The following is a 72,089-nucleotide window of genomic DNA, read 5'->3' on the forward strand; positions in this document are numbered from 1 at the left end:
AACAAGATGGAGTGCAATCAAGAATTGCACCAAACAGAGAATCACATGAATCATGCCATTAAAGTTCACAAAAAGCTCACAAAAAGCAACCAAGGGTAGGAGGCCTAAACCTCTTGCCAAACACATGCATCAAAAGGGTATCAAAATTCAAAGTCAGGGGGCAAGGATCCACACATCAAGGCATGACATACATACTAAAACATGTGCCCACATGCAAAACCTAACGATAATACCTCATACATTCAAAGCATTCAAATTGAAAGCATAGAGTAATGGAGATAGGGCAGACCTGATTGGAGAGATCGAATGAAATTGAATTGCCTGGTTGAGTTTGCAAAGCAATCTGAGGGTTTATATGAGATGGGATTGACTCTTTGCAAATGAGTTCCTTTCAGTCTCTGGAGGCTGCTCTGAACTCTATTAGCTATTCTCTCACTATCTTTTTCCAGGGTTTTTGGGAGATGGAAGTCTAGAATTTATAACCTGATTTTTGTGGGCTCAAATGAGAGAGGTCCATGTCCAAGATTTTTCTATTATATTTTATTTATTTCTTTATTTATTTATTTATTTATTTATTTATTTATTCATTTTTTTTTCTTTCGTTATTTATTTATTTATTTATTTATTTATTTATTTTAAAACGCGTGCGCTTCGCCTAGCGAAGGATTTGCTCGCCTAGCGAGCATGACAGTTCCTTTCGCTAAGCGAACCACGTTGCTCGCCTAGCGAGCATGATAGCTCGGGGACAGATTTTGCTTCTTCAAGATTAGCGCTTTGAGTGATGAATAGACCCCATTTAAACCTATTGGAAGTACCTCAAGTCTTTCCCTTGTGTTGACTGATCACCCGGATAGAACCCACAAAGAGTCTTGAATGATGATCAAGCTTCTTGGATCTGATTCTGATTGACATGATGAAATCCAATATGAAATGTTAAATGACCAAAAAATGAATGCATGAATGAGGAGGGCAAATTTTGGGGTGTTACAGCTGCCCCTATTCAATCATCAGCTAACCCGAGCCAGATGAAAGCGAACAGTTTATCAGACAAACAGGGTGAGCTGTGATTGAATACCAAAGACAGCCCAAAAATTTGCGCTCTGAGAACACCACAAAAATGCTGAAATATACCGCGCTGTTTATTTTTCTTCCGATCCTCTGCCTGGATCTGAATCGGTCTTCTGACTTAACCTGGAGTTTCGATCCTCTGGCTGAATCTATACTCAATTTAGTCCTCTTATTGGATATTAATTTTGATCCTCGGGCTGGATATGATTTTGATCCTCGGCTAGATCTACTTCGATCTTCTGGCTAGATCTTCTTGTTTCGATTCTCTGGCTGAATCGATTCTCTTGGATTCTCTGGCTGAATCTGACTTCGATCTTCTGGCTAGATCTTCTTCGATCTTCTGGCTAGATCTACTTCGATCTTCTGGCTAGATCTTCTTTCTTTGATTCTCTAGCTGAATCTATTCTCTTTGGTTCTCTGGATGAATCTATTCTCTTTGATTCTCTGGCTGAATCTATTCTCGGTCTTCGGGCTAGACCTGACTTCGATCTTTTGGCTAGATCTACTTGTTTCGATTCTCTGGCTGAATCGATTCTCTTTGATTCTCTGGCTGAATCTGATTTCGATCTTCTAGCTAGATCTGGATTGTTTCGTTGATAAATTCCCATCATTAGGATCTCGCACCAGAGGCATGCGCTGGTTGACCCTCTTTCGAAATCTACACCCAATCTTCATGTTGGATATGCAGCTTTGAGAATATTCCACTTTTTGGGCTTCGTACATATTCTTCAGGCAAGAACATGTTGTAACGACTCTTCAATTAGACTTTTGTTTTCTAAATTACGATCCGTGGGTTGGATCCTCTTGTAGGCTGATTTTCTATTGAGCTGTCAATCTACTCCTCCAGCTGGCTTACTGGGGAAATAACGCTTGCAGGAGACTCTCTGGTTGAGTCTTCAAATTGAACCTTAGGTTGGCTCTTTGAAAAACGATTCTCAGGCTGAATCTTTGAACTGACCCTCATGCTGGATCACACACACTCGATCCTCTGGCTGAATCTCATGACTTTGGTTGTAAAGTAACTCTTCAGTCTGCTTTGAAGAACCTGTTTATCAGCTTATGTGTATGCTTGATATGATATGCATGCAAATGCCAATCTTATGCATGGTGCAAAAAGAAATCTGCTTGGGGAAGCAAATTCTGGTAGGGAACGGATCGCTGCATCAATCCTTGAATGCTCTGTGAGGAATGATCCGTCTGCCAGGACCGGGGAACCACCGAAAATAAATCGGCTCTCCCTTTTTTGAAAAGTTGACCTTGTTGGGGGAGTATCAACTATTGGGAACTTTGTTTGGCGAGGCTCTGTGAGGGGAGTCTGTGGGGAAAGCACTTCCTGGGGAAATCTCGTAGGAATCGACCTTTGCTGGGGATATGAACTTGCTGATCGTCCTCAGGCTGAGGATCAAAACAAATCTGTTAAAAATAATCTGTTGGGGAATGGGATGAGCACTGGGAACACCACCCTCTTGTCTGTTGGGGATGCAACTACTCCGCTGTTGCTGAGGATACAAGGTGCAACTCTACTGGGGGAGATGCTCTGTTGAGGAGAGACTCTGTCAACCGCTTGGGGATGAGGATTCATGACTTGGCATCCGGTTCCTGTGACCTGCAATCACACACGTATGTCCCGGGGGAATTACTCGGTTTGAATTCACCGTCCGGGATTAAGCACATTCAAAGCAATTTTAAATGTTTTCCTGTGCAAATCATCTGCAAAACCCACCATTATATTCAGATGCAATATGTTTCATCAAAGATTCAGACATCTTTTGCAAACACACTGATAAATGAAAAATAAAGAGACTTTTTAACTGAATTATTCGAATTTCATTGGTTGAAAAATTTGTGCTAGGAATAGGCGAGTACATCAGGAAGCTGATCCCTGAAATGAGGCGATCGCTATAAATTGAACAAAAGAAACTATCCTAATGGCAACGTGGATACGGGTCCCACTGAGTTTCGACTCTGCTATGGCTCGTATGACCTCAAGACGCTCAACTCATCTTGCTTTCTGAAGTGGATGATTAGTCGATCTTTAACCTTTGGAGATTGCCGACTTGAATGAAACGGGGATATAACACGGATGAATTAGTCATTCGCTTATTCCCTCTTTTGCATGGACCACCCTTTTTTGCCTGAGTCGCCCTCTCGGGTTTTCGACTCACCGGGTGTACATTTTTTATTTTTTATATCCCTAATTTTTGCCCGAACCTCTTTTTTTTTGGTTCGTCGGGATGCCCTTTTTTGCCTGGACTCTTTTTCTTTTGTCCAGCGGGTCAATTATGCGAAGTATTTTTTAACTGCGTCTGAGTTGACAGGGGATGGGAAGTCTTCGCCATCCATGGTTGTTAGCATCAAAGCTCCGCCAGAGAAAACCCTTTTAACCACGTATGGACCCTCATAGTTCGATGTCCATTTGCCCCTGTGATCTGTGTTGGGAGGAAGAATTCTTTTGAGTACCAATTCGCCGACTTGATACTCCCGAGGGTGTACTTTCTGATCAAACGCTCTCTTCATTCGTCTCTGATATAGTTGGCCATGGCATATAGCTACTAGTATCTTTTCCTCAACTAGGCTCAGCTGATTGTATCGGCTTCATTGTTGGTGCAGGGAAAAGTTATTCTGGCACAAAATGGCATATGAACCCCCTCTGGCGTGATCAACACTGTACCAACTCCGCGACCATTGACGTTGACCGCCCCATCAAACATCATAATCCATTTGGATTCAGGGTCAAGCCCCTCCTCCGGGAGTGGTTCCTCGCAATCTTTCGATTTAAGAAACATGATGTCCTCATCAGGAAAGTCGAACCTCATAGGTTGGTAATCATCAATTGGTTGCTCTGCAAGATAGTCTGACAAGACACTTCCTTTGATGGCTTTTTGTGAAGTGTATTGGATGTCATACTCTGTCAGTATCATTTGCCACCTAGCAAGTCTTCCGGTAAGCGCTGGATTTTCAAAAATATACTTGACGGGATCCATCTTTGATATTAATAGAGTCGTGTGAGTCAACATATACTGTCTTAGTCGACGAGCAGCCCATGCCAAAGCGCAGCAAGTTTTCTCGAGCAGTGAGTATCTTTGTTCACAGTCGGTAAAATTTTTGCTAAGGTAGTATATTGCATGCTCTTTTCGACCTGACTCGTCATGCTGACCGAGCACACAACCCATTGACCCTTCTAACACCGTCAAGTAAATGATCAACGGTCTTCGATTTTCATTGCCATGTCGGGATGAGTTCGGCGTAACTTCTGCTTCACCGGTGGCATATCTTCATTCAACGGTAACCTGTGCACAACGATGTCTATATCCAAACCTGGCATATCTTGATAAGACCAAGCCAAGATGTCGACGTACTCACGATGCAAACTGATCAACTGTTCTTTCACCTCGGCTTGTAGACTGGCCCCGATCTTGATCTCTTTCTTGTCGTCTTCGGTACCAATGTTGACGGTCTCAATCACCTCCTGATAAGGTGTAACAGTTCGGTCCTCCTGTTTCAACAACCTGGCTAACTCTTCAGGCAATTCACAATCTTCCTCAACCCCTTCTCCGGCTTGATAGATAGGATTGTCGAAGTCATACTTGGCCATAGCAGTGTCGTTAGCAGTGAGATCCGGGTGATTATCTCTGAATGATGGAGGATCATGCGACAGATTTTTGGAAGGAAGAACGAAAGAGAAACATTGCCATTTTTTGTAAAAGTAAAATAATTGAAAGAAAGAGAACACAAAATTGTTTGCAAAAGTTGTCCTTTATTGATGATGAAAATAATTGCGAAATGTAACTAAATGGATGGCCCTACAGATGAGTCATTACACCTTAGGCAAAGTGTAAGACTTTATTATGCATGTAATAAAAGGAAAACAATAAAAATTACTCCTTCAGTAGAGTAACCCGGACGACTTTTTCGGACGACCAATTGTTGAGCTTTTCTCCCGGGACACACGGGCGGATCCAGCTATCTTAGTCACAGTCGCTGTCAGCCTTGTCTTCGTCTGCGGCATTGACGATGTGGGGAGAAACCAAACCCCCGTTGGAGAAAGTACCAGCTTCGTTCTTCTGAGACCCCAGAGTAAACCCCAATCCAAACTTGTCTTCTTTGAAGATTGGCTCCACAAATTTTCCCCAGCCTTGGGCATTACCAGCTTTAACCACTTCAACAGCTTGCTTGTATGAAGAGATAGAAGTCCCGACCTTCTCGGACTTAGGTGAAAAGACAGCTTTGGGCGCGACCTCACTGATGGTTATGGCTTCGAAGCCCTGACACAATATCTCATGCATCTCGCCATCCATCTCCACATACTTAAATGTAGACAGGTGGCTAACAAAAATATCCTCTTCACCACAGATAGTGACGACCTGACCTTCTAATTCATATTTGAGCTTCTGGTGGAGAGTAGAAGTAACAGCACCGGCGGCATGAATCCAAGGCCGGCCTAGCAGACAGCTACAGGCAGGCTGGATATCCATCACACAAAAGGTGCTCTTGAACACCTGCGGTCCAATCTTAACTGGCAACTCAATCTCTCCAAAGACAGATCTCTTAGAGCCATCAAAAGCCCTCACAACTAAATTGCTTGGCTTCAGGATGATGCCATCGCAATCCAACTTCATTAAGGTTTTCTTTGGAAGAACATTCAGAGAAGAGCATGTATCAACCAAAACATGGGAAAGCACCGCCCCTTTGCATTCCATTGTGATATACAAAGCTTTGTAGTGACTCCTGCCCTCCGATGTCAGGTCGTAGTCGGTGAAACCTAGCCCATGGCTAGCATTTACATTTGAAACTACCGACTCCAGCTGGTTAACAGTTATCTCTGGTGGAACATAGGTCATATTCAGTACTTTCAACTAGGTTGCTCTGTGCGCCTCAGAGCACATCAATAGTGAGAGAATGGAGATCTTTAAGGGTGTCTGATTTAGCTGGTCGACTACCTTGTAGTCACTTTTCTTGATAATCCTCATAAACTCATCCACTTCCTTCTCGAATGCGGTCTTAGGAGGAGCTTCCTCAGTAGTAACCTCTTCGGTGGCTACCTGTTTTCCTTTAGCCTTGGCAGCTACCTCAGCTTCAGTATTCGTGCGCAATGTTGATGGTGCAAATAGGCGTCCACTGCGAGTGAAGCCACCAACCCCTCCAACATTGTCTACAGCGGAGCTACTGTAGCGGTGTATTCGTCGCTATATGATTTATTGATTAAACCATAAGCAAAGTATACAATGAATCGAGTCGCCACCGCACTTTTATTTATCCTAAGGACTGGTTAAAAAGCGAACAAAAACCTAAGAAGTTTTACACGTAGAAAACCAATAAAAGATCAGAGAGTCTGGGTAAGGGGTAAGTTACGCAATGGGAAGGTGTTAGGCACCCATCACGTCCTAGGTACTCCTAGGGAGCCCTTTTCACACTTGTTGTATAAAAAAAATGTTTATTTGTTTTTTGACATATTGTGCAAACATGAATGGGATGATGAGAAAAGAATATACAAGTTAGTTATTTTTGTGTTCGAACGGATGAACTCGTTGCCTACGTACCTTCCATCAAAGGTAAGGATCAAAACGCCGTAGTTCGGCTAAAAGATTTCCAAAAATTAGTGAGTTCATTTTAAAACACAAGCACTAAGGCTTTTCATTACCAATGGGAGAAAACTCAACCCGAATCAACAATCCACCATGCGAGGACAGCTTCAACATACTAGTGAGGGGTTAACCCTATAATAAGTATGGAAGACTTACAATCAACTCACTAAGGATAAGGTAAGATTTACATCAACCACTATGGTAATTAAAACCTACGGCTAATGTATGAAAACATATTAACAATGGACAAAGCCAAAACAATTAAATGGGTGAAGTTAATTGATTATGATTATTCACAAAATATGGTCAAGGTATGATTAAGATTGATTCAAAGAGGTGTTATGAAAAATGAAGTTTGAAAAGTCAAGGACTTAAGGTCCAGGTTTCTAATTTGAAAAGACATGAAGATGTTTGCACAATAAGTCAAAGTTTTTCAAAGCAAAGTGTGAAAATGTTTAGGACAATGAGGGTATGGATGGTGGAATGTAAAACTTCTTTAGAAAGGTTCACCTCTTGAAATCATATAGAAGATGATTCAAGTGTGTCCTTAGGAATAAGGCAACAAAGCAAAGTAAAATAAAAGCAAGGTGATACCGGATGCCATCAATGGTCTTATACCAATCTCACAAACAAAAGCGGATATCGGATACCAATAAATGGGTTTACACCAATCTCCTAAAACAAAACAATGATACCGGATGCCATCAATGGTCTTACTCCAATCTCACAAAGCAAAAGCGGATATCGGATACCAATAAATGGGTTTATACCAATCTCCTAAGGTAAAACAAAACTTGGATGTCGGACGCCAATCTATCTGGACTTATACCAACCTCCAAAGGATGATCATGGGAATACAAGGGCCAACAACATGGTCTTACACTTGCATCCTCACATACAACAAAACAACCATGCATTAAGCAATGGACATGAGTGACCAAGTGAAATGGTCTTACACTCTATCCCTTCCAAATCATAGGAACAAAGGCCAAAGAACATGGTCTTACAATTGTCCTCAATGGGTAAACTCAAACATGGATCACAAATATATGCAATGACGATCATGCAATAATGAACAAATTAATGATGATAAATGCACAAAGGCAAGCATGCAAACATGTACAAATGCAACAAGCCATCAATCAAACAAAGTCATTTAGCACTCACTATAACCAAACAATTAGGCTCAATCAAAGGGTTAGACTTAAAAGTCAACTGGAATAGGGTAAATGGTGCTCTTAACCTTGACATTGAGAGCCAAGGTGTAGCAGATGAAAGGATATGAGGGGTGTGCCTCATCACTCTTATCCCTGGTCAGGGAGAGCATTGAATATCAGAAGGTGTGGGAGTTCAGAAAGAGGGAACTCTCTCCACAAGTTAGACTCGATTGATCTTGGGTTTTTACTCACTATGCATCAACACCTGTGGTGTGAGCAAGGTGAGAGACTCACAGAATAGTAGGAGATAGGCTACATATCTCTTTTGTCTACCAATTGCCTCACATAAGGTCTTTTCCTGCTTGGGGACAAAAATAAACAATCACAATCATTGCCTCTTAAGGAGGACTTCAGACAGGTGCCTGGCTAAATAACAAGCCAGGTCTTCCAGACTACATGGAGACAAGAGAGTCTACCTCAATGCTTAAGCAAAGCAAAGCAAATCAAGTTCTCAAAGGAACTAAAGCGACTATGGTACCTGAAATCAATCAAATATAATCAGTATCCCAATCACAAAGTCAAAACAGACAAGTTATGAACCAACAGACAACACAATCAATCACATGTGCAATGCACAAAGCTCAAAGCAAATGAGCTAAGCATCCTACAAAACAAACAAGTTAGTTCACAATAATCACATAAACCAACATCAATCAACTTGAATTGATCTCCCTAAAGCATTTGCTTCTTAACCTGAAAAGTCAAACTCAAACATGAGAAATAAGACCACTAGGACAAGCCTAGGGTCAAAAGTAGGGGAAAAATTCAAAACAGCAAGTGAAGATTGATCAAAATCAAGATTTATCCAACAATAATAGAGTCCAATTGGTCTCACATCCAAAATATGCACCAAATCCATTTCATATACAAAACATGTCAAACTATGCATTTTGGAATCACAATGGAGCAAACAGAATAATCACAATCAAACCAATACCAAAATAGCTCAATAAATTCCCATAAACTTCAAGCCTAAACACGACACATTCAATGAGCCACATATCAAATTTCATGCTATTTGGACCAGAGGAAGTAAGTCAATGAAAATCATAAAGTCAACACAAGTTCATACAAGCTCATACATGGCATCAAATTGAGCACCAACTTCAATCAAGTGTAAAACATAAATGACATAAGATAAATGAGTCACTCCAAAGCCAAAATGAATTTAAACATGCTAAGGATCAATCCACAAAATTTCAGCTTCATATGAAAAGGCATGAGAATTTCACAAGGCATGGAAGTTGATCACTCAAGAAAAATCCAAAAATGACCAAACAGAAAAATAAAATCACAATCAAATAGGAAATTGATCAACAAATCCTACAAAAAATCATGCTCAAACTAGACATACAGATGCAATCACATGCAAAATTCCAGACCAAATGGCATTCAACAAGCATGGAAACAAAATTCAAGAAGGGGACATAACCTAGTGTGACACACATTGTCACACTCATAAAGATCACATCATATCTCCTAATCCAGAAATGCAAAATTAGCAAACCATATACCAAAATCACCAGGAAAGAGTCTAGGTCATGCATATAAAATTTCAAGCATTTTGGAGCAGGCATCAAGATTTCATGAATGAAATGGCAAAACATATACACAAAGCATACATGATCAAAGTCTCTAGACAAAATTAAAAATCAACCAAGCACAACTTTTGCTATCATGCCTAAAAAAAACTAGAGAGAAAATGGAGATGAATGCAAAAATCCTCACTCAATTTGGATCAAGGATGAATATTCTATGATTTTTTGAAGTTTGATCTAAAAATGAAATAAACATTTAAGAATTAAAATGAAATTAAAGGCGCGGATGGCAATTTCGTAATTATGGAGAGTCGTGGACAAAACGCTCCGTTTCATTAACGGAGGTGTCAGCACGCTACTGGTCAGCGGAGGCGGGAAACACCAAATTTGAAACGAAGCCAGGTGATGAAGATCAAACATGCGTTTTGGAAGGGAAAATTGGAGTGTTCTTGGTGTTCTTGCACAGAAATCATCACCATGACCAAATCTTCATGGAAATGCACAAACTATATATGGTTGGATTCGTCTTTCAACAAAGATTACAAATATCATCACGATTTTATCCAGAATTCAGTATACAAAAAGATTCGATCAAGAAATGTTTTGCTATCCAAACTTTAGATCCAAATTTCTCCATGATTACTCAACGAATTCGCACGATTCAAGTTTCATTCTACTCTATATTGAAGGAACTACCTAAACCACATGTCAATTTCATGAATTAGAGGTTTTGAATTTTTACCTTCTTGATGATGCAGTGATGAAATCGTGTGTTTCAGGTCCAAATGATGCAAAACAGATCGCCTAGAGTGATGTAGGAGATGAATGAAGGTGATTTCTCAGCTCAGAAATGCTTGGACGATGGAGAATCTTCAAACTGCCATTGGTGCTCAAGGTTACACAGTTGTGGATTCAGCACGATTTCTTCAATGTTAGCTTCAAACAGTTCTTCCAATACACCTGTTAATGATGATCAGTACAAGAAATAGCACAAACAATGATGAATTCTTGATGAACAATTGCAAAAAAGTGTGAAGAAAAATTGAGAAAATTGAGAGAATTTGTGAATTTTTGTGATTTGATCTGAAATTGTGATTGTTCCTCCTGAATTTCTGTTATGATTAGGCTTTTATAGTTCCTGCTAATCACACTCCTTAATCATGCTTAGGCAAATTGGAAGGATTAGTGAATGGAGCTCATTATGTCATTTGGCCAAATTGCCCTTTTGCACTTGGAACCAATGGAATAGTGATTTTTCTTTTGCAGCACATCACAAATCATGTTTAGAAGTGAATAGCATTGGCTTGGAGTGAAAATCCCTTGTATTTTTGAAAATCACCTTTTTTCCCACCTAATTTCTAAATGGTTCACTTGAAAAATGACCTTTTCATGTGAAGGTTTTTGATGAAATGTAATGATGGATTTGGATAGTACACATCAAATGTGGTTTGCTCAAAAAAGAATCAACCAATTTGGCCTTTCCATTCAAAAGTTATGGCACTTTGAATTTCAACTTTTTCTGAAAATGATTTGATCATAACTTGCCAACCACACATGGGAAATGAGCGTTCTTGGACTTTTTGGAAAGGCAAGAGCAAGATCTTCAACTTTCATGTTGGACAAATTTTGATTTGAAGCTTGGTTCATGATGTAATTTTGAGGAGAATGACTTTCCATTTTTGGCAGCTGAAAATTACAGGTCATTACTATTTTGGGAAACTTTTTGTCTGACTTCAAATCCTTCACTGTGGATGTTTGAAATGTTATATGAGGCTTGTATGGACATGAATGAGACCTTTCCAACCATCTCACACCTTCAAATCCCTGATTAAATGCACAGTTGACCACAGTTGACTTTGCTAGGGTTTTGAATGACTGAGCCATGTTCTGATGAATTTCAAGCCTCTTCCACTTGAGATCTTGATTCCAAATGGTATCACAACTCATATGAACTCTTGATGAATGATCATGGTGCCCAAATTCTTCAAGAATGGCCACCATCCATTGCTCAATGAATGATTTGACTGGTTTGACCTAGTTTGCTTCATCTGCAAGAAACAAGGTTAGATGACAATATTTTTGTACTTTTGGTTAGTAAACAAATGAAAAGCAATGATATACAAGTGCTATACATGCTTGGTGATCAAGAACCACACTCAGAAGATAGCCCACCCACTAGGAGGGAAGCAAAGGTGCACAATGATCCTTGAGGCAATGACATGATATGATATGATGCCATGAGGGATCTTAGGGCAAAAATTGGGGTCTTACAGATACCAATGTCAATGTCTTCCATGTTAACTTTCCGCCCCTGGAAGTAGATATCAGCCCCATAGTGCCACGGGATAGCACTGTCTTTCTCATACGGAACATGTCCTGGTACCGTGATGGTGACCGGACTAACCAAAGCCAATTGAGGGCTGTCAGAGTAAATTGTAATTGGTGTTGGACTTTCGATGTTCATCGTTGCTGGTTCTGTACTTTCTGGGAAATATATTGTTGTCGGAGCGGGTCTCTCGGGAACATATATTTCTTCAGGAGTGAAATAAATCATCATTGTCGACACATCATTCTTCACTGGACGGGTCTGATCGAACTGAAGACAACCTTCATCTATCAGTTGCTGAATACCTCTTCTCAAACTATCACATCCGTTCTCGGCTGCTTGATAGTTTCTGCACTCTTCCCCACAGCCCGGGAAAATCTATCCTTTCAAAAGTCGGTCTTTGACCACCGATAGCGAAGTCTTCACTTCAGTCACATCAGAAACCAAATTCAAAGCTTCCCCACTATCAACAATATTAATCCTCTGCCCGCCGTGAGCTGGCATCGGGTTTTGGATAACATTAGGCACTGGAGAAAAATTGATAGCCTGGGCATCTTTCAAATCTTGTACCTTTAGCTGGAGAGCCTTGCAATTATCTGTAGTATGGCCATGTGCGTTGGAGTGAAAAGCACATCTGGCGTTGACATCATAACCTCTAGGAAAATTATTGGGATTGATTGGTGGGGCCAGAGTCCTTAACGTAACCAGATTCAGGTCAATCAGCCTGGGAAGTAATACAGAATAAGGCATGGGGATTGGCTCAATGACCCGGTCCGTCTGCCTTGGACGTTGTTGATAGTGTCTCTGCTGACCCGGATTACCTCCTTGTTGTTGATTGTTGTACCTGGGTTGCTGTTGCGGATGATACTGCGGTTGTTGTTGCTGTTGAGGAGCAGGTGTAGGAATAGTTACTGCGGCCACTTGATCTTGATAATAATTAGGGAGTCCTTTGTCCCTGCCTCTGCCGGCATACACAACGCTTGTCTCGCCTTCTCTTCTTCGCTGACCGTTACCAGCAAACGGTTTCTTGGAAGCACTATTGTCTTGAATTCGGCCCATCTTCAACAGACTCTCGATTCTTTCTCCAGCAATTACTATCTCTACAAAGCTGATTGACGGGCAAGCAGCCAACCTCTCAATATAATTGCCTTGAAGAGTGCTCATGAACATGTCCGCCATCTCCCTTTCAGACATAGGGGGTTGGACGGACGCAGCAATTTGTCTCCAACGTTGAGCATATTCTCTAAAGGTCTCCTTGGCAGTCTGAGACATTCCTTGCAATAAGGTCCGATTTGGAGCCAAGTCCAAGTTGTATTGATATTGCTTGACAAAAGCCTCTGCCAAGTCTTTCCAGCTCTTGATGGTAGTACGAGACAAATGAGAATACCATTCGCGAGAAGCTCTAGTTAGACTGTCTTTAAAGTAGTACATCCACAACTTTTCATCTTCCGTGTGGGCTCCCAACCTTCCCAAATAAGATTGGAGATGAGTGCGTGGGCAAGAAGCCCCGTTGTATTTCTCAAAAGTAGGGGGTTTGAACTTGTGAGGGATCCTTACTCCCTGAACCAGACCAAGATTTGTGACATCAAAACCTAAGGAATTTTGAGACTCCAAAGATTTGAGCTTCTCAGCAAGCTCATCCATACGGCGAGTGGTCTCATGGGCTTCGTCGTGCAAAGAGAATTGATCATACTGATAATATTCAGTAACGGGGCGCCCGTTAATCCGAATTCCTTGATTCATATTGTACCTTCCGCCAATGCCATTTCCAACATTCCCCGTGTTGCCAACATTACCCGGGTTTCCATCAGCATTTGCATTACCCGCGTTACCATTGTTCACAGGGTTATCAGTGTTCCCAGGGTTACCAGGGTTTCCCTCAGTATTTGGTATCTCTACCTCTGGATCGGGCCTCGGTTGCTCAACCAATTCCCTCAGCTTTTCCTGGCCTTCTGCCATACCAGTCATCAATGTCATGAACTGATCCATCCTTTCACGCATATCAGCCAGCTCTTTCTGTACCTGGTCTATCGCTAGTTGTGGACGATTTTCCTTGGTCGGGTACCTGTGGATTCGCTTGGGACCAATAATGCCTGAGACAGGGAACAAACATTAGACACTGCGGTGACACCTGCAAAACAAACAAGGGTTAGTATGCATGGTATGCGATGCACTGCTTATTCAATTTTAAGGCACCCCCCTTAAAAAGGGAATACCCCGCAAATGAATAAGCATGAGATGTTGGATGCAAATATGCAGATGATGTTATGCAATGCAAAGGCATGTCAATCAGGATTGCTGGATCCGCTTGAACATCTGTCAGGTTACACTGTCTGAAGAGGAACCCCACTGAAGAATATAATACAAGATCAAAGCTCTGCTCTAGAAAACCGGGTTGGTTGAAGGTTAAGGTTTCTTGAATTTAGCCCGCCCCTCACTGGTAGGTTCTAAGAACAGAAGTTCGTCAACTTTAGCCCTTCAGTCGAGAATAATACATTTACCACTGAAGGTTTGGCATTATTACGGGATAAAAAGACCTTCGTTGACTCCCCTCAACAGGACATCCTAATAGCAAGTTCCCAGTCTCGGGGTCCTTGGATTGATCAGCGAGAATGCGCCCACCAGAGCTAACATAATCACGTCTCGGAGGAGAGGCCTCGACTGAGTTCTCGGGAAATGGTCACCAGAGTCGACGATTTCTAGAGGAACATCATGCCGTTACGGAACACCCGTAGGACAGAATATATCCAAAAGAAATCTCGTCTAGGTATGGGTCTTCATGAACGACTTAACGTAGCAACACGCCACGCAAGCCTCATGACTATCCAATTTAAAACCTGTGTGTATGCTCAAGCCTGGGTAATGGGCTTATCTCTCATAGAACATCCCACCCCAACAAACAGAACCAGCAGATACGACAATCATATGTACACAATGCAATAAGATAAAGCAGGTAAAGGCTGAAAAAGAAATAACTGCTCAAAAGGATAAACACCCAACAAACAAGCAACCTACAAAAGCTATGAGGGACTCGCTTAGAGAAACCAGGGTCCCCAGCAGAGTCGCCAGCTATCACAACCTGCGAAAAAAAAACAACCGGCGAAAAAAGAAATGATAGAAGAGTCGCCACCGTGCGTTATTTATCCCAAAGGAGGGAAAGGAAACGCTCGAAGTAAACCTGGAAAAAGGGAAAGGAAAAGGCAAGGTCTCGCAACCAAATCTTGGGTTCGGGAGTCGATTATGCGAAGGGAAGGTATTAGCACCCCTACGCATCCGTAGTACTCTACGGGATCCACTCTTGTTGTTCTTGTCTAAAGGGTGTGGGTTTATCTAATGTACTATTTATTAAAAAGGGGTTTAAAGAAAATGACTCGCACGGATGTCGCATCCACTGCATACGTATCTCATCTGAATATGAGAATCAGAGTCTTCGTAGCTCGGCTGGCTATGGGTTAGGGGGATATGTGCTTGGTAAGACGTCGCGTCTTATGCCTACGTATCTCATCTGGAATGAGAATCAGAGCAAGCCGTAGTTCGGCTAACTACAGGGTTGGTTGTGTTTTTGGGTGAACGACGTTACTATGCAATCTACCGGATGCTCGACCTTTGGAGACTTACTCGCCTGTAGTAGAAGGAGTAAACGTGTTCTTAGGAGAAGAAAAATCAATGAGTTGGGGTGTTTTAGGGATGCTCATGCAAAAAGGCAGTCCTAGACGAAGGAACCGCGCTACCTTAATAAACATGCAAACGGGAGACTATCAAACCATACAAAACAAACATGCATAAAGTAAACACGCCAGCAAAGGGGCTCAAACACGCAGGGGTAGGGCTTTAGTCAAGAGGGGTCATATCAACCTCGACAAACAAGCCATGGAAGGGTAATCAAACGGGCTCTTAACCACTGACATTGAACGTCAGGGCGAGCAAATCAGAGGGTAATGAGGATAAGACCTCATAGCTCTTAACCCCGGACAGGGTAAGCTCATGACAAGGCGTGGGGGTTCAGAAAGATGGAACCCTCTCCACTGACCGACCGGACAAAAGATCTTGGGCTTTTGTTCTAAAGCATCGACATGTAGTGTGATCTTAAAGAACGACGCACTGAATAACGGGGGATTGACTACTAATCCCTTTAATCCGTCAATTGCCTCTTTGGTCAATGTACTTTGCTTATTTCATTTGAATTTCAATTCATGTACATTCTTATTCATCTTCTTCTTCTTCTTTTTCTTTTTGATCAATGAGTTAAAGATTGGTGGTTAGCCTTGACATATGGGAGGCTTAACCTTCCTTGATTCAAATATAATTCATCTTGATCAAAGATCAAGTGAATGGCTTTGCATTAAGGATAGGTTGCTTCTTGGTCAAGCAAAAAACCTAAATCAATACAAGATCATTCTCCTTTTATTTTGGCATGACAAGTTGTAGGAGCTTGGCTTACTAGTCAAGGTCTCTAACTTGTGTTTGTTGCCTATATTTTTATTGACCGGCCTCAGATAGATTTGACTACTACATTAGTCCACTTACGATTGCTTAACATAACGCTAAATTGCCTTATGGCACACTAACACTAACTATTGACCATTAACTTTTAATTCAAGTCATTTAATTCTTGCAATTTACTTTGATGCAAGTTAATATCTTGTTCATTAATTCATTTGCTTTTGCCCTTTGCTCACTTGAGCTCATGTTTATGTTAATGCAATTTGCCTTTTGCTCACTTGAGCACATAATTTTGTATATACTATTGTGCTTGTTTTGTTTTGATTGTGTGAACCAAATGCAAATGGACAAAAGGACTTAGATTTTAGGACCTTCCCTATGCTAATGGAGTCAAAGAGAAACTAGGCCTCATGCCTTTGGAATGCTATAAAAGTAGAAAAATGTCATGAGCAACTAGGCCTCATGCCTTTAGAATGCTTAATCTTGAAGAGGACTTTAAAAGGACCTAATCTCTAAACTCACTCTTGTCCATTCTTTGTTTGCATTGTAGAACTTTTTGATGTGTGTGTTCTTGTGCTAGGGATCCCAAACTTTCCAAGTAGAAGAGCCATTGTCATGAGCATCCAAAGTGAGAGATACAAAAGCCATTGGAAGATTCCTAGGAGCTTGCTTGCTTGCTTAAGTTATTTGCTTATTGCTTGCTATTCCAAGGGAAAGGGAACAAGTTGGATCATCACTTTGATCTCAAGGGAACTCCATTTGTGGTTTATTTTCTCCTCCTTCATCTTTGTATGTTTAGGACTTAGCCATTCTTCTTCTTCCCTCCACTCTAACCCAAGCCAAACATTTGTGCAAACATTAACATTTGTTTTTTTCAAAAATTAGAAACCTAAGCACTATGCTTTTGATTTTTCAAACTTCTTTTCATAACACTTATTTTGAATTGAATCCTAAGTCAACTTTGACCTTTTTGTGAATACTTTTCATTGGTAAATACAACTCACTCAATTGTTTTGGTGGTTTCAATGGCCACTTCTTGCCAAAGCTTTTCATAAAAGTTAGCTATTAGGTTTGAGTTATCCTTGAGGTTGATATAATGCTCACCTATATCCTTAGTGATGGACCATAAGAATTCCATGCTTATTATAGGGTTAACCCCTCACTAGCATGTTGAAGCTCTCCTCACATGGTGGATTTGTGGGTTTAGGTTGAGTTTTCTCCCTTGGATAACAAAAGACCTTAAGGGTTTTAGACCAATCAATTCACCAACTTCTTTTGAGATTTTTACTCCGAACTACGAGGTTTTGATCCTAATCTTTTTTAAGATGGTACGTAGGCAGTGGGTTTATCCATTCAAACACAAAAATTGTAAATAATTTGTACATTCTTCTCTCATCTCCCCAATCATGTTTGCACAAATAATTTTTCACAAATACCAACCTACCTTACAACAATTGTTAAAAGGGCTCCCTATGAGTACCTAGGATGTTTTGGGTGCTTAAAACATTCCCATTGCATAACCAACCCCCTTACCCAGATCTCTGACATTTTTATTAGTTTTTGGTTTGATAAAACTTCTCGGTTTTTGTTCGCTTTCTAACCTTTCCTTTGGATAAATAGAAATGCGATGGCAACTAGAATTGTATGATTTACTTTTGATTTATTCAATAAATCTAAAGGTGAGGAATACCCCGCTACAGCTGGAAACTGGGATTAGGGTTGCCAAGGCTAGGAAAGAGGCTTTAGAAGTTCTCATTAGTAGCTTGGAGCAGGAAGAGATGGATAAGGTTGGTGAAGCCAACGAGTCAGATGCCCATACCTCAAGTGGGGAGGTCTAATTCTCAAGATCAATCTAGTGGCAATTCTGAATCTGAAGGTGAAGAAGATGCTACTTCCTCATACTAAGTTGTGATGGTCCCCCTGTTATGAAGACTGTGCTGTTCTGGATGTTGTTTTGGCTGTTTTGGATGTTTGGATGTTTTGATGTTTTTCTGTTTGATATTTGTAATTTTTGTCAGTCCTTTCTGATGCCATGATGTAATATTTTGGGCCCTTTATGAGTTCCATGGATTTCTGATTATCTCATCTATTGCAGCTGTGTATAATTATGGTTTATGCCACCTGACATTTATGTTTTAACATTTTATATGTTATAACATCTCTTGTGACATTTTCTGCTGGACTGATTGACATTTATTTTGTCTAATTGGTCACCTTTGGTCTATTTTGACTAAAAAGGGGGAGAAGTTATTATATGGAGAGCTGCAGTTAATAAATGGAGATGTGAGTGCTGATGTAGCTAGCTAGGCTAAACAGATGAATAGTTGATGTTGAAGGAGATGTTTGATGTAGGACAGAATGATGTTCTGTTCTGTGATGTTGGAGGAGATGTTTGATGTTTTGTTCATATTCTGTGTTGCACAGGTGATGTTGAAGGAGATGTCAGAGGGTAACTCTGAATGTTATAGGTGCTGAACGAGATGTCTGTATTGAATAGACTTAAGGGGAGAAGAAGTACCCTTGCGTTATATGTGTGTTTTACTAGTTGCTATTATAGCTAGTAATTCTGTTTGCTTCTGCTGATGTGTTTTTCTTGTGAACAAAATGGACTGATATATGTTTTAGCCAAAATTTGCCAAAGGGGGAGTTTGTTGGTTCTATGTGTTGGCAGCAATTTTGGTAAAACAAATAGTGCTCACAAGATGTTACATGTGATTTCTTAACTTAAGATATCTTGTACCTGCTGGAGGTTTAAAATATAATTATGCAGGATTGTTTCAGGATGTCATACCTGATGTCATGACATCTGATATAATGTACCTGTTGGATATTTAAAATGGAATTATGCAGGATTATTCCAGGATGTCAAACCCGATGTCATGACATCTGTACATAGAATATTCAGTCTGAATGTTATGTGTTATGTGATTGCGCTTTTAATGGCAATCTATGTTTGATTGATGAGTTAATTACAAACACTATCAATCAATGATTACAACGTGATTTAACTTATTTTCCAAAGAGATCTAACCAACTGTCATAAGAAGATTTGAATGGAAAATAGTTTTAGGGTTTTATGATGTCCAAGCCCAGCCAAATGCTTCTATAAAAAGCACATGGAAAACCTGATTTGATACACAAGAAATATAGAGCGAAATATTGAGAGAGAATAAGGGTTTAAGTCTTGTGTGGTCGTGTGACTTGCAAGCCATTCAATTCATCCATAGATGATTGAATTGGTCTGATTTTTGAGTTGTAATTTGTCACTCAAAGCTTTTAAGCATGAGTGTGTGTCTACTTGATTGAAGCTGCTAAGTAAGATCAAGTGTGTGTCTTTGAAGAGTGTCTTCTTTTCATAAGTAATTCTTGTTTAATATCATTGGTGTGATTGAGGGGGAGTGAGTGGGATCTCATATCTAAGAGTTCTTAGGTAGAAGTCATACGGGTAGAGATTAGGTGAAAAAGACTGTAACATGTGTTATTTACTGAGAGTCTTTGAACTGATTCTATATAGTGGATTTCCTTCCTGGCTTGGTAGCCCCCAGACGTAGGTGAGTTGCACCGAACTGGGTTAACAATTGCTTGTGTCTCTTGCATTATTGTTCTTTATCTTTATCCTATTTGTATTATTCAGATATTAGTGTCGTGACATTACCTTCGACATCTCATATCTGATACCAGAATTTCACCCACTCTCGTGGCAAAATCGTATTAAATAGCTTCTCACTCTTGTGACAAAGTTAATTAAATTTAAATTAAAAACCACAGCCACAAAGATTGTTTGAGGAAAGAAGTTTTACACCGATTATTATTAAATCCTGTCTAATTAAATTGTTACATACCGATACCGGTAGTTTAGCCAGACACGTTAAACAACGCAGACACAGACGAACATAAATAGATCAACAATAAAACAGACATGATTACAATAATAATAAAGCAATAATAATTGAATAAAAACCTGAAAATTGGATTAATGGAATACGCCGAATCTTGAAGTACTTGAGCAGTCCTCCACAGGTCGGTAGGATTTTGCCTCTTCGAAATAATGGCTTAAACAAAATTAAATAAATTGTAGTAGTTCCCGAGTGTAGAAAACTACTACTTTGGCTAAATGAAAGGCAGAAAGGAAAAGGGGGAAACCAAAGCTCTGAACGGTAAAAGAAAATTAATGTTGCTGAAGAAAAGTAAAAGACAAAATAGAATTGCTGTAAAAAAATGCAGAGAGAAAAAGGTCTTTAAAGCTGGCATCCAAGAGATAAATTTAGCGTCCCACGTAGGTTTCCAACTTCCATCTTTTTATATCCCCCATTAGGTCTTGGCAGTTGAGAGAAACAAGGATGACTTGGTTGAGTGAGGAAATCACGGGAAAGTGGCCGAACAACGAGAATTTAGGCTTGTTGGATCACATCTGTTGACTGTTTCAAGGCGCTGATTTTGGTCGCGTGACGTTCGTGATGGGTCTGTGACGGTCGTAACAGGCTGGGCATGTCGGTCGTGACATGCTTTGTGACGGTCGTCACATCCACAAAGTTTGTATTCTCTGTTTTTCTATTTTTCTGCAGCTTTCTCTTCTGTTTCTTCTTCTTTTCCTTCCTTTTCTATACTTTGCTCATTTACGCATGGGGATTGAAATACCTGCAAAAATAACTCGAACACTTGCTGAATAATCGGAATATAAATGAAAGTGTAATGATCATTGAGTGTAAATCAAGGCAAATATACGATGTATTTTCGCGTTATCAATAAGAGATCACCACAAACAGATACAAAATTCAAGATTTTATTGTTAGAAGGAAAATTGACTTAATTTATGCTGGTAACACGAAACGAATTCTTAAAGGTTAACAAATTACATAACTCATTGAACAAAAAACATGAGGTGTCAGTGAAAAGTCTAGAAGGAAAAATGTCTAACATATCCTATAAAATCACATCATTAGCACACGAAGGAGGAAAATATGACGCAATAGAATTGAGAAATTGCACAATCCCTTCAGCTCCCAATGGAAACAAATAGAAAAAACAATGGAAAAGAGCAATGAGAAAGATGAGGAACCAAATTCCACACCAACAAAAGATGAGATTTCAAGCGAGAATCTTGATAAGGGAGAAACACTTGATAAATTCATTGATAAAGATTCACGTTTTAGGAGAACAGGAAACCAAATCCTCAATGAACCAACCCCTCATTTACTGGATTACATCAAACCACCTTATCCTTTGAATAAGAATAAGCCGAAGAGAGAAATGGAGGTGGGGTAGTTTAAAAATTTCATGGAGATTCTCACAGCTTTACAAGTAAATATTTCATTTTGTGATGTTTTAGAACATGTGCCTGTCTATACCAAATTCATGAAAGAGCTGAACGAGAAACACAATTTGAAGGATGATGAAAATGTATCTTTATTAGAGGAATGTAGCACCATCATTCAACGCAAATTACATCATAAATTAACAGATCCAGGTAGATTCATTATGCCTTGCTCTACAGGTTCATTAAAAATAGGCCAGACACTCTGTGATTTAGAGGCGAGCATCAATTTGATGTTGTTGTCTATGATGAAGAAATTAAATTGGGGGGATCCAAAACCTACAAAAATGACTTTGACTCTGGCCAATTGATTTGTCTAACCGTTGATTTTTTCAATTTGGATATGTCAGAAGATGCCAAAACACCACTATTGTTAGGAAGACCTTTCCTTGCAACGTGTAGAGCTTTGATTGATGTGGAAAGAGGAGAATTGATTCTCCTGTTTAATAAAAAACAAGTAATGTTTAATGTGTTTGAAGCCATGAAACATGCTCATGAGGATTTGCAATGCTACCAAATATATTTGATTGTCAAATTGATAGAAAATGTTTCGAAAGAAGAAAATCCATCATCTCCAATAGAAAAGGTTTTAATGCAATCCATCGAGGAAATAGGAGAAGACGACAATAATGTTGAGGTAAATGAGTTGGTACTACAATTGAAAGTAGTAGAGCTGGATCGTGCTTATAAAAAATTGAAGAATTAGGAGGAAGTAGTAAGGAGAAACCGACGGAGCCCGAATTAAAAGAAATCCATGAGCATTTGAAATATGATTTCCTAAGTCAAGGAAATAGGCACCCGCAATTATTATTAATACTTTGTCAAAAATCGAAGAAGAAAAGTTTTTATGGGTACGAAGAGGAAATAAAGAAGCATTGGGATGGAAAGTATCAGATTTGAAGGAGATTGGTCCAACATAGTTCATGTATAAAATCATGTTGGAGGAAGAATTCAAATTGGCTGTTCAACCTCAACGACGTCTAAATCCAGCAATGAAAGAAGTGGTAAGAAAAGAAGTCCTTAAATTACTTGAAGCATGCATGGTTTATTCTATTTCCGATATTCGTGGGTAAGCCCAATGCATGTAGTTCCAAAAAAGGGGTACCACTAGTATTCGTAATGAAAAACATAAACTACTCCCAATCCATACTATTATAGGATGGAGAATGTGTATTGATTATCCCAGGTTAAATCTAGCGACATGGAAGGATCATTTTCCATTTCCATTTATGGACCAAATGCTTGAAAGATTAGCTAGACAAGCCTACTACTATTTTCTGGATGGATACTCAGGATACAACCAAATTAGTGTAGATCCCGCAGATCAAGAGAAAACTGTATTCACATGCCCATTTGGAGTTTTGGCATATCTAAGGATGCCTTTTGGGCTATGTAATACGCCAGCAAAGTTCCAAAGGTGCATGCTTTCTATTTTTTCTGACATGATTGAAAACCCAATAGAGGTATTTATCGATAATTTTTCTATATTCGGTAAATCGTTTGACTATTACCTTTGTCAATTGGATAATGTCCTTAAGAGATGTACCGAGACAAACTTGGTGTTAAATTAGAAAAATGTCATTTTATGGTAACTGAACGCATTGTTAGAGATTGGTGGTTAGCCTTGACATATGGGAGGCTTAACCTTCCTTGATTCAAATATAATTCATCTTGATCAAAGATCAAGTGAATGGATTTTCATTAAGGATAGGTTGCTTCTTGGTCAAGCAAAAAACCTAAATCAATACAAGATCATTCTCCTTTTCTTTTGGCATGGCAAGTTGTAGGAGCTTGGCTTACTAGTCAAGGTCTCTAACTTGTGTTTGTTGCCTATATTTTTATTGACCGGCCTCAGATAGGTTTGACTACTACATTAGTCCACTTACGATTGCTTAACATAGCGCTCAATTGCCTTATGGCACACTAACACTAACTATTGACCATTAACTTTTAATTCAAGTCATTTAATTCTTGCAATTTACTTTGATGCAATTTAATATCTTGTTCATTAATTCATTTGCTTTTTCCCTTTGCTCACTTGAGCTCATGTTTATGTTAATGCAATTTGCCTTTTGATCACTTGAGCACATAATTTTGTATATACTATTGTGCTTGTTTTGTTTTGATTGAGTGAACCAAATGCAAATGGACAAAAGGACTTAGATTTTAGGACCTTCCCTATGCTAATGGAGTCAAAGAGAAACTAGACCTCATGCCTTTAGAATGCTATAAAAGTAGAAAAATGTCATGAGCAACTAGGCCTCATGCCTTTACAATGCTATAAAAGTAGAAAAATGTCATGAGCAACTAGGCCTCATGCCTTTAGAATGCTTAATCTTGAAGAGGACTTTAAAAGGACCTAATCTCTAAACTCACTCTTGTCCATTCTTTGTTTGCATTGTAGAACTTTTTGATGTGTGTGTTCTTGTGCTAGGGATCCCAAACTTTCCAAGTAGAAGAGCCATTGTCATGAGCATCCAAAGTGAGAAATACAAAAGCCATTGGAAGATTCCTAGGAGCTTGCTTGATTGCTTAAGTTATTCGCTTATTGCTTGCTATTCCAAGGGAAAGGTGTAACACCTCAAAATTTGCCCTCCTCTCTGGGAACTAGCTTAGCAAATTTCATTTCATTTTTAGGTCATTAGCATTGCATCTCATGTTACATCTCATCAGTCAAGATTGGTCAGGAGATTCAACTGTGCAAGAGAGCAAGAGCATTTTCCATGAGATGAAAGCCCTATGGTGGTTCCAATGAGCTTACATGACCCAAGGATCATTTTGAAGCAATTTGGCCAAGGTTTGAGGCTCAAAACTCATCAGTGCATGTTCAAGTCATCTGAGGCCCATAAAAGTCAACTGCAAGTCAACGGAGGGCTAGGAGATGGAGAAATGAGTTTCAACACTTCATTCATGTTCAAAGGAAGGTTATTCAACATGTCAAATATCTACCTTGCAGATTTTGAAGCCAGATCAAAAGTTTCCAAAAATGGAAAGTTTTGGACCAACTTCAACTTAACTTTCCAACATCAAAGAAGCTTCAAATGATATTTTGTCCAACATGAAAATTGAAGCTCTTTCTCTCCCATTTCCAAAAAGTCCAAGATCCTGAGAATCGGATGAACGGTTCATGAGATATGATCAAATCATCGTCAAGTGTGCATGGCCAAAATGTGCTATGTATCGATCCATACGAGTTATGTATCGATCCATGCAGGGCAAAATGTGTTATGTATCGATCCATACGAGTTATGTATCGATCCATGCAGGGAAAAATGTTCTATGTATTGATCCATACGAGTTATGTATCGATCCATGCAGGGCAAAATGTTCTATGTATTGATCCATACGAGTTATGTATCGATCCATGCAGGGCAAAATGTGCTATGTATCGATCCATACGAGTTATGTATCGATCCATGCAGGGCAAAATGTTCTATGTATTGATACATATGAGCTTTGTATCAGTACATAACTCTGTTTTGGTCATGCATTGGCTACTGTTCACGTCCATATTACTTCATGCACCACTAATTTTCAAGTTTTGTCAAAACACCTCATTTTTGCCAATTACCATTAACCAAGCTTAATTAACATTTTCAGTGTGATTAAGACTTCATATAAATACCATAATCTTAACAGAATTTGGGAGGCTAATCATTTTTCACATTTCAAGATCCAAATTCTCTCTCCCTCCAAAATTTTCTTCCATTCATAATTCAAATTTTCTCTTGATAACATTGCAATTTCTTTCCATATTCTTGTTCCTTGGCTTTGATTCTGTGCAGATCAAGCATTAGATTGTGAAATTCGAGCAAGAACCAAGTGTAGCAAGCTCATGAAGATGAAAATGGAAATTCTGTTTTGAGCTAGATCCAGCACCTTTCAAGTTTCAATCTCTTCATCAAACATCCTTTCAAGCATTGTAGAGTGGATTTGAATACTTCAAAGCTGTGGATCGTGCATTTCAAAGATTCTGCTCTTCAAGAGGTCAATTTTCGAACCTTTTAATTTTGCAATTTATGCACATATTCTTGTAGATCTAGGTTTGCTGATAATTCTGGTGAAAAAATCGTGTGAAATGATGCATTATAACATGAGATATGTGTGATTGAAGTTTGACATGTTGAAATGATTTTGCTCGATTCTCTCTATTCTTGATGATTTATGCTTAGATGTTAGTTGATCTATGTTCTCCATGGAAAGAGATTTAAAATGATGTATGATTTGTGATTTTCTGGAAAATTCTGGAAATTGGCTTGAAGTTCATGTTACTGTTCATCTTCTTCTTCGTGAAGAAGATGAAGATCTTCATGTTTGCATCGGCCTAGCGACGGTCTTACGTCCAAACTGGTTTTGTTAGGGTTTTGTGTGAAACGGCGTCGTTTCACATAGCTCGCGCCTCATTCAAATATGAACATGGTTTGATTCCCAGCGCTGCCACATTTTCAAATGTTTTCATCATTTTACAATTCCCTCCATTTGCCATGTTACATGCTTCATTTGATTTTCATTTTTTCTTCCAACTTAAAAATCATAACAATTGGAAAATTGATCCAAAAAATACCTGGTTTTTTGCATAGTGATCCTTAAGACGTCTATTTTTTAATGATGATGATTTCCAAAATTGTGCTTGGCTGGATTTTATTTGGTGCTAGGATGATTGATCACATGTCTAATTGTGACCTTGCCTTGCTTATCTCATTGTGAAATGCTTGTCTTTAGTCCAATGAACTTGAAATTTTACATGCTGATTCTAGACTCATTGCTGGACATTTTGGCTTTGGTTTTACATTTTTCTCATGTGCCACTTCTGTTTTGTGCTTGTGCTAACTTGGTGTGACAATTTGTGTCACACATTTGGTTGTCTGACTTGTACAATGTGATTTCCATGCCAAATGATCTCCAATGCTCCTGATTTTTTGTGTGATGAATGTTATGGATGTCTTGATTGCTCATGAATTTTTCCAAATTTATTTTAATCATTTCTGTGTTGATTGAGAATTTTCATTCCTGTTGACCATTTGGATGCTTTGAAATTGCCTTTGACTTCACTTGATCATGAAATGCATTTGGTTAATGATTTTGATGTGAGCCTTTTTAGGATATGTCAATATGTGTTTGAAGTTGCTTTGTGTTAAATTTCAGTCCCTGTTTTGAATTTTTTTCTCCATCTTTGACCCTAGGCTTTGACCTAGTGGTTTGTTGCTTACATGTGAGCTTTGATTTCAGGTTTAAGCATCCAAGTTCCATAGTTGATGATGCTTCATCACTTGAGTATTGATGTTTGCTTTTGATTACTAACACTTGTGTGTTTTGTAGGTTGATTCTAACTCATTTGAGTGTGCCTTATGGCTTACATATTTTGTACATTGTCTGTCTGTGTGATGTTAACTGTTGATTGTTTGTCTGTACAGTTGAACTGATTGGTTTAGTGTTTTCACAGGTACTTAAGTTGCTTTGAGTTTAGTTGAACTTTGCTTTGCTAGATTGTGGTTTGCTTACCACTGAGGTATAACTCCTTTGACTTCATGTAGTCTGGAAGACCTGTCATGTTACTTTGGCAGGCACCTGTCTGAAGCCCTCCTTAAGAGGCAATGTTTGTGGATGTTTAATTCTGTGTCAAGCAGGTAAAGACCTCTTAAGAGGCAATTGGCAGATAAAAGGGATGTGCAATCCATCCCCTTCTATTCAGTTGTGTCATTCACTGTGCTCACACCACGTGTTGATGCATTGTGAATAAGAACACAAGATCTTGTTGTGTCAGTCATGTGGAGAAGAGTTCCTACATTCTGAACTCCCACACTTACTATTCGATTCAAGCTCTCCCAGGCCAGGGATAAGAGCTATGAGGCATAACCCTCATCTTCATTTCATCTGCTTCACCCTAACTCTCAATGTTAGGGTTAAGAGCTAAAAACACCCCATTCCAGTTGGCTTGTTTCTACAGCCTAGCCTTGTATGAGCCGTTTGTTTGCATATAATGTGTGTGCTTGCTCTTTTGTGAATGCTTGTTTGCTGTTTATTTGCTGTTTCAACTTGCTGCCTGTGCGAGTTAGGATCTGTTAGATACCTCAACCTAGGACCATTGTGGATTGCATGATAACTATTAGGCTCGAGTCAGGCTCCCTTTTAGTTTGTCATTTCCCAGTCTCTGGTTAGGATAGAAATTTCTCCCCTGTTCAGGGGAACTACGTTGCCCTGATCCTCATACCAGATGAGGTACGTAGGCAGGAGATTGTGCGAGATCTCTCCGGGCACCCTTTTTCTTTTTGTGTGTGTTTGCTTGACAGCTAGCAGGCTCGAGTACCAGACTCCCTGTTGGTTTGTTTGTTCAACTTTTTTGTTGCTTTTGACGACTCAGCGTCCGGTTAACCTTTTTGTGTGTTTGGAGTCTGACGTAAGCCAGCGATTGGCAGTTCGTTTCCTGTGTGTGTTTGTTGGTTCGGAGTCTGATGTAAGTCCAGCGATTGGCATTCGGTTTCCATGTTTGCCTGTTTGTGTGGAGTCTGACATAAGTGTAAAACCCAAAAATTTGCCCTCCTCATTCATGCATTCATTTAGCATTTCATATTGCATTTCATCATGTCAATCAGAATTAGATCCGAAAAAAAAAATTAAAAAATAAAAACGGAAAAAAAATAAAAAAATAAAAAATAAAAAATATTTTTTTACAAAAATAAATAAATAAATAAATAAAATAATAAAAAAATAAATAAAATATAATAAAAAAAATTTGGACTTGGGTCTCTCTCATTTGAGCCCACAAAACCATGGAATTCAGTCTATAAATATCAAGGCTTCACTTGAGAAAAAGGGAGAGAAGCAAAAACACTCTGAGGTTTCCTTGGAACAAAACCCTGAGGAAAAAGATAGTGAGAGAAGACCTAACGGAGTTCAGAGCAGCCTCCAAACCCTGAAGGGAACTCAACTACACAGAATCACCTCTGCCTCACATCAATCAAGCTCTCCAATCAGGTTTGCCCTTATTCCCATTACCTTTATGCTCTTAATTTGGATCATCTGAATGTATGAGGTATGATGGATGAATTTCATTAGGTTTTTGCCCATGGGTTTAATATGTATATGAATGTATAAACAATGCCTTGAATGTTTAACCGTTTAATTTTTGAGTGTATGCCACAGGGTTTGAGGTTTTCTGAAACCATACTGTTATCCATGAAAAAAATGCTTATGGTGTTTCACTAACCCTTTTGTTGAGTTTTTGTGAGGGCTCACATGACTTTTGCAGGGATAACTTGTGTGGTTTCCCACTTTATTTGTGGGATAACCCCTGGAGGTTCATTCCGATTACCTGTACTGGCCCACTTTCTTTGATGATGTTAGCTTGGAAGGATCTCAGGGTTTCCCATTCCTCTGATTGCTGTTACTTCGGATCTTTATCCGTGTGGTACTTTTACATTTTTCCCGCATTTTACTGCTTTCCTAGCTGGAAGACCTCGATAGGAGGCAATGTTTTTGTGTTTACTTTATGCAGGTTCCTTTGTCCAGGGTTAAGAGCTATGAGGTCTTATCCTCATTACCCTTTTGCATGCGCGTGCCTACAATGCAAACAAACCCTACAAACTCATTGATTTTTCTTCTCCTAAACACACGTTTACTCCTTCTACTACAGGTGAGTAAGTCTCCAAAGGTCGAGCATCCGGTAGATTGCATAGTGACGTCGTTCGTCCAAAACCCAATCCACAACCCCGTAGTTAGCCGAACTACGACTTGCTTTGATTCTCATTCCAGATGAGATACGTAGGCATAAGACGCGATGTCTTAGCGAGCACACATCCCCCAACCCATAGGTCAGCCGAGCTACGAAGACTCTGATTCTCATATCCAGATGAGATACGTATGCAGTGGATGCGACATCCGCGCGAGTCATTTTCATTTAACCCTTTTTTTGGTAAACAGCACAAGATAAACTCACACCCTTTAGACGAAAACTACAAAAGTGGATCCCGTAGAGTACTACGGATGCGTAGGGGTGCTAATACCTTCCCTTCGCATAACCGACTCCCGAACCCAAGATTTGGTTGCGAGACCCCGTCTTGTCCTTTCCTTTTTCAGGTTTACTTCGAGCGTTTCCTTTCCCTCCTTTGGGATGAATAACGCACGGTGGCGACTCTTCTGTCTTTTTCTTTCGCCGGTTGTTTTTTTTGCGCACTGTATTTTTCAGGTTGCGACAATAAGTCCAGCGATTGGCAGTCAGTTTCCTGTTTGTGTTTTGTTTGGCGTGCGTTAGCCGAACTACGGTAGCTCTGATTCTCATTCCAGATGAGATACGTAGGCATAGGATGCGATATCCTAGCGATCCTGTTCCCCTCTTCTCCCATCTGTGTTTTATTCCAGTGTGCATGTTTTCTTTTTGAGCAGTTATTTAGCAACCTTCCTCTTTTCTTTTGAGCGTGGATCCCGTCGAGTACGACGGACGTGAGGGGTGCTAATACCTTCCCCTTGCGTAACCGACTCCCGATTCTTGCAATCTCCGGTCGTAAGACCATTTCCTTTCCAGGTTTACTTCGAGCGTTTCCTTTCCCTCTTTTGGGATAAATAACGCACGGTGGCGGCTCTGTCTGTTTCTTTTTCCCGCCGGTTGTTTTTCGCGGATGCGACAGCTGGCGACTCTGCTGGGGACTAGAAGTTGACCACTTGCTGGTCCATCTTCCCTGAGTGAGTCATTCCTAGCGCTCTCTAGGATAGTTTTGGTTGCTTTTATTGTTATATTTATTACATTTATGATTATTATGCTGTGATTATTTGCATATATAATTGCATGCATCATATTATCACTGTGCTGACTCTCTACAGGTTGGTTCCTCTGATTTGGGGTGGGTGTTCTGAGTGGGGCTAAAACCCAGGCCCGAGTATACACCTAGGATTAGTGTGGTCTCATGTTGCCTCTCATGTTAGGTCAATATGTTTTGGGCGACGTGACATACCACAAGCCGGACGAGGTTCTTTTGAGGGAGCTCTTCCTTTGTGGAGTATCCACTTTGGTTGAGTCACCTCATCTAAGCTGGTGACTTCGGTGACCGTTCTTTCCCAGATCTTTGGTTGAGATGATCTTATGAGAGCTACAACGGCACACCCGAAAGGGCAAACCCGTTGAGTATCTTTGCCCGATTGTCGAGACCATTATCCGCCTTAGGATGACCTTGTTAGAATTCACCTGTGAGGGGAGGGTTGATTCTTACAGATGCATGTTCTGATGGTGACTAATGGTTCAGCTATTGATCAGAGTCCTATTTACAAGTCGGATTTATGGATTTATTTCCGAGACGTCGGAGTTCTGTCCGCGGTATTTATCAGTGGGGATCCGTTTATTTCAGGATTCCCTGGGTTGATTAAGAGATTGTTGTGGCTATCAGTTCAGTGACTTTTCAGTGGTGATGATGACGATATATCCTCCGTTTCGTTTATTTCGGAACCTTGAGTTAGATTTACGGTTACTCAGTACCTCAGATGGTTGTGATCAGTTCCGAAACCGAAACTTAGTGCAGTTGATTTCCAGAGGACTTGGAAGATGGCACAACGCATTGCATTCATACATCAGCATCATTCCCATTTTGCATTCATCTGCATCTAACCCATGTCTATCCATACTCAGGGTACATTCTCGATTGAGATTCTGGTTGAGAGACATCCTGATGTCAGAATGTTATTGTCAAATTATTATCCGTCTCGATGAAGCCAGGATCGAAGGACAGAATGTTCCTAGTACGGATAAACATTGCATGTGTGAGTCATATTAACCTGTTTTCTGTTTTGTAGGTGTCAGTATCTAACCGGTGCACATAGCTCTTCCGCTCAGATATCCTGCCAGACTCAACAAATCCAAGCTGATGGATCCACCCAACCCCGACATTCTCGAATTGAAAGAGATGATGAGAGAGTTGTTCAAAGTCGTGCAAGGGCTCGCCTTGGGGCAGAAAGCAATCGCCGAGAAGGTGGAGAGGATTGAAAACTGGCTGAGAATGGGGGAAATCCAGGGATATGCTTTGTCGTCTGGAGTAAAGAAGCCCTCCGGCAATAGTCAGCACAAGAAGGAGGTTGAATCAAGTGATGTGCATGCCAAAAGGGGTAAGGATCGTTACCACCCGTATGCTGCTACAGTGACGATTCCTACTGGTAATCGATCTGCACAACAACAACAGCAGTCACCTCAACAGAGAACACAGAGAGCTGGGTGCCAAGTGAGAAGAAGGATGACTGATCGTCAGTTTGATAAGCCACCCGTGACTTATGCCTTTCTGTTTAAGAGGTTGAAGGACCTTGGGTTGGTTCAGCCAAGGACATTGGTTCCAGTGAGACCGGATCAGAGGCTTGAAAGTTACGATGAGAATGTCAGGTGCGAGTTCCATGCTGGTGCACCCGGACATCGCATTGAGGATTGTAAAGTCTTCAAACATGTTGTTCAGGATCTGGTAGATTCTAAAGCCATCAAATTTGCACCGACGCCGAATGTTAATGCTAACCCCGTGCCGATGCATGGTCCTATGGGGGTAACTATGATGACAGAGGATAATAGAAAAATAGAGGTGACGGATGTGGATCAGTTGAGGACTCCAATGTCTGTGGTCAAGAGACATCTGATGAAGAGTGGAGTTTTCCCTGGTTGTGATAATCGTTGTGCTGCCTGCACCGTCACTACGAATGGGTGTGTAATGCTGAGGGAGACGATTCAGAGAATGGTGGATGAAGGACGTCTCCGATTTGAGAAAGTTGATTGGGGGGAGGAGGACATCTTTGTCAGGCATTTGTCATCGTTCAAGCAGGTAGAAATGGACGGTGAAATATTTGAAACACCATGTCAGGCGGTTGAGACCGTCAAGGTAGAAAATGCCATTTGTGTTGAGAAAGAGAAAAAGCTGTCCATTTCTTCTTACAAGTAGGCCATGGAGGTGGTGAAGAACGGGGAAGCCCTAGGTTGGGGAAACATCATAGACATTGTGGTAAAAGCAGATATGTTCGGGGTTGGCTATCAGCCAGACCAAGACTTGTCTGGGCAAAATAGAAGACGCCGTCAACCGTTCCCGTTCATCAGTGCTAGAATGCTAGATCCGGGTCACGCCGGTGCGGTGGGTGAAGAGATTGACAGTGACTGCGAACTGGACTCGTGGATAAAAGCGTGCGTACCATGGAACTGGAAGGCCTAAAAGATCATCATTGTCACTCTGCGTGAAGAGTAATATTTCTGTTTTTCAATTCTGTTTGCATGAAAGCCATACGTTTTGCCCGAAACGTAATGGTCCATTGTAAGGGCCACCTCATGTGTTTCATTTTGCAACATTTTGCATCAGTAATAAATGGATGTTTTTCACATTAAAAGCGGTGTTCCCTGTTTTTCATTTATTTTTGCAGTTTTAAAAATAAAAAATGGAAATGTTTATTTTCATTTTTCCTCATTTTGATTGGTCTCGTTCCGACTTCAAAAGCAATGCATGAATCAATATTCATGTAGATGTGATTATTCTCCTGATCTCATTGATAACAATTCGGTTACACCTCTGTATGACTTCGACAATCCGATCTATCATGCCGAAGAAGAAGGCGAAGAAGATTGTGATCTGCTGGAAGATTAGACAGGTTGTTGAGACAAGAGGAGAAGGTGATTCAACCGCACGAGGAGCAATTGAGATTGTTAATCCAGGCACCGAGAAGGTCAGGAAGGAAGTAAAATTTGGGGCCGCCTTGGAGGCGAGTATCAAGAGCGGAGTTGATGTCATTCGGTCTCAAGAACACCGGTGCCACGTGTCAGAGAGTCATGGTGACTTTGTTTCATGATATGATTCATCATGAAATCGGATGCTATGTTGATGACATGATAGCAAAGTCCCAAACAGAAGAGGGGCATTTGGTAGATCTGGCCAAGCTGTTTGACCGATTGAGACAGTTCAGACCGAGGTTGAATCCGAGTAAGTGCATGTTCGTAGTGCGGTCCGGTAAGTTGTTGGGGCTTATTGTGAGCGAAAGAGGAATCGAGGTCGATCCTGCTAAAAAAAAAAGAAGAAAGAAAAAAGTAATACAAGAAATGCCTAAACCGAAAACAGAAAAAGAGGTTCGTGGTCTCTTAGGTAGATTGAACTACATTTCATGGTTCACATCTCATCTAACAGCCGCGAGTGAACCCATATTCAGCTGTTGAAAAAAGATCGAACGGTCAGGAGAAATAATGATTGCCAATGGGCATTGAAAAATAAAAGAATATTCGCAGGAACCTCTGATTCCGATGCCTCCCTGTGGAGGGATGACCATTAATTCTGTGCTTGACAGGCCTCGAGGGGTCTATGAGGTGTGTACTAGGGCAGCATGACAAGTCTGGTCGAAAAGAGCATGCAATTTACCTTAGCAAAAAGTTTACCGACTGTGAAACAATATATTCACTGCTCGAGAAAACTTGTTGTACTTTGGCATAGGCTGCTCGCCGACTGAGACAGTATATGCTGGTTCATACCACTTTGTGGATTTCCAAGACGGATCTGATCAAGTATACAATTAAGAAGCCAACATTGATCAGACGGGGTGCGAGAAGGTAAATGATTTTGTCTGAATACGATATTCAGTATACCTTTCAGAAGGAAATCAAGGGGAGTGTATTGTCTGATTACCTCACCCAGCAACCCGTAGAGGATTATCAACCGATGATGTTTGAGTTCCCTGATGAGGACATCGAGGTTCTCAAATCGAAAGATTGTGAGGAACCAATCCCGGAGGAGGGGCCTAACCCTGAATCCGAACGGATTCCGATGTCTGATGGGGGCCATTGACGTGAATGGTATGAGTGGAGCTGTTTTGGTTAAGCCGAAAGGATCCCACATTCCTTTTGTTGCATGGATAATATTTGAATGCACCAGCAAGGATGGCTGAGTATGAAGCTTATATCCTGGGTATCGAACCTCGGTGCATACGTCTACTAGGGCAACACCTTCCTCGCAGGTGTATGAGAAGGAATCGGTGCTACTGTTTGAGGTCCAGATTTCATCATGGAGAGTCTTGGTGGGCGTAAAATTGAAAGAGGCTGAATGGGTAAGGACTCGGTATGAAGAGTTGAGCCTGATTGAGGAAAATAGGTTGGCGGCCATCTGTCATGGGCAGTTGTACCAGCAGCGGATGAAGCGTGCTTTTGACCTAAAAGTGCGACCTCGTGCGTACCACGGAGGAGAGGTGGTGTTGAAAAGGATCCTTCCTCCTCAGAACGATCGTAGGGGCAAATGGACACCCAGTCATGAATGCCCATTCGTGGTCAAGAAGGTTTTCTCTGGCGGAGCCTTGTTGTTGACGACCATGGATGGCGAGGATTTTCCATCCCCTGTGAATGCAGACGCAGTTAGAAAATACTTCGTATAAGAGACACGCTGGACGAAAAGAATAAAATAGTCCAGGCAAAAATGGGCATCCTGGCGAACCGAGAAAAAAATGAAAAGGGTTCGGGCAAAAATTTAGGGATAAAAAGAAAAAAACTGTACACCCTGTGACGGTGTATTCGTCGCTATATGATCTATCGATTAAATCATAAGCTAAGAGATACATTGAAATTTCGAGTCGCCACCGCACTTTTATTTATCCAAATGACTGGCTAAAAAGCGAACAAAAGCCTAAGAAGTTTTACACGTAGAAAACTAATAAAAAGATCAGAGAGTCTGGGTAAGGGGTAAATTACGCAATGGGAAGGTGTTAGGCACCCACTACGTCCTAGGTACTCCTAGGGAGCCCTTTTCACACTTGTTATGCAAAAATTATTATTTGTTATGACATAAAGATTGTGCAAACGTGATTGGGATGGTGAGAAAAGAATGTACATTTTTTATTATTTATTGGGTTTTATTTATTTTTGTGTTATTGGGTTCGAACGGATGAACCCGTTGCCTACGTACCTTCCATCAAAGGTAAGGATCAGAACGCCGTAGTTCGGCTAAAAGATTTCCAAAAGTTGGTGGATTCAGTTTTAAACACAAGCACTGAGGCTTTTCATTATCAATGGGAGAACACTCGACCAAAAACAACATCCACCACGCGAGGATAGCTTCGACGTACTAGAGGGGTTAGCCCTGTTTGAAGTACGGAAGTCTTACTGTCGACTCACTAAGGATAGGCAAGATTTACATCAACCACAAAGATAATTGAAGCCTATGGCTAATGCATGAAAAAAGATTAACAATGGACAGAGCCAAAACAAGTGAATGAGTGAAGTTAATTGATTGTGATTATGAAAGTGAAGTCAAAGTATGATTAAGATTGATTCAGAAGAAGTATTATGAAAATGAAGTTTTGAAAAAAAGTCAAGGACTTGAGTCCAGGTTTTTAGTTTGAAAACATGAAGATGTTTGCACAACACTTATGTCAAGTTTAAAAGATAAAGTGTGAAAAGGTTCTAAGACGTAATGAATGATGAATGGATGAAGGTGGATAGTAAAACTTCTTAGAAGGTTCACTTCTTGAAATCATATTGAAGATGATTCAAGTGTGTCCTTTGGAATGACAATGAATAATAACAAGCAAAGCAAAAGAAAAGCGGATATCGGATGCCAATCAATGGTCTTATACCAATCTCCTAAAACAAAACGGGATATCAGATGCCACTCAATGGTCTTACACTAATCTCCACAGGCAAAGAAATAAAAGGCGGATACCGGATACCAATAGATGGATTTACACCAGTCTCCTAAAACAGAACAGGATATCAGAAGCCACTCAATGGACTTACACCAATCTCCTCAAAAGAAAAACAAAGATGAGAAATGGAAGTTAACTGCCAATCTGTCTGGACTTAGGTTAACTCCACAAATATGCTCATAGGAATACCAATGCCACGTTGCAGGGACTTACAGTGGATCCTCACATACAAGAACAAAAGCAACAATATGATCACAGGTATGCAAATGCCAACTTACAGGGACTTATAACTGCAACCTCACATACAAATCAAACAGATCAAATTATGATCACAGGATAACAGATGCCAGCTTACAGGGACTTATAACTGTATCCTCCCATACAAATAGATAAACAGAAGATATGAGTGACCAATGAGGTCTTACACTCTATCCTTCCATATCATAGGAGCAAATGCCAAAGCAATGGACTTACAATTGTCCTCAATGGGCAAACCACAATGATAGCATCACAAAGATAAATGAGATGATCATGCATTAATGGCAATTGATGATGATGATAAATGCATAGCATACAGGCAAGCAAGTGCACATGAAGCAATCAATCAATCAATGAATATCAAACAGCACACTCTATAGCCAAACAAGGGGGCTCACACAAGAGGGTTTGACTTTGAAAGTCCACTGTAATAGGTAAGTGTCGCTCTTAACCTGGCCATTGAGAGGCTAAGGTGAAGCAGATGAATAGGAGATGAGGGGTGTGCCTCATTGCTTCTATCTCATATCAGAGAGAGCATCAAAGAAAGTGTGGGAGTTCAGAAAGTAGGAACTCTCTCCACATTATTGACTTGATTAGATCTTGGGTATTTATCTCATTGCTTCAACCATGTAATGGGAGCAAAGAGAGGACACACTGAATAGTGGGGGATAGATTGCTTATCCCTACCTTCCACCAATTGCCTTACTTGAAGGACTTTTCCTGCTTGGGACAAATATAAACAAACACAGGCATTGCCTCTTAAGGAGGACTTCAGACAGTTTGCCCGGTCAAATAACAGACCGGGTCTCCAGACTACATGAAGAAGAAAGGTTTATACCTCAAAGCAAATGCTAAATAGCAAAGCAAGCAAGTTCAAAGAACTTAGGCAACTAAAGTACCTGAAAAAGTCAAACCAATTAGTAGACAGTTCAACAGTCAAAAATCAAAAGGAAATAACCAAAAGTCAACCACAGAGGGACCAATTGTGCAAGGCACAAGGACTCAAGCATATGAGTCACCTACAAAACAAAGGTTAGCACATCATATAATTCAACTCAAACAAATATTTGAATGATCCTCAAGGCATTGGTGCTTAACCTGAAACAGATGAACTCAACATAAGCTTAGAAGACCACTAGGACTAGCCTAGGGTCAAGGATGAAAGAAAAAGTCAAGGCAGCAAGAAAAAGTCAACCCAAACCAAGTCTAAACATTCAAGAAGCATTCTCAATTGGATTCATAATAAAATCATGCATCATGGTCATTTTGTAAACCAAAGAAGTCAAAACATGGCAAGAGGGAGCACAAATAGGTCAACAGCAAGACCTTATTCAAAAGTCAACTCAAACATTTTCAAAAATCATGAAATAAATCACACTCAATCCTAACATCTAGCATAGCAAGCATGTCAAATTTCATTGCATTTGGATGAGAGGAAGGCAGTCAAATAAAATCATGAAGTCAAACCAAAATCAAGTAAGCATGGTGAAAGTCAACAAACATGGGTCAACTTCAAAAAATCATATCAATTTGAAAACAGAAGAGAAATGAATGAGATTAACACCAATGCAAAGCTTGAGGTGTCTAGTTATCACATATGAAATTTCATGGTCATGTGATAAGATTTGAGAATTTCACAAAAGATATGGCAATGCATAGCACAAAAAGTCAACAAATGACCACATATGGAAGAGAATTCACAATCAAATGGAAAACAGCAAGATTAATTCCAAGGAAATTCATACACAAACTAAACATGTGATAGATCATTTATGCAAAATTTCAAGTGATTTGGATAAGAGGAAGCATGTGAACAAAAATTGGGAAAATGCATGATCATGGTATAGCACCAAATGTAACACATAACTTCAAAAAATCATAACTCTCAATCCACAAATGATAAATGCACAAACTCTATATGGAAATGAAGGTCAATGTGTCTAGTTTCACCACAAAAAATTTCAAGCTCAATGGATGCAACATGAGTATTTCACAATTGAAATGGCACAATGTATCATTTATGCACACATGTTGGAAAATCAATTATCATTTAAAATCCAGCCACTGAAAAATTAAATAAAATTCACCATAAAATTCTAAACACATTCATGAGTATGAGGAAAAAATTTCACAATTTTTGGGTGAAAATTGAATTAAAAAAGAATTGTTTAAGTTGAGTGAAATAATGAAGCAAGATGAACAAAAGCATGGCATATGGGGTCAACCAAGTCAACGGATGGCAATTTGTAATTCTGCAGTCATTAATTAAAACTGCAGCGTTTTGGGGGGCGACCAGGAAATGTTCCTATTGGTCCAAACCCAATGGAACAGTGGACACGGCCAATCATTCAAATTTCTGAGTTTTGGAAAAGCCCTAGGGTTTCTAACATGGCAAAGGCATTCTTCTCACTCATGTTCATGAACAACAATCACAAACAGCATCAAAGATCCATCATGGCACGAAACATCATCATCTAGTCAACAGCAAAACACACGTAAACATGGAATTCTAGGCAGGATGTGTCAACAGGGCATATGCATCAAGTTTATCATCATCATGCATTCATCATAAACAAAAGTATAAGCATACAGCATGGTATTGATACAGCAAAACCATTCAGCAACAACCAAGCACAAACATGAAAATCTGGAAATGATAGGGTTTAAACACAGCAGTATGGTTCATGGTGTCTATCAACATCCCAACACAATGCCTCGACCAAAAAACAACAGCAACGACATGGCACTGTGTGTTCAACATTGTAAACAAGCTTCAAGCAAAATCTCATAATAACATGGCATAATGAACATCAAACAACATTAACCAATGACCAAACCAACATTACTCATGGAAATTCTGGACAGGTTTTAAAGTTTCAAACACAACAGCATAGTATTTCATCATCCAACTTTATCATCATGTAATTATCATCATCAAGCAAACAGCAGGGAAAAACTCAGTATGCTTCATGTCATAAACACCAAAACAAACACAAGCAGGAACATTTCTAGGCAGGGTTCTCTAAGCTGCAGCAAGCATATTCATCATCCACAATGTTCATCAAAAACAACAGCATGGCATTGGTATCATGTTCTCATAGCAAACAATCAACAGCATATAGCACAAAACATACGGTTTCTTGGGTTCAAGCATAACAGCAGCAGGGCATGCTCCATGATATTTTCCAACATCAACACCAAGACTCGATCAGCAAACAACAGCATTCAACATGGTTCATGTAAATTTTCTAAGCATGCTCATAATGTTTTAAACTGCAGCAAGGTGTATTTAGCATGGCAGCTCATGTGTTCATCAGCATTATATCAAACAAAGCAACAGCACACGCCAGCATATAAACAGCATGGCCTTCTAACTCATGAGTCAAACATCAGCATTAACAAAAAACAACTTCGAATGAAGTGCATCAACATCATGGCAATGGCTTTGGTGATATCATGTAGCAAAAATAACCAACACACACACATGCAAAATTCTGGCAAATTCATCATAACAGCATCAATTTCAGCAGCATTCATCAATTCAACTCCATGGTTCAACAATCATCCAATAAGTTTTCAAGCAAAAACACACAAGGGCATGGTATAATGAACATCAAGCAAACATTAACCAACAACCAAAAACATTGATCATGGAAATTTTGGACAGGGTTGGTTCAAACAGCAGCATGCTTCATCATTCATCAATCATCATGAAATTTCAACAAAACCAGAAAGATTAAACAAGCACATCATTAACTTCAGCAAACATCAAGCAATACAAATATGGTAGCCATTTTCATTAAATCTTCCTACACCAACCAAATCGAGGGGAAATATGCTTGAACATAAAAATGTTATTTCAGATTTCTCACTCCTCTCTCAATCATTTTAAACAAGGCATAGCTTAAAAGAATCAGCATTCAAAGATCTTCATTAAACATGGCATGGCTTTTGAGAATAAAGAATTCGAAAAAATACCAAAGTGAAGAGCAGTGAAAGATCTTGATGTTTTCTGCTTGCAAACCTTCGATACAGGTGAACACAAAGGCTTTAAATGTTGTATGGATGAAGTTCCTTGGCTCAGCAATGCTTGCAAATGTCCAAAACAAAGATTGCCATTGTTGATGGTTGGTGAAAACAGAACTAGGAGGCGCAGTTACAGCAAGAATTGGATGATGAAACTGAGCTCAATATGTTGTCTAGGTGAAGGAGGGATCAAGGATTGCTTGTGTATTTTGATGGTTTGCTCAGAATTCACTTTTGGCCAAAAATGCAAATGAAAGGAAAAAGAGAATTTGGTCCTGTGGCTGCTTGTCTAGGGTTTCACAAATGTCAGAAAATGACTTATATATCACCTGTTTAGAGTTGGATTAGGGAGTGCTAACTTGGTTTAGTTTAATGAGAACCATTTGCATTTTGCTAAGTGGAAGAATGTGGAACATGGAGGTGCAAACTGGCTCGAGTTGGGCCTGGCAAACAGCTGCAAATCACCTAAGTAATTGCTGTTTTTGGTTGTTTCATGAATGTTGTCCTTGCTTTGCTTTTTATGAAACCATTTGCCAAATTGCTAATTATGTGCAAATGAAGTGGAGGGTGTATCTTGCACGTTTTTGGGCCTGCTACAGGCTGCATACAGACCATCATGCTTTGCTGTTTTTATTCTGTACTAGCATGCTGTACTGGTTTTTGCTCAATGAACCAAAATGCATAAAAATGCCAACTTTGTACCTTGGTCCAAAATGGTAGGAAAATGGTGATATGATGATGGTTTAAGGCTTGAGACAAGTCACAAATGTGGTTTTAAACCTTTCCCAATTGGCCAATTGATGAAAAAAGTCTTAATTCAAAAAGTCAAAGTTTGGTCAAACTTTGATTTTAAATGCAAATGGTCCAAAAATGCCATTTTGAATGGTAAGGTTTTAGGTCATGAAATTTATATTTTTGGAAAGAGGATGAAAAATGTGGTTTGTAGGAAAAAACCCCACCAAATTTGGCCTTATGGTTTGAGAGTTATGGCTTGTTGAAGTTCAAAAATTGATGAAAATGATTTGATCATATCTTGACAACCACACATGGGATTTGAGAGTTCTTGGACTTTTTGAAAATGGGAAGACAAGATCTTCAACTTTCATGTTGGGCAAAAATTCATTTGAAGCTTGTATCATGATGTAAGTTGAGGATCAAGAAGTTTCCATTTTTGGCAGTTGAAATTACAGGTCCACTTTCTATTTCTGGAAAATTTTCTGATTGGCTTGATTTTCTTCCATGATGAGGTTTGACATGATAGATGAGGCTTATACAAGCATGAATGAACTCCTTCAGATCAATTCTATCCATCAAATCACTGATTAAATCCTCAGTTGACCAAGTTTGACTTTTCTAGGGTTTTGGATGACTGATGCACTTCTGACGAATTCCAAACCCTAATTCCTTGAGAACTTGACTTCAAATGATGTCCCAAGTTGTATGAACCTTTGATTATTGATCATGGTGCCCAAATTCTGCAAGAATGGCCACCATCCATTGCTTTGACTGATCAATGACTGACTTTGACCTAATTGCTGATGACTGCTTCAACTGCAAGCAACAAGGTTAGACTGACAATATTTTTGTACTTTTTGAATGATAAACATATGAAAGCAAAGATATACAAATGCAAAGTATGCTTGGTGATCAAGAAACAACCCACAAGGCAACCAACCCACCAGGAGGAAAGCTAGGGCATGTAATGATCCTTGAGGTTATGATATGAATGATATGGGCCATGAGGGATCTTAGGGCCCAAAATTGGGGTCTTACAGATGCCCCTATTTAAGGTCATTCTAGCCGGAGAAGTGAAGTTTAGAAATCTTCGTCTCGACCTGGTAGAATGGGCTTAAATAACAGTAATGAGACAAATTTTGGTCCCTAAGAGACCTCATGATGCAAATGTATGTATGCAAAAGACACAAATTCTGTGGGGAATATGATTCACACAGAAGAAAAGACGATCCATCGGAGTAGTATACTCACCAAGAACAGAGACTCTAACAAGACTCTATGGGGATAATAAAAGAAAAAGGAATGTGTGGACAACACACGACTCCAAACTGGGGGAAAAACAAAACTGACATAACGTGATCAAAACACGACTCTGATTAGAAGAATGGAAAACAGACAGGAGAACTCACTGGGGAGTGAAGGACTCATACTGGGGAAAAGAATTCCAAATGGAAAATAAATCCATTGGAGAGACACAAGCTGACTCCTGGGGAGAAGCAACAAAAAGTTCCACTGAGGGAAGCAACAAACAAATGAGATGTTACCGGTATAAGGGTAACAAACTCAGGAAGGAACACCAAGGATACCGGGTTGTAGGTATGTAACAGGTGACCGACCAAAGACGTGAATTGGTGTGTGTTCCAAAACACTCATCATCCTGAAAGAAAGCTAGAACAGCAGACTTGTTTAAAGGATGGATAAGAAAACGTGAATTGGTGTGTGTTCCAAGACACTCATCATCCGAAAGAAAGCTAGAACAGCAGACTTGTTTAAAGGATGGGCAAAAAAACGTGAATTGGTGTGTGTTCCAAAACACTCATCATCCAAAACGCAAACTGGTTAAAGGATGGGCAAAAAAAAGCGTGAATTGGTGTGTGTTCCAAAACACTCATCATCCGAAAGAAAGCTAGAAAAGCAGACTTGTTTAAAGGATGGTCAAAAACGTGAATTGGTGTGTGTTCCAAAACACTCATCATCCGAAAGAAAGCTAGAACAGCAGTCTTGTTTAAAGGATGGACATTCGATTCTACAAAGAATGCGAATCTTGCTCAGTTGGGGAAAATCAACAAAGGATTCCAACTAACGAGCGCATGAGATATACTATTCAGTACCGGCAGACCGTGAATAATATACTCGCATAGAAGATTATCCTGAACCGGTTACTGGGTTGTTTAAGGATAAAAATCCGAAAAGAAAGGCATCGGGATACCAAACTAGGTATATAATGATGACCAATCAAAAGGAGCAACAGACATTACCGACAAAAGGGTAAATGAATGGCGAGCTGCTGAGGATAAATTGCAAGCATCCGGCAATTATCGACAAGGACTAGCTGGGGATACATTGATAAACAACCAATGATCCGGGGAACACAATCACGAGCATACGGTGAAAAGACCCACTGGGGATAAAATTGCTAGCATACGGCAATTATCCACAAAAGACTTGCTGAGGATATAAGTGCTGATCTGAGCAACTTATACAAGCAAAGGAAAATCATCATCAAATATTGAATGAAGATAACCACAAAATTAGGGTTTACATCTACCGAATACGGGGTAGAAGACCAAAAGCTCCGCGTGGGGATAGAACAGATCACAAATCCGCACGGGAAACCAAAATAGGGTTATAACAAACCACAAACTGCTGAAGGGCAGGGAAATAGGATTTACAACTACCAGGTATGAGGTAGAAAACCAAAAACTCTGGCTGGAGAATAAAAGGTGTATAACCACAAATTCTGTCAAGAAAGCCAGGAAAAGTAGGACTTACAACTGCTGGTTTGTAGGCAGAGGCCCAAAACTACTCCGCTGGGGAACAACCCGCTGGGAAACACAAGACATTTGACAAATAGCCAATTCGGGAATAATCCGAAAAGACGGACTGAACCAAGACATGTCCTAATGAGGATATAACTCAAATAGGAAAATCCATCCCAATATATGTGTTGGGAGGAAACGGAAGAAACCGTCATCCACGAGGATAATCTCAGTGGGGAACTGCAGAAGGAAAGACAGACACATTTTCTGCTTATGGGGTTGACTCTATATGGAGAGATTTTTAAACACCCGACATCTGCTTGGGGAGATCTGTAAAGAGATCTATATCACCATAGCAGGAGACACGATAAACAAAAGATACATGGCAAAAAATGCAACATGAATATCTGAATGTTTATGAATATGCATGAATATGCGTGATTTATGTTTGATGAATGCTGACAAAACAGACAATTCTAACACAAACAGGTTCAGGAACAAACGTCCGGTATTATACTTCCAGGGAAAAACCAACTGGAGAGCCAATCTGCGGAGATCTATATACTGTAAAGCAAAGATCTGCAGGTACTGCTGGAGAAGCAGAGAATCAGAGATATTAGGAAACAACCCAATCAGGGTACAGAAAGTCACAACGGGCAAAACAGCCACCAAGACGAATCTGTAGGGGAACAAGAGAAATCCCAAAGTATCTGCAGGGGATCCCAGTGTCAACTGAGAAACAACAAGTGCATTGCATAAGCACGAACTGCTGTAGAAGCAAATCCACACAACTCCACTGGGGGTCCAACCCACTGAGGGAGAATGATATCATCCAAATAGAATTTAACTGCATAAGCAACTCTACTGGGGAAAACTGTCGGCTACTCTCTTGGGAATGGACCACTGAGGGAGGACAGATCAAACAAGTAGATTCTGCAACGAACCACTCCACTTGGGGAGAATATACAGCAAACTGATCACAACAAGTAGATTCTGCAATATAAGCCACTCTACTGAGGATCACAAACAGTCAGGAAATCAAATCCGTTCACTGGAGGCAAAAGCCATCATCCGACCATATTAGGGATTGAAAGAGTATTCAACAGGCAAAACTGCCACAACAAACAATCTGCAGATTAAGCTGAGGAAAAAATGGTTGCAATACTAGGATATCAACCCAAATCAAAACTGCTCAGGAAAATAAATCCTGCTCTGCTGGAGAGAAATAACTCTGAGGGAGAGATAACAACAATTCCGCAGACGACTTCGCCGGGGAGAAGGTAAAGTACCGGGTATCAAACCACCGACCTACCAAGTCTTCAAAAAGAAAGAGATCATGCTGAGGAAACAGACAGTTCCGCCGGCAACACTGCATGGGGAAAAAGCGGTAACAACTCCACTTGCAACCCTGGTGGGGGTATTAATAACAGCTCTACTCGCGACTCCGAGGGGAGTATCAATCAATCAGTTATGCTCATGATTGTGCTGAGGAGACAAATAAAGTCTGGGGCATACGACCCACTGGAGAAAGTGACGGGGCACCAAGATGACAAACCATCAACCGCCGAAACTTCACAAGAAAACACCCATGCTGGGGGAAACTGCTGCTGGAGAACACGAAATCTTCAACAACACTCTTGCGATTGTACTGGGGAACAACCCCAACAACAACTTTGTTTGAGGAACAGTCTCAACAAAGATCTGAAGAAAGAAGATACCACCAAACCAGGAATATGAACAAATGTCTTACCTGTTGGGAATCATGCCACCCTCGGGAGAGCACTGAGATATTCTTGAGTATTCTTTCACATTGTGAATGTTCACTTTGTTTAAAACAAAAATTTTGAAAAATTTGAATTGTTTAAAACAATGATATTTTATCAATTTAAAACATGCAAAACATTTGTTGAATTGAAACAAATAAGAGTGCAAATAAATTGGATAAAAAGCTCAAATTGATGTGATGGAATGGTAGCCTGCAAATGGCGAGACTCCATAGATCTGTACAAATTTGAAATCAGTGATATATATTGGAAGAGGGCTACATTGAACATAATGATCCTTTCTCTACCAATTTGAATCTCGATGTATCCGAAGCTTCAGTTGACGACGAATCGAGAATCTTCTGACGAAATGACGACTGAGGAACCAGAAAGTCTTGTCAGGATGCAGTTACTTGCCAAATCCCTAATTTTTGCCTAGATTGCCCCAGAGTGAGGTACTCAATCTAGCGGGATGCAAATATTTTCTTTTTTCAAGTCTCTAACTTTTGCCTGGATTACCCTTGCGGGTTCTCCACCGAGACGCTCATTTTTGCCTAAGCCGCCCTTTCGGGTTTTCAACTTAGCGAGCTATTCTGTTTTTTCATTCTTTTTCATTTGCATATACTTTTTTTTTTAGGCAAAGTATCTCTTGACTGCATCTGAATTCACAGGACGAGTGAAATCCTCCCCATCCATTGTTGTAAGCATCAAAGCTCCGCCTGAAAAGGCTCTCTTAACAACATATGGACCCTCGTAGTTTGGAGTCCACTTGCCCCTGGAATCGGGCGCGAAAGACAAAACTTTCTTGAGCACAAGGTCACCCTCTCGGAATACACGAGGCTTGACCTTCTTATCGAATGCTTTCTTCATTCTCTGCTGATATAACTGACCATGGCACATGGCAGTTAAGCGCTTCTCTTCGATCAAATTCAACTGGTCATAACGACTCTGAATCCATTCAGCATCAGTCAACTTGGCTTCCATCAAGACTCGCATTGATGGGATCTCCACCTCTACTGGGAGAACGGCTTCCATGCCATAAACAAGAGAGAAAGGGGTTGCCCCTGTTGAAGTGCGTACAGACGTACGGTATCCATGCAAAGCAAATGGCAGCATCTCATGCCAGTCTTTGTACGTGACAGTCATCTTCTGGATAATTCTCTTGATATTCTTGTTAGCAGCTTCAACAGCCCCATTCATCTTAGGTCTGTAAGGAGAGGAATTATGGTGTGCAATCTTGAATTCAGCGCACAACTCATCCATCATCTTATTATTCAGATTGGATCCATTATCAGTAATGATCCTCTCTGGCACACCATAACGGCAAATCAGCTGATTCTTGATAAACTTCACAACCACCTGCCTGGTTACATTCGCGTACGAAGCGGCTTCAACCCATTTGGTGAAGTAATCAATTGCTACGAGAATAAACCGATGTCCATTGGACGCTTTCGGCTCAATCATACCGATCATGTCGATTCCCCACATAGAGAAAGGCCATGGTGATGAAATCACATTCAGGAGTGTCGGAGGAATATGAATCTTATCCGCATAAATTTGACACTTGTGACATTTCTTCACATACTTGCAACAGTCAGACTCCATTGTCAGCCAATAGTAGCCTGCTCTCAACATCTTCTTAGCCATGGCATGTCCATTGGAATGAGTACCAAATGAACCCTCATGGACCTCAGTCATCAACAGGTTTGCTTCGTGTCTATCCACGCATCTGAGCAAAACCATATCAAAATTTCTCTTATACAGCACTTCACCACTGAGGTAGAAACTGCCTGACAACCTTCTCAACGTTTTCCTATCTTTCACAGATGCCCCAGGCGGGTAGACCTGGTTCTGGAGGAAATTCTTGATATCAAAATACCAAGGCTTGTCATCTTTCACTTCTTCAATTGCAAATATGTGAGCTGGTCTGTCCAAGCGCATCACAGTAATGTTGGGAACATCATTCCACCATCTGACAACAATCATAGAAGCAAGTGTTGCAAGGGCATCTGCCATCCGATTATCCTCTCGAGGAATATGATAAAATTCAACTTCTGTAAAGAATGTTGAAATTCTCCTTGCGTAATCTCTGTATGGGATGAGACCTGGTTGATTCGTCTCCCATTCACCTTTGATCTGATTGACAACCAAAGCTGAATCACCATAGACATCAAGATACTTGATTCTCAAGTCAATGCATTCTTCAAGTCCCATAATACAGGCTTCATACTCCGCCATATTATTCGTGCATTTGAAGGTTAGCCTTGCTGTAAACGGAATGTGCGATCCCTGGGGATTAACAATTACTGCCCCAATTCCATTTCCATATTGATTAACAGCGCCATCAAACACCATCGTCCATCTGGAACCAGGTTCTGGACCTTCATCAAGTGTAGGCTCATCGCAATCTTTCATCTTCAAATACAGAATTTCCTCGTCCGGGAAGTCAAACTAAACAGACTGATGATCTTCAATCGGCTGGTGCGCTAGATGGTCAGCCAAGATACTACCTTTGATAGCTTTCTGAGCTCGATACTCAATATCATACTCAGACAACAGCATCTGCCAACGGGCAATCCTCCCAGTTAAAGCAGGCTTCTCGAAGATATACTTAATTGGATCCATTCTGGATGTCAACCGAGTCGTATGATTTATCATGTACTGGCGCAAACGCTTAGCTGCCCAAGCCAAAGCACAGCACGTCTTCTCAAGCATAGAGTACCGAGACTCACAATCAGTAAATTTCTTACTGAGGTAGTAGATAGCAAACTCTTTCTTCCCTGATTCGTCTTGTTGACCGAGTACACAACCCATCGAGTCTTCAAGAACTGTTAAGTACATGATCAGAGGTCTTCCTTCCACAGGCGGAGACAAAATCGGAGGTTCGGACAGATAATCTTTGATACTGTCAAAAGCTTTCTGGCAATCCTCGGTCCAATCATGAGACTGATCTTTCCGAAGGAGCTTGAATATCGGCGCACATGTGGCAGTCATGTGGGATATAAATCTGGAAATGTAGTTCAAGCGACCAAGAAAACCTCGGACTTGCTTCTCAGTTTTGGGTGCGGGCATCTCTTGTATTGCTTTGACCTTTGCAGGATCAACCTCAATACCTCTTTCACTTACCAAAAAACCCAACAACTTGCCGGAACGGACTCCAAAGGTACATTTGTTCGGATTTAGACGAAGTTTGAACTTCCTCAAACGCTGAAAAAGCTTCAACAAATGCTCAATATGCTCAACTTCCGTTCGGGACTTAGCAATCATATCATCAACATAGACTTCTATCTCCTTGTGCATCATATCATGAAACAAGGTAGTCATAGCTCGTTGATACGTGGCTCCGGCGTTCTTCAAACCGAAGGGCATCACTCGATAACAGAATGTTCCCCAAGGTGTGATGAATGTTGTCTTCTCCATATCCTCTGGTGCCATCTTGATTTGATTATATCCGGAAAATCCGTCCATAAAGGAAAAGACTTTGAATTTAGCTGTATTGTCTACCAACATGTCAATGTGTGGTAGAGGAAAATCATCTTTTGGACTAGCTTTGTTCAAATCTCTGTAGTCAACGCACATACGGACTTTTCCGTCCTTCTTAGGAACAGGCACAATGTTGGCCACCCATTGAGGATATGTCGAAGTCACCAGAAACCCCGCATCAATTTGCTTCTGAACTTCCTCTTTGATCTTCACTGCCATATCTGGATGAGTTCTTCTGAGCTTCTGCTTCACAGGCACGCACTCAGGCTTCAAAGGCAGGAAATGTTGCACAATATCTGTATCTAAACCCGGCATATCTTCATAGGACCAAGCAAAGATATCTGAATATTCTCGTAGCAAGCTGATCAAATCTTCCTTAACAGACCCTTCGAGAAGTGCCCCAATCTTCACCAGGCGCTCACAATCTTCAGATCCCAAGTTGACTGTTTCCAAGTCTTCGAGATGCGGCTGAATGATCTTCTCTTCGTGCTCAAGGAGACGGGTGATCTCATCAGGGATCTCTTCAACGTCATCTTCCTCTGCCTCAAATACAGGGAATTCAAAATTGGGAGATGGCGTTGGATCATTATGTTCAATGGGTTTTAGGATCAACCTGCATAATGATTTTGGTTAAGAAAAAACTTCAGCATTTAAACAAGCAAATCATTATGCAGATGAAAGAATGTTGCTTTTACAGCTTTTATTTTTGTTTTTATGGTTTTTTTGTGATCACTGATTTCATAAAGAAAAGCAAAAAGTGAAAACAAAGGAAAAACAAATGTTTAACAATGCAAAAATTGAATGAAAACATCATTGTATTAAATGCTGCCAACAATGTCATCACTTCTCCTTTTGGCATGGGAGAAGGGTTTCAAACAAAAGTGAACAATTTACTCTGATCTATGGATAACTGTAGGAACATCCACAGCGACCCAATTGTGGCAGACACCACCAGGTATAACAAAATTGTTCAAGTCTTCTGCATCTTCTTCTTCAATGATAGCAGCAGCTTCCTCTTCTGCAGGTTGATCAGCATGGATGAATCCTCCACTGGTGAACAGACCTTGCTCATTGCATGCCCCAGAACCATAGCCAATGCCAGCCCGGGAACGGTTATCTTCAAGTTCAAGCACTTTCCCTAATCCAGCGACTGCACCACATTCAATGGCCAGTTTTGCATCACGGTAGGAAGTGAATGAAGGAGACTTCTTCTCGATTGGTTTATCAATAGATAAAGCTTGGAACTGAGTTCCAACTTCATCCTCTGCATCAATGTACGAGAAAGAAGACAAATTACTGACCAGGAGAGCCTTTTCTCCCCCTACTACGACCAGTTTCTTGTTTTTCACAAACTTCAGCTTTTGGTGTAGGGTGGATGTCACGGCGCCAGCCTCGTGAATCCATGGTCTGCCCAAGAGACAGCTGTATGATGGGTGAATATCCATTACTTGAAAAGTGATCTGGAAATCACTTGGTCCTATCTTGATTGGGAGATCAACTTCCCCAATCACGGTCTTGCGCGACCCATCAAAAGCTTTAACAACAACCCCACTCTGCCTCATAGGAGGACCTTGATATGACAGTCGTGAGAGTGTGGATTTCGGCAATACATTAAGGGACGATCCAGTGTCCACCAGTACATTGGACATTGCATCAGATTTGCAATTCATAGATATGTGTAAAGCCATGTTGTGGTCTCTTCCCTCCTCGGGGAGATCAGCGTCACAAAAGCTCAGAGTGTTGCAAGCGGTAATGTTTGCAACAATGCTATCAAATTGTTCCAAGGTGACGTCGTGATCGACATATGCCAGGTCCAAGACTTTCTGCAGAGACTCCCTATGAGGCTCTGAGTTCAGCAATAGAGAAAGGATGGAAATCTTGGAGGGCGTGTGTAGAAGCTGGTCTACAATGTTGTACTCACTTTTTCTGATGAGCCTCAGCATCTCATCAGATTCTTCATCAACAATGCCGCTTGGGCCAACTACAGTAGCAGGAGTTTGTACGGAGGAGGAGGGCTGGGCAACAGCAGGTGCCGGATTCTGAACATTCACAGCATTCCCTACGGGGTGCTCAACAGCGTCAGAAGCAACAGCCTTAGCAGGCGCAGAAAATACACGACCGCTGCGGGTCAACCCACTAACATCAGCGATAGTGGTCACGGAAGTAGAAGGCAAAGGCACCTCGACCCCATCCTGGACAGCAACAGGATTGTACCGGAACGGTACGGCTTTATCAGATGAATACGGCACAGGGCCGGCTGGTTTGATGATCAAAGCAGGGGAAGCCTTCGGCTTGTTGCTATCGTAGCGAATAACAACAGGCTCAGGCAGCTTGAACACCGGTGATATGACATTCACCTCAGGTTCAACCACATCCACATTGCGATTCTGGAGAATCTCAATGGTACCTTCATTCAACAGCATTTGTAATTCCTTGCGAATCTGATCACAACCCAAGCGATTGATAGAACAGACGCGGCACTGGTCATGGTTATGCTTCAAATAGCTGTGCTGACACAACATTCTATGTAATCCAACCAATGACTGCCGGATATGACTGACATACTTCACCTTGTACTTCCCAAGGTCCTCCTGGATCATGTTCACAGACTTCCCATGCGAAGGCAATGGGTTCTTGGTGACATTCGGGTTTGAGTCTTCAAAACTCAGAATTCCGCTTCTCATAAGGTCTTGAACCTTAGTCTTCAGCTGGAGGCAATTCTCAATGTCATGGCCCGGAGCGCCAGAGTGATAGACACAGTGCTGGTCAGGCTTGTACCACCACTGAGGGTTGGCCGGTATAGCCGGAGGATCCCTTGGAGAAACCAACTTCCGCTCTATTAGAGAGGGATATAACTCCGTATACGTCATAGGAATCGGATCAAAGCTGATCTTCTTCCTTTCATAGCCCATGTTTGCTTGATTACTCGTATTCCCACGAGGCTGATAAGCCTGTTGCTGTGGACGAGATTGTTGTTGATACTGTGGTTGTGGATATTGTTGCTGATGCTGATACTGTTGAGGTTGATATTGCTGACGTTGAGGAGCATTGTCCTTGAAAACAGGTGCTACGTGAGCCACCTGGTGCTGATGACCGGAATGTCGTGCAGGCTTCCTCTGAGCAGAGGGTCTTCTATGTTTTGGCTGAGACTGCACAGCATGGGCTTCTCCTTCTTTCCTCTTAAACGCTCCATATCGCTTAGAGGAAGAACCATCATCTTTAGCTAATCGTCCTTCGCGGACGCCTTCTTCAAGACGCATCCCCATATTCACCATCTCGGTGAAATCAGAGGGAGCGCTGGCCACCATTCTCTCATAGTAGAATGACCCAAGAGTCTTCAGAAAGATCTTGGTCATCTCTTTCTCTTCTAATGGTGGAGTGATTTGAGCTGCCAGCTCACGCCATCTCTGGGCGTACTCCTTGAACGTCTCTTTGTCCTTTTGTGACATAGACCTGAGTTGATCTCTGTCAGGCGCCATGTCAACGTTGTATTTGTATTGCTTGACGAAAGCTTCGCCAAGATCGTTGAAAGATCGGATGTTGGCACTGTCCAGGCTCATGTACCAACGGAGAGCAGCACCAGACAAACTGTCTTGGAAGTAGTGGATCAAGAGTTGATCGTTGTCGGTCTGCGTGGACATCTTTCTGGCATACATGACCAAGTGTGCCAAAGGACAAGTGTTCCCTTTATACTTTTCAAAGTCTGGGACCTTGAACTTAACTGGTATCTTCACACCGGGAACCAGACAAAGTTCGGCTGCTGACTTGCCGAAGAGATCTTTGCCTCGGAGAGTTCTCAATTCCTTTCTCAGCTCAAGGAATTGATCGTTCATAGCATCCATTTTCTCATGTACATCTGAGCCCTCAGAAGCCTCAGAGTGATAGATGGTGTCGTCTACCCTAGGCATGGTATGCACGACAGGAGGAACAGGTATAGGGACCGGGCTAGATGCCGGCATTTGAGCAAATGTAGGAGCTGGCAGATCGGGCATGAAGCCAGGAGGCATCCCCCAAGGAAAACCGGGAGGCATGGCGTTTGGCTGCTGGGCACTAACAGACACCGTCGATGTAGCCACTTCAGAAATGACCGTCCGCTGAACGGGAGTTGCTGGCTGTTGAGCAGGCTGATTCTGGGCAGCAAGGAGCTGCTCCATCAATGCGCCAAGTCTGGCGACTTCATCTCTCAGACTCTGGTTCTCTTGTTCCAATTGCTCCATAATCCTTGCAGAGTTGACTCTCGTATAATACCGGTGAGTCAGCTTGTCTTCAAAATAAATGAAGAGCAGATGTTAGAACCGGAAGACCAGAAAAATGGGTACCTGTTTATGCAAGAATGATGCATGAAATGCTTGTGCAAATGCTTTGTTTTTTTTTCAAGGAACCCTTAGGGTATTGTTTGCAATATTTTGAATATTTAAACATTTTGATTGTTCATGGAAAATATTTCATTCAAAATATTAAGACAAAGAAGTACAGCATTTTTGATTCAATTATTACAAAGAGAAAAGGTAAATGACATCCTATGGATCCCTATTAGCTCGGGATGCTGGAAGACGAGAAGTGCACACCTTCTTGATCTCTCTCTCATAGGCAGCCTCCATATCAGCCTTCTCCTTGGCAAGTCGATCATACTTCCTCTTCCAGAATTTGGATGACTGAGGAAGCAGAGAAGTCCAAGCGTCGTTCGGATCGTCGATCACTCGGTGCTCGAGAAATTCAATCATAGCATCTTTCTCCTTGAGCTGCTGCAGCAATTCCTCTCTCTCGCGGATCCAGGCACGCGCAAGGTCTTCTTCTCTCAACTCCTCTACACGTTGGGTAGGGAGGGTTGAAGGCCCAGCCACATCCAACAGTGTAGGTCTCAGATGATCGTATGGCATTAGATAGGTAGCAGCCCTCTGTCTGACCCAAGAGGTGTATGGCTCCAAAGCAATGCAGTTCTTTGGACCCAATTCATTCCTACTCTTTATGCGAATATTGCGCCAAGCGCGGACGAATCTGGCTTTCAGGCCCTGGGGATCTTTACCCTCCTGAAAGAACACACCTTCTAACAGAATGTTATGGGGTTTATCCTTTAGGGGGAACCCAAGCTGACGACGTGCAAGCGTAGGGTTGTAGGTAATCCCACCACATGTACCAAGAAGAGGCACGTTGGGGAATTCACCACAAGAATTAATGATCTGGACGGTATCATACACGCGATCATACCAGGTGATATCATCATTGGTGAGAGACATGAGTCTCTGAGACCACCGTAGACATCCCTTGTTCTCCTTGAAAGCAACTGTCTGCGGCAAGTGCGAAATAAACCACTTGTACAGCAGGGGTAAACAGCAGACAATGACTCCTCCATTCTTCATATTCCTCAGATGCATGGAGACATACGCATCACCCAACAAGGTCGGAACCGGATTAAGAACTGAAAAGATCCTAATGGCGTTCATGTCGACGAACTTGTCGAAGTTGGGAAACAGCACCAATCCATAGATAAGCAATACGAATAGAGCCTCAAAGGCATCCTCACTCATGGCCTTCCCATAGAAAATGGCTTGAGCAATAAGGAACTCGGAGGGAAAACCCTGAATTCCGCCTTTGGTAGTCAGATTAGCTCTAATCAGATCTTCATCTATGTGCAACAGACTGGAAATCTCTCGAGCAGATAGAATACTCTCTAGGCCACTGAACGGCACTTGATCCAGAATAGGAATCCCAATAAGGTGAGAGTATTCTTCCAAAGTCGGCAACAACTGGAAGTCCGGAAATAGGAAGCAATGATAGAGCGGATCATAGAACTGAGCAAGAGTGCTCATCAATCCCTCATCCACCTGAGTAGTCAGCAACGGCAGAAGCTTCCCATAGCGAGCTTTGAAACCCAAGGGATCTAATACATACGATGTCAGATTCCTTAACTCTTTTACATCGGGCTGCTTGAAGCTGTACTTCTTTGTGTGCCTTTTTGGTCTTTCCATGTCTGAAAATTTTGCAAATAACCCTTTAAGTTCCTTGAAAATTTTCTCTTTTTTTTTTTCTGATGACATGAATGCGGATGAATGCGTGAATGCATGAATGCAACAAACACACTCAAGGATCAAACAAAGCACACCAAACAAAGGTCGTGGGAAAGCTCTATGTATCCCTAATATCAATCATCCATTTTGGTGGATTTAGGTTTTCACCTTATCGACACCCAAGTTCCATTGATATTAACGGTACATGAACCGGTTCAAACATTCCTAATATCAACCAGCCGCTTTGATGGATTTTAGGTTTTTACACCTGATCCGGGATCCATTGATATTAACAATGCTTGAACGACTCAACCACGAATCACGGGTTTGTTGAGAGTCACGAGCATGGAGTCTCGGTTAAGAACCACCCAAAGGGAGTGTACTAGGGTTTAAACCTGCCAGACATGTTCTATCAGAGGTTCCCATAATCATCGTTCCATCTTTCGAATATTTTCGGAGGAACGAATACTCGTATTCCAAGAATATTCTCAAGAGAAACTCTTATGAGTGTAGTATCGCGTGACAATCGTATCAGAACTGACATCTGAACGACCTCCGCACTACGGTCCTAAAAATAGGCCAAGATGGGTTTGGTAAACTAAGGTCCTTGGCTTCTGCGGAACATGATTGAAAGAATAATGCCTAACCACAAATAACTTGTGTGACATTATTAGTTCAACATGACCTCCACCAAGTGAATGGACTCGCAAGTCAACTGGCTAAGGACTACTCCACACCAGTCGACAAGACTATGCCATTCTCCTATCCTAGAGAGCACTCGAGTTCGGGTATAGAACTCATCTCACAGATCACCAAAGCAAACAGCAAATGTATATCAAGCAATTCACACATTACAATCAATACAGTCATCCCAAATTGTCAGATAAAGAATAACAATATAGCACAACAAGGGTGAAAAGTAGGCAATACCACCAGGGATTCTGGTGAGGTTTCCCCAGCAGAGTCGCCACTTTTCTGTGACGGTGTATTCGTCGCTATATGATCTATCGATTAAATCATAAGCTAAGAGATACATTGAAATTTCGAGTCGCCACCGCACTTTTATTTATCCAAATGACTGGCTAAAAAGCGAACAAAAGCCTAAGAAGTTTTACACGTAGAAAACTAATAAAAAGATCAGAGAGTCTGGGTAAGGGGTAAATTACGCAATGGGAAGGTGTTAGGCACCCACTACGTCCTAGGTACTCCTAGGGAGCCCTTTTCACACTTGTTATGCAAAAATTATTATTTGTTATGACATAAAGATTGTGCAAACGTGATTGGGATGGTGAGAAAAGAATGTACATTTTTTATTATTTATTGGGTTTTATTTATTTTTGTGTTATTGGGTTCGAACGGATGAACCCGTTGCCTACGTACCTTCCATCAAAGGTAAGGATCAGAACGCCGTAGTTCGGCTAAAAGATTTCCAAAAGTTGGTGGATTCAGTTTTAAACACAAGCACTGAGGCTTTTCATTATCAATGGGAGAACACTCGACCAAAAACAACATCCACCACGCGAGGATAGCTTCGACGTACTAGAGGGGTTAGCCCTGTTTGAAGTACGGAAGTCTTACTGTCGACTCACTAAGGATAGGCAAGATTTACATCAACCACAAAGATAATTGAAGCCTATGGCTAATGCATGAAAAAAGATTAACAATGGACAGAGCCAAAACAAGTGAATGAGTGAAGTTAATTGATTGTGATTATGAAAGTGAAGTCAAAGTATGATTAAGATTGATTCAGAAGAAGTATTATGAAAATGAAGTTTTGAAAAAAAGTCAAGGACTTGAGTCCAGGTTTTTAGTTTGAAAACATGAAGATGTTTGCACAACACTTATGTCAAGTTTAAAAGATAAAGTGTGAAAAGGTTCTAAGACGTAATGAATGATGAATGGATGAAGGTGGATAGTAAAACTTCTTAGAAGGTTCACTTCTTGAAATCATATTGAAGATGATTCAAGTGTGTCCTTTGGAATGACAATGAATAATAACAAGCAAAGCAAAAGAAAAGCGGATATCGGATGCCAATCAATGGTCTTATACCAATCTCCTAAAACAAAACGGGATATCAGATGCCACTCAATGGTCTTACACTAATCTCCACAGGCAAAGAAATAAAAGGCGGATACCGGATACCAATAGATGGATTTACACCAGTCTCCTAAAACAGAACAGGATATCAGAAGCCACTCAATGGACTTACACCAATCTCCTCAAAAGAAAAACAAAGATGAGAAATGGAAGTTAACTGCCAATCTGTCTGGACTTAGGTTAACTCCACAAATATGCTCATAGGAATACCAATGCCACGTTGCAGGGACTTACAGTGGATCCTCACATACAAGAACAAAAGCAACAATATGATCACAGGTATGCAAATGCCAACTTACAGGGACTTATAACTGCAACCTCACATACAAATCAAACAGATCAAATTATGATCACAGGATAACAGATGCCAGCTTACAGGGACTTATAACTGTATCCTCCCATACAAATAGATAAACAGAAGATATGAGTGACCAATGAGGTCTTACACTCTATCCTTCCATATCATAGGAGCAAATGCCAAAGCAATGGACTTACAATTGTCCTCAATGGGCAAACCACAATGATAGCATCACAAAGATAAATGAGATGATCATGCATTAATGGCAATTGATGATGATGATAAATGCATAGCATACAGGCAAGCAAGTGCACATGAAGCAATCAATCAATCAATGAATATCAAACAGCACACTCTATAGCCAAACAAGGGGGCTCACACAAGAGGGTTTGACTTTGAAAGTCCACTGTAATAGGTAAGTGTCGCTCTTAACCTGGCCATTGAGAGGCTAAGGTGAAGCAGATGAATAGGAGATGAGGGGTGTGCCTCATTGCTTCTATCTCATATCAGAGAGAGCATCAAAGAAAGTGTGGGAGTTCAGAAAGTAGGAACTCTCTCCACATTATTGACTTGATTAGATCTTGGGTATTTATCTCATTGCTTCAACCATGTAATGGGAGCAAAGAGAGGACACACTGAATAGTGGGGGATAGATTGCTTATCCCTACCTTCCACCAATTGCCTTACTTGAAGGACTTTTCCTGCTTGGGACAAATATAAACAAACACAGGCATTGCCTCTTAAGGAGGACTTCAGACAGTTTGCCCGGTCAAATAACAGACCGGGTCTCCAGACTACATGAAGAAGAAAGGTTTATACCTCAAAGCAAATGCTAAATAGCAAAGCAAGCAAGTTCAAAGAACTTAGGCAACTAAAGTACCTGAAAAAGTCAAACCAATTAGTAGACAGTTCAACAGTCAAAAATCAAAAGGAAATAACCAAAAGTCAACCACAGAGGGACCAATTGTGCAAGGCACAAGGACTCAAGCATATGAGTCACCTACAAAACAAAGGTTAGCACATCATATAATTCAACTCAAACAAATATTTGAATGATCCTCAAGGCATTGGTGCTTAACCTGAAACAGATGAACTCAACATAAGCTTAGAAGACCACTAGGACTAGCCTAGGGTCAAGGATGAAAGAAAAAGTCAAGGCAGCAAGAAAAAGTCAACCCAAACCAAGTCTAAACATTCAAGAAGCATTCTCAATTGGATTCATAATAAAATCATGCATCATGGTCATTTTGTAAACCAAAGAAGTCAAAACATGGCAAGAGGGAGCACAAATAGGTCAACAGCAAGACCTTATTCAAAAGTCAACTCAAACATTTTCAAAAATCATGAAATAAATCACACTCAATCCTAACATCTAGCATAGCAAGCATGTCAAATTTCATTGCATTTGGATGAGAGGAAGGCAGTCAAATAAAATCATGAAGTCAAACCAAAATCAAGTAAGCATGGTGAAAGTCAACAAACATGGGTCAACTTCAAAAAATCATATCAATTTGAAAACAGAAGAGAAATGAATGAGATTAACACCAATGCAAAGCTTGAGGTGTCTAGTTATCACATATGAAATTTCATGGTCATGTGATAAGATTTGAGAATTTCACAAAAGATATGGCAATGCATAGCACAAAAAGTCAACAAATGACCACATATGGAAGAGAATTCACAATCAAATGGAAAACAGCAAGATTAATTCCAAGGAAATTCATACACAAACTAAACATGTGATAGATCATTTATGCAAAATTTCAAGTGATTTGGATAAGAGGAAGCATGTGAACAAAAATTGGGAAAATGCATGATCATGGTATAGCACCAAATGTAACACATAACTTCAAAAAATCATAACTCTCAATCCACAAATGATAAATGCACAAACTCTATATGTAAATGAAGGTCAATGTGTCTAGTTTCACCACAAACAATTTCAAGCTCAATGGATGCAACATGAGTATTTCACAATTGAAATGGCACAATGTATCATTTATGCACACATGTTGGAAAATCAATTATCATTTAAAATCCAGCCACTGAAAAATTAAATAAAATTCACCATAAAATTCTAAACACATTCATGAGTATGAGGAAAAAATTTCACAATTTTTGGGTGAAAATTGAATTAAAAAAGAATTGTTTAAGTTGAGTGAAATAATGAAGCAAGATGAACAAAAGCATGGCATATGGGGTCAACCAAGTCAACGGATGGCAATTTGTAATTCTGCAGTCATTAATTAAAACTGCAGCGTTTTGGGGGGCGACCAGGAAATGTTCCTATTGGTCCAAACCCAATGGAACAGTGGACACGGCCAATCATTCAAATTTCTGAGTTTTGGAAAAGCCCTAGGGTTTCTAACATGGCAAAGGCATTCTTCTCACTCATGTTCATGAACAACAATCACAAACAGCATCAAAGATCCATCATGGCACGAAACATCATCATCTAGTCAACAGCAAAACACACGTAAACATGGAATTCTAGGCAGGATGTGTCAACAGGGCATATGCATCAAGTTTATCATCATCATGCATTCATCATAAACAAAAGTATAAGCATACAGCATGGTATTGATACAGCAAAACCATTCAGCAACAACCAAGCACAAACATGAAAATCTGGAAATGATAGGGTTTAAACACAGCAGTATGGTTCATGGTGTCTATCAACATCCCAACACAATGCCTCGACCAAAAAACAACAGCAACGACATGGCACTGTGTGTTCAACATTGTAAACAAGCTTCAAGCAAAATCTCATAATAACATGGCATAATGAACATCAAACAACATTAACCAATGACCAAACCAACATTACTCATGGAAATTCTGGACAGGTTTTAAAGTTTCAAACACAACAGCATAGTATTTCATCATCCAACTTTATCATCATGTAATTATCATCATCAAGCAAACAGCAGGGAAAAACTCAGTATGCTTCATGTCATAAACACCAAAACAAACACAAGCAGGAACATTTCTAGGCAGGGTTCTCTAAGCTGCAGCAAGCATATTCATCATCCACAATGTTCATCAAAAACAACAGCATGGCATTGGTATCATGTTCTCATAGCAAACAATCAACAACATATAGCACAAAACATACGGTTTCTTGGGTTCAAGCATAACAGCAGCAGGGCATGCTCCATGATATTTTCCAACATCAACACCAAGACTCGATCAGCAAACAACAGCATTCAACATGGTTCATGTAAATTTTCTAAGCATGCTCATAATGTTTTAAACTGCAGCAAGGTGTATTTAGCATGGCAGCTCATGTGTTCATCAGCATTATATCAAACAAAGCAACAGCACACGCCAGCATATAAACAGCATGGCCTTCTAACTCATGAGTCAAACATCAGCATTAACAAAAAACAACTTCGAATGAAGTGCATCAACATCATGGCAATGGCTTTGGTGATATCATGTAGCAAAAATAACCAACACACACACATGCAAAATTCTGGCAAATTCATCATAACAGCATCAATTTCAGCAGCATTCATCAATTCAACTCCATGGTTCAACAATCATCCAATAAGTTTTCAAGCAAAAACACACAAGGGCATGGTATAATGAACATCAAGCAAACATTAACCAACAACCAAAAACATTGATCATGGAAATTTTGGACAGGGTTGGTTCAAACAGCAGCATGCTTCATCATTCATCAATCATCATGAAATTTCAACAAAACCAGAAAGATTAAACAAGCACATCATTAACTTCAGCAAACATCAAGCAATACAAATATGGTAGCCATTTTCATTAAATCTTCCTACACCAACCAAATCGAGGGGAAATATGCTTGAACATAAAAATGTTATTTCAGATTTCTCACTCCTCTCTCAATCATTTTAAACAAGGCATAGCTTAAAAGAATCAGCATTCAAAGATCTTCATTAAACATGGCATGGCTTTTGAGAATAAAGAATTCGAAAAAATACCAAAGTGAAGAGCAGTGAAAGATCTTGATGTTTTCTGCTTGCAAACCTTCGATACAGGTGAACACAAAGGCTTTAAATGTTGTATGGATGAAGTTCCTTGGCTCAGCAATGCTTGCAAATGTCCAAAACAAAGATTGCCATTGTTGATGGTTGGTGAAAACAGAACTAGGAGGCGCAGTTACAGCAAGAATTGGATGATGAAACTGAGCTCAATATGTTGTCTAGGTGAAGGAGGGATCAAGGATTGCTTGTGTATTTTGATGGTTTGCTCAGAATTCACTTTTGGCCAAAAATGCAAATGAAAGGAAAAATAGAATTTGGTCCTGTGGCTGCTTGTCTAGGGTTTCACAAATGTCAGAAAATGACTTATATATCACCTGTTTAGAGTTGGATTAGGGAGTGCTAACTTGGTTTAGTTTAATGAGAACCATTTGCATTTTGCTAAGTGGAAGAATGTGGAACATGGAGGTGCAAACTGGCTCGAGTTGGGCCTGGCAAACAGCTGCAAATCACCTAAGTAATTGCTGTTTTTGGTTGTTTCATGAATGCTGTCCTTGCTTTGCTTTTTATGAAACCATTTGCCAAATTGCTAATTATGTGCAAATGAAGTGGAGGGTGTATCTTGCACGTTTTTGGGCCTGCTACAGGCTGCATACAGACCATCATGCTTTGCTGTTTTTATTCTGTACTAGCATGCTGTACTGGTTTTTGCTCAATGAACCAAAATGCATAAAAATGCCAACTTTGTACCTTGGTCCAAAATGGTAGGAAAATGGTGATATGATGATGGTTTAAGGCTTGAGACAAGTCACAAATGTGGTTTTAAACCTTTCCCAATTGGCCAATTGATGAAAAAAGTCTTAATTCAAAAAGTCAAAGTTTGGTCAAACTTTGATTTTAAATGCAAATGGTCCAAAAATGCCATTTTGAATGGTAAGGTTTTAGGTCATGAAATTTATATTTTTGGAAAGAGGATGAAAAATGTGGTTTGTAGGAAAAAAACCCCACCAAATTTGGCCTTATGGTTTGAGAGTTATGGCTTGTTGAAGTTCAAAAATTGATGAAAATGATTTGATCATATCTTGACAACCACACATGGGATTTGAGAGTTCTTGGACTTTTTGAAAATGGGAAGACAAGATCTTCAACTTTCATGTTGGGCAAAAATTCATTTGAAGCTTGTATCATGATGTAAGTTGAGGATCAAGAAGTTTCCATTTTTGGCAGTTGAAATTACAGGTCCACTTTCTATTTCTGGAAAATTTTCTGATTGGCTTGATTTTCTTCCATGATGAGGTTTGACATGATAGATGAGGCTTATACAAGCATGAATGAACTCCTTCAGATCAATTCTATCCATCAAATCACTGATTAAATCCTCAGTTGACCAAGTTTGACTTTTCTAGGGTTTTGGATGACTGATGCACTTCTGACGAATTCCAAACCCTAATTCCTTGAGAACTTGACTTCAAATGATGTCCCAAGTTGTATGAACCTTTGATTATTGATCATGGTGCCCAAATTCTGCAAGAATGGCCACCATCCATTGCTTTGACTGATCAATGACTGACTTTGACCTAATTGCTGATGACTGCTTCAACTGCAAGCAACAAGGTTAGACTGACAATATTTTTGTACTTTTTGAATGATAAACATATGAAAGCAAAGATATACAAATGCAAAGTATGCTTGGTGATCAAGAAACAACCCACAAGGCAACCAACCCACCAGGAGGAAAGCTAGGGCATGTAATGATCCTTGAGGTTATGATATGAATGATATGGGCCATGAGGGATCTTAGGGCCCAAAATTGGGGTCTTACACACCCGGCAAGTCGAAAACCCCACAAGGGCGGCTTGGGCAAAAAAGGGTATCCCGGTGGACTGAAAACCCGAAAGGGCGGTCCAGGCAAAAGAGGGATTGAAACGAACAATTGCGTCCAGCATGATCGTTTGCTTTGGTTGTGACATCATGGGTAATCCCCGGTAGGGATCAGTCGGAAGCGTCTTGGTCAGAAGGCAAAAAGCACGGAGAGTCTTGAGGACATATGGGGTGTAACCGAGTTGGAACTCGATGAGATCACGGTTTCTCATTGCCATTAGGATAGATTTTTCCTTTTATGCGCAATTACCTCTTTTCAGGGATTGCTTCCCTTGTATTTCTCATTCATGAGCCACACCTTTTTCAATCAATAAAATGCATATTCAGTCAAATAATTTTGTTTTTTGTTTTCATAACCGCTTTGATTGCAAAAACATCCGTTTATTTTGATAAAGAATATTTGCATTTTGAGACATGGAGGTCCCTTCCAATGCATGTTTATAAGATTGAAAGCCTGGAATCTTATTCGGAAGGTTGAGTGACCCAAGTGTTGAAATTTTGGCACGCCTGGGGCACGTTTTTGTCTAACGATCTCTTTTGCAGGTGCTGTTAGATATGTTCACTCACTTGCAGGTTGTGATGTGAAGCTTTTAACAAAAGATCCTCGTGGAGTCTAATCAGGGACAAGGGACTGGGGAATGGTGAAAAGACGACGGAAGAATTGCGACGATCCTGGAGGGTGAATCAAGAAGACTCTTCAAAGTCTGAAGACTGGAAAGTTTGTATGAATCCAGAGGGTTCGGTCTCCGTGGAGTACGAAGAAGTCGAGAATATAAGATGATGAATCAGAAAAGTCCAGACGAGTCTGGGAGCTCTCAAAAGTGGAAAGCTGATACTGGATTTAGATGTTGAATAGCAGGGTTCGACGAGTCGACGGGTGTTCTGTACCAGACTTTCCTTGTTTCCCCAAACAGAGTTGGGATTGTTACCTCCCCAGCAGATTCAAGGTTTGTGACTTCCCTAGCAGGGTCGGGATGGTTATCTCCCCAGCATGTTTGAGATCGGTGTTTCCTCAGCAGCCAGGCTTGAAGGTTGTTGTTTCCCCAACGGAGGTGTCCGTTGCTGGCTTTTCCCCAGCATGTCGAAGATTGTTGTTTTCCCTGCAGAGTGCGTTGGTGGTTTCATCCCCAGCGAAGTCCCCAAACGGATCAGGGTTCAGCGGAGGTCATCCCCGATAAGGGTGGTCCTTTCCCCAACAGCAGTGTTATTTCCCGGCAGAGTGGAGATTGGAGTGTTGTTGAGTTCCTCAGCAGAGTGCCTCGAACTCCCCAAAAGAGTCCCTTGAGGGGGATACCTTTTATTCATTCATCATTTAGGAGATCATAGCATATTGCATAATAAATTGCGTAGCATTTCCATGATTATGGAGCATTACGCTGAAAAAAAGATCATGCATCATTATTGCAAGCATAAGCTAGTCTCAAGTCGTGGTTACCTTTGAGATTTGGTTTCGCCAGTGGGTGAAGATGCTACTCAAGTCGTGGTTACTGTTTGAGAAGTGGTTTCGCTAGTTGGAAGATCAGCATCAGCATTGCAAGCATCAGTTACTCGAGCCGTGGTTACCGCTTGGGAGTTGGTTTCGCCGGATGGTGAAGATGTTACTCCGAGGAGTTTAGCATCGTGGTGTTGGGTCAACCATATTCCTCAGTAGTGCGATACTGGAGGAGATTTCTGTTGTGCGAGGTAGAAGTTGGAAGATGTTACTCTGAGGAGTTTAGCATCATGACGTTGGAGTAACAATGTTCCCCAGTAGTGCGATATTGGAGGAAATTTTTCTATCGGGTGGAGATGGAAATAAAATCAAAGAACGTTACGCGATCAGCGCAAAAATACATTTCAATTGGAGAAAGGGAAGTGTTGCGGCATTTTCTGGAGAACGGGGTTCAAATAGAGATTGGAGTTGAAGATTATATCCGGGATGAGGTCCTCAGGATTGTCTTCTGGTCATGTGTCACCTTAGACTTTGGCTGAGGCCAACAGAGGTCGTTATGGGTGTCTTCTAAGGAAGAAATGCACATGTTACCTTCCTGTTGTGAAGGTATACCCTCTGATATGTCGCCATCAGAGTGGTGTTTTGGTGTTATTTCCGGCGTTGCCAGCGGAATTATCACAAGAAAACGGAGAACGGGGTTCAAATGGAGAGAAGGAGATGCTGGGCATTTTCTGGAGAGCGGGGTTCAAATGGAGAAAGGGAGACACGGGGTGTTTTCTGGAAAACGGGGTTCACAATGGCGATCGCGAGTTATCGTCAGGCGACTAGGGTTCAATTGGAGAGCGGGGTTCATTGTTTGGCAAACAAGACACTATGAAGATGTCGGGGTTCAACTGCGGTGATCCGGGATCATTCGCGCGAAAGAAAATATTTGTTCGGGGTTCAAGAAAATAATTCAATCAAAAAGTTTCGAGGTTCAAGAAAAAGTAAAAATAATAATAATAATCCCCAGCGGATGCGACGTTCAGGCCATGGTTATTCCTGTGTTACCATTTATTTTGGTAGCCAAGTCAACTGAGGGCTAGGAGATGGAGAAATGAGTTTCAACACTTCATTCATGTTCAAAGGAAGGTTATTCAACATGTCAAACATCTACCTTGCAGATTTTGAAGCCAGATCAAAAGTTTCCAAAAATGGCAAGTTTTGGACCAACTTCAACTTAACTTTCCAACATTAAAGAAGCTTCAAATGATTTTTTTTCCAACATGAAAGTTGAAGATCTTTCTCTCCCATTTCCAAAAAGTCCAAGATCATGAGAATCGGAAGAACGGTTGAGTAGATATGATCAAATCATCGTCAAGTGTGCATGGCCAAAATGTGCTATGTATCGATCCATACGAGTTATATATCGATCCATGCAGGGCAAAATGTGTTATGTATCGATCCATACGAGTTATGTATCGATCCATGCAGGGCAAAATGTTCTATATATTGATCCATATGAGTTATGTATCGATCCATGCAGGGCAAAATGTTCTATGTATTGATCCATACGAGTTATGTATCGATCCATGCAGGGCAAAATGTGCTATGTATCGATCCATACGAGTTATGTATGGATCCATGCAGGGCAAAATGTTCTATGTATTGATACATATGAGCTTTGTATCAGTACATAACTCTGTTTTGATCATGCATTGGCTACTGTTCACGTCCATATTACTTCATGCACCACTAATTTTCAAGTTTTGTCAAAACACCTCATTTTTGCCAATTACCATTAACCAAGCTTAATTAACATTTTCAGTGTGATTAAGACTTCATATAAATACCATAATCATAACAGAATTTGGGAGGCTAATCATTTTTCACATTTCAAGATCCAAATTCTCTCTCCCTCCAAAATTTTCTTCCATTCATAATTCAAATTTTCTCTTCATAACATTGCAATTTCTTTCCATATTCTTGTTCCTTGGCTTTGATTCTGTGCAGATCAAGCATTAGATTGTGAAATTCGAGCAAGAACCAAGTGTAGCAAGCTCATGAAGATGAAAATGGAAATTCTGTTTTGAGCTAGATCCAGCACCTTTCAAGTTTCAATCTCTTCATCAAACATCATTTCAAGCATTGTAGAGTGGATTTGAATACTTCAAAGCTGTGGATCGTGCATTTCAAAGATTCTGCTCTTCAAGAGGTCAATTTTCGAACCTTTTAATTTTGCAATTTATGCACATATTCTTGTAGATCTAGGTTTGCTGATAATTCTGGTTAAAAAATCGTGTGTAATGATGCACTATAACATGAGATATGTGTGATAGAAGTTTGACATGTTGAAATGATTTTGCTCGATTCTCTCTATTCTTGATGATTTATGCTTAGATGTTAGTTGATCTATGTTCTCCATGGAAAGAGCTTTAAAATGATGTATGATTTGTGATTTTCTGGAAAATTCTGGAAATTGGCTTGAAGTTCATGTTACTGTTCATCTTCTTCTTCGTGAAGAAGATGAAGATCCTCATGTTTGCGTCGGCCTAGCGACGGTCTTACGTCCAAACTGGTTTTGTTAGGGTTTTGTGTGAAATGGCGTCGTTTCACATAGCTCGCGCCTCATTCAAATATGAACATGGATTGATTCCCAGCGCTGCCACATTTTCAAATGTTTTCATCATTTTACAATTCCCTCCATTTGCCATGTTACATGCTTCATTTGATTTTCATTTTTTCTTCCAACTTAAAAATCATAACAATTGGAAAATTGATCCAAAAAATACCTGCTTTTTTGCATAGTGATCCTTGAGACGTCTATTTTTTAATGATCATGATTTCCAAAATTGTGCTTGGCTGGATTTTATTTGGTGCTAGGATGATTGATCATATGTCTAATTGTGACCTTGCCTTGCTTATCTCATTGTGAAATGCTTGTCTCTAGTCCAATGAACTTGAAATTTTGCATGCTGATTCTAGACACATTGCTGGACATTTTGGCTTTGGTTTTACATTTTTCTCATGTGCCACTTCTGTTTTGTGCTTGTGCTAACTTGGTGTGACAATTTGTGTCACACATTTGGTTGTCTGACTTGTACAATGTGATTGCCATGCCAAATGATCTCCAATGCTTCTGATTTTTTGTGTGCTGAATGTTATGGATGTCTTGATTGCTCATGAATTTTTCCAGATTTATTTGAATCATTTCTGTTTTTATTGAGAATTTTCATTCATGTTGACCATTTGGATGCTTTGAAATTGCCTTTGACTTCACTTGATCATGAAATGCATTTGGTTAATGATTTTGATGTGAGCCTTTTTAGGATATGTCAATATGTGTTTGAAGTTGCTTTGTGTTAAATTTTAGTCCCTGTTTTGAATTTTTTCTCCATCTTTGACCCTAGGCTTTGACCTAGTGGTTTGTTGCTTACATGTGAGCTTTGATTTCAGGTTTAAGCATCCAAGTTCCATAGTTGATGATGCTTCATCACTTGAGTATTGATGTTTGCTTTTGATTACTAACACTTGTGTGTTTTGTAGGTTGATGCTAACTCATTTGAGTGTGCCTTATGGCTTACACATTTTGTACATTGTCTGTCTGTGTGATGTTAACTGTTGATTGTTTGTCTGTACAGTTGAACTGATTGGTTTAGTGTTTTCACAGGTACTTAAGTAGCTTTGAGTTTAGTTGAACTTTGCTTTGCTAGCTTGTGGTTTGCTTACCACTGAGGTATAACTCCTTTGACTTCATGTAGTCTGGAAGACCTGTCATGTTACTTTGGCAGGCACCTGTCTGAAGCCCTCCTTAAGAGGCAATGTTTGTGGATGTTTAATTTTGTGCCAAGCAGGTAAAGACCTCTTAAGAGGCAATTGGCAGATAAAAGGGATGTGCAATCCATCCCCTGCTATTCAGTTGTGTCATTCACTGTGCTCACACCACGTGTTGATGCATTGTGAATAAGAACCCAAGATCTTGTTGTGTCAGTCATGTGGAGAAGAGTTCCTACATTCTGAACTCCCACACTTACTATTCGATTCAAGCTCTCCCAGGCCAGGGATAAGAGCCATGAGGCATAACCCTCATCTCCATTTCATCTGCTTCACCCTAACTCTCAATGTTAGGGTTAAGAGCTAAAAACACCCCATTCCAGTTGGCTTGTTTCTACAGCCTAGCCTTGTATGAGCCGTTTGTTTGCATATAGTGTGTGTGATTGCTCTTTTGTGAATGCTTGTTTGCTGTTTATTTGCTGTTTCAACTTGCTGCCTGTGCGAGTTAGGATCTGTTAGATACCTCAACCTAGGACCATTGTGGATTGCATGATAACTATTAGGCTCGAGTCAGGCTCCCTTTTAGTTTGTCATTTCCCAGTCTCTGGTTAGGATAGAAATTTCTCCCCTGTTCAGGGGAACTACGTTGCCCTGATCCTCATACCAGATGAGGTACGTAGGCAGGAGATTGTGCGAGATCTCTCCGGGCACCATTTTTCTTTTTGTGTGTGTTTGCTTGACAGCTAGCAGGCTCGAGTACCAGACTCCCTGTTGGTTTGTTTGTTCAACTTTTTTGTTGCTTTTGACGACTCAGCATCCGGTTAACCTTTGTGTGTGTTTGGAGTCTGACGTAAGTCCAGCGATTGGCAGTTGGTTTCCTGTGTGTGTTTGTTGGTTCGGAGTCTGATGTAAGTCCAGCGATTGGCATTCGGTTTCCATGTTTGCCTGTTTGTGTGGAGTCTGACATAAGTCCAGCGATTGGCAGTTGGTTTCCTGTTTGTGTTTTGTTTGGCGTGCGTTAGCCGAACTACGGTAGCTCTGATTCTCATTCCAGATGAGATACGTAGGCATAGGATGCGATATCCTAGCGATCTCGTTCCCCTCTTCTGCCATCTGTGTTTTATTCCAGTGTGCGTGTTTTCTTTTTGAGCAGTTATTTAGCAACCTTCCTCTTTTATTTTGAGCGTGGATCCCGTCGAGTACGACGGACGTGAGGGGTGCCAATACCTTCCCCTTGCGTAACCGACTCCCGATTCTTGCAATCTCCGGTCGTAAGACCATTTCCTTTCCAGGTTTACTTCGAGCGTTTCCTTTCCCTCTTTTGGGATAAATAACGCACGGTGGCGGCTCTGTCTGTTTCTTTTTCCCGCCGGTTGTTTTTCGCGGATGCGACAAAAGGGAACAAGTTGGATCATCACTTTGATCTCAAGAAGGGAACTCCATTTGTGGTTTATTTTCTCCTCCTTCATCTTTGTATGTTTAGGACTTAGCCATTCTTCTTCTTCCCTCCACTCTAACCCAAGCCAAACATTTGTGCAAACATTAACATTTGTTTTTTTCAAAAATTAGAAACCTAAGCACTATGCTTTTGATTTTTCAAACATCTTTTCATAACACTTATTTTGAATTGAATCCTAAGTCAACTTTGACCTTTTTGTGAATACTTTTCATTGGTAAATACAACTCACTCAATTGTTTTGGTGGTTTCAATGGCCACTTCTTGCCAAAGCTTTTCATAAAAATTAGCTATTAGGTTTGAGTTATCCTTGAGGTTGATATAATGCTCACCTATATCCTTAGTGATGGACCATAAGACTTCCATGCTTATTATAGCGTTAACCCCTCACTAGCATGTTGAAGCTCTCCTCACATGGTGGATTTGTGGGTTTAGGTTGAGTTTTCTCCCTTGGATAACAAAAGACCTTAAGGGTTTTAGACCAATCAATTCACCCACTTCTTTTGAGATTTTTACTCCGAACTACGAGGTTTTGATCCTAATCTTTTTTAAGATGGTACGTAGGCAGTGGGTTTATCCATTCAAACACAAAAATTGTAAATAATTTGTACATTCTTCTCTCATCTCCCCAATCATGTTTGCACAAATAATTTTTCACAAATACCAACCTACCTTACAACAATTGTTAAAAGGGCTCCCTATGAGTACCTAGGATGTTTTGGGTGCTTAAAAGATTCCCATTGCATAACCAACCCCCTTACCCAGATCTCTGACATTTTTATTAGTTTTTGGTTTGATAAAACTTCTCGGTTTTTGTTCGCTTTCTAACCTTTCCTTTGGATAAATAGAAGTGCGATGGCGACTAGAATTGTATGATTTACTTTTGATTTAGTCAATAAATCTAAAGGTAACGAATACCCCGCTACAGCTGGAAACTGGGATTAGGGTTGCCAAGGCTAGGAAAGAGGCTTTAGAAGTTCTCATTAGTAGCTTGGAGCAGGAAGAGATGGATAAGGTTGGTGAAGCCAACGAGTCAGATGCCCATACCTCAAGTGAGAGGTCTAATTCTCAAGATCAATCTAGTGGCAATTCTGAATCTGAAGGTGAAGAAGATGCTATTTCCTCATACTAAGTTGTGATGGTCCCCCTATTATGAAGACTGTGATGTTCTGGATGTTGTTTTGGCTGTTTTGGATGTTTGGATGTTTTGATGTTTTTCTGTTTGATATTTGTAATTTTTGGCAGTCCTTTCTGATGCCATGATGTAATATTTTGGCCCTTTATGAGTTCACTGGATTTCTGATTATCTCATCTATTGCAGCTGTGTATAATTATGGTTTGTGCCACCTGACATTTATGTTTTAACATTTTATATGTTATAACATCTTGTGACATTTTCTGCTGGACTTATTGACATTTATTTTGTCTAATTGGTCACCTTTGGTCTATTTTGACTAAAAAGGGGGAGAAGTTATTATATGGAGAGCTGCAGTTAATAAATGGAGATGTGAGTGCTGATGTAGCTAGCTAGGCTAAACAGATGAATAGCTGATGTTGAAGGAGATGTTTGATGTAGGACAGAATGATGTTCTGTTCTGTGATGTTGGAGGAGATGTTTGATGTTCTGTTCATATTCTGTGTTGCACAGGTGATGTTAAAGGAGATGTCAGAGGGTAACTCTGAATGTTATAGGTGCTGAACGAGATGTCTGTATTGAATAGACTTAAGGCGAGAAGAAGTACCCTTGTGTTATATGTGTGTTTTACTAGTTGCTATTATAGCTAGTAATTCTGTTTGCTTCTGCTGATGTGTTTTTCTTGTGAACAAAATGGACTGATATATGTTTTAGCCAAAATTTGCCAAAGGGGGAGTTTGTTGGTTCTAAGTGTTGGCAGCAATTTTGATAAAACAAATAGTGCTCACAAGATGTTACATGTGATTTCTTAACTTAAGATATCTTGTACCTGCTGGAGGTTTAAAATATAATTATGCAGGATTGTTTCAGGATGTCATACCCGATCTCATGACATCTGATACAATGTACCTGTTGGATATTTAAAATGGAAT

The sequence above is a fragment of the Lathyrus oleraceus genome, chromosome 2 (genome assembly GCF_024323335.1).
Source record: "Lathyrus oleraceus cultivar Zhongwan6 chromosome 2, CAAS_Psat_ZW6_1.0, whole genome shotgun sequence".
Lineage (NCBI taxonomy): Eukaryota > Viridiplantae > Streptophyta > Magnoliopsida > Fabales > Fabaceae > Lathyrus > Lathyrus oleraceus.